Genomic DNA, 69504 nt, shown 5'->3' on the forward strand with positions numbered 1-69504 from the left:
AACTCAGTGGCCACTTTATTAGGTGCACCTGTACAATCTGTTGCAATTCAATGAAACAGCTCGACCATAAATGTTACCGAGAATTTTATAACTTTTTGTCGACTCGAAATGTAATTGAATTAACATTAAAGGCATCACAAAAAAAAAGCAGATTTCAAGGCAGAACAGCTGTATTGGATTCAGTAGATCGTAATGTAGTTTAGTAAAGTGGCCACTGGGTGTTTAAACTGTAGGAAGAGTGTGGAGTGTGCCACTGGAATAATTCACAAATAAATGTAAACGTCCCTTGTACGACATGCTCTTTAAGAGCGAGTCAGCTTGAAATAAAACCGTAGAACTCATGGAGCTAACGTTAGCTCAATTTACAGAGAAAAAATCTTTATGTGACATATATGACTCAAATTTGAAGTTCCATTTTGAAATTCAATTAATTCCTATTTTTAAGGACAGAAGAAGAAAAGTAATTTCTGTAATTTTAGTTTTTTTTAAAATGTACATTTTATTAATTCAGGATGGCACACCCCAGGCTTAATATATACATATATACATTTAGAGTAACATTTTTCAGATTTTCAGATTTTTTTTTGGCGAGTTGTCTTTAACCTCTCCACCATCTTTAGCCTCATTGTGGACGCATCAGAAATTATTAGAATTGATCTTCTGCTTTTATCAGTTGTAATCTTTTTTTTTTTTTTTTGGGTCATGTGACATTCAGCGTGAGGGGGCGGGGGGGATGAAAGAGGGCGTGTTAAACTGTGACTGAGACACGCTGCTTATTTGATTGATGTGATGGGTGGACAAGGTGCGGTCACATTACAGTCTCCTGTTCGTTTCCGTGGGAAGCCTGCGGGACAAATGTCAAGCGCGTCTCCTGTTGCAGTGCGACCTCCAGTTGTGCCACCACCGTCCAACAAAAACACTGAAACAATGCCATCACTCGAGTGCCACCACCGTGATTAGCACAACATCGCACCGGCGGGTTGCAAACTGTATTCTGAGCCGTGCCTTCTCGTCCCAGTTTCATTTGAACGGAAGGCCTAATGTGACTGCACCTTTTTTTTTTTTTTTTTTTAAACTACGGACTATCAGTCTGTACCGTTTTTTTACTGGTTGAGGTGTGAAGACTCGCTGAAAGCAAGAGAATCCCTCGCCGCCGCCGCCTCTCTACACTGTTGTCGGCAACCATCGAGTAAATACACACACCTGCCACGGACAATTTACAGGGCTTGCCTTGTCTCTGATGTGTCGACCAGGCACTGCGTGAGGCTTTACACTGAGAATAATAATACGTCGGAGTGCTTTGACGTCCGTCTTTCTTTGTCGGTGGCACGTCAAAGCAAAGCTGGCCTCGTTTTGTATCGCTACGTCCTTCTTTTTTCAGTGCCGCTGCTCTGAGGAAGAGCAGAGGTTCTTCATCTCTGAGAGCTGTCCTGCCGACTCTGCTGTCAAGGAGAAGCGCTCAGATTTGATGCAAGACGCGTCGTCTTTTGAAAGTGTCCTCGTAACGAGTCCTGTTGCGTTTCGCCTTTAGACTTTAGAGAGCAGACTGGAGTTCCTTCTGTCTGAACTCGACCTCTGATGAACAAACAGTGCTCTCATTATCCCACTGTGACTCTGTTCATGTAAACACACTAACGCTCAATACTACACGACTTTTATCGGTAAACTTTACTAACGCTGGACTCTTCACAGCAGTTTGAACCATTAAACATGAATTTAGACGATGTGGTCGGAGTCTGTGGGTGTTTGTCTCGCTGTCGAGGTTGCTTCTAACTGAAATCGGACCCGTGTGTGTTTAACTTCCTTACCGCTAAACTGCAGCCATGAAAACTGCATGCAGCCATCCATTAAGCGACCACTGATATAGTACTTCACTAAAAAATCTTCTCACTTGCTTTGGCTGGTTGGTCAGGCTTTTAAGATGTTTTCTTCAAATTATACATTTCTATATATTTCTAAAACAAGTTTGGTATTTTGGCCGTTGCCATCTTGGTTTTTTTGGAAGCAGAAGTGACCATATTTGGTGGAGAGGGTGGAGCTGTGGACCTGAGAACTGGAGGACACCATGCACGCCTACCTACACCTAAGCAACCTGACTGCACCTGGAGCCTGGCTCCGCCCCCGCGAAAGGAGCCGCTAACAGAGTTAGCTTGTAAATGTACTCCCCAGAAAACATGAACAGCCGAGTGTCTTTCAGCACCACCAAACAATTGTGAATCACAAGGTAGCCCCGCCCTGAAGCATATCAACTATTTCCCTCTAAATGGGACCATAATTTACTAAATGAACATCGTGCTGTATTGAAGAAGACTTGAAACTAGCGACTGAGACCATAAACTCATGAGGAACATGTTTACTGAGGTCATAAATCCAGGGAGAAGTACGGCCATTTCCTCATAGACTTCCATACAATCTGACTTCTTTTTGCAACCAATGGAGTCGCCCCCTGCTGACCATTAGAAAGAATGCAGCTGGAGGTTGGTGCTTGGTTTAACCTCCGCAGGCAGCCAGCATGTCTGTAGACTGGCGCTCCGTTAAAATGAGACTTTTTCATTTGGCTCGCTGCTCTAGAAGTCGATACAAACAAACTGTTGATAGAACCTGAGTCCGAATGTGAAAGACTGAGGATCCGACTAGAAGAGGACCTTCAGACCTTCAGTGTGTCTCACTGATCTGAGGCAAGTTTGTTTAACAGAACACAGCAGCAGCATGAAACACAGCCTGTGTGTGTGTGTGTGTGTGTGTGTGTGTGTGTGTGTGTGTTAGTATGTTCAGCGTGTGTTAGTATGTGTGTGTGTGTGTGTGTATGTGTGTGTTAGTATGTTCAGTGTGTGTTAGCATGTGTGTGTGTGTGTGTTAGTATGTTCAGTGTGTGTGTGTGTGTGTGTTAGTATGTTAGTATGTTCAGTGTGTGTGTGTGTGTGTGTGTGTGTTAGTATGTTCAGTGTGTGTGTGTTAGTGTGTTAGTATGTTCAGTGTGTGTGTGTGTTAGTGTGTTAGTATGTTCAGTGTGTGTGTGTAGGCGTGCTTCCAGTAGTTCCTGCCTACTAATTTCCAGCAGTGTTTTCTCAGCTGCAGTTTCCATGAGAGAGAAGAGAAAATGTTTTCATGGATTTACTGCTATTACACCTCCTCACTTTCTCCCCTCTCCCCTTCCCTCCTCTCTCCTCCTCCTTTCTCCTCCTCTCCTCTCTCTCCCCTCCTCTCCTCCTCCCTCCTCCCTCCTCTCCTCCTCTCCCCTCCTCTCCTCTTCCCTCCTCTCCTCCTCCCTCCTCTCCCTCCTCTCCTCTCTCCTCCTCTCTCCCCTCTCTCCTCCTCTCCCCTCTCTCCTCTCTCCCCTCCTCTCCTCTCCTCTCTCCTCCTCTCCCCTCTCTCCTCTCCTCCTCCCCTCCTCTCCTCCTCTCTCCCCTCCTCTCTCCCCTCTCCCCTCCCCTCTCTCCTCCTCTCCCCTCCTCTCCTCCTCCCTCTCTCCTCTCCTCCTCTCCTCCTCCCTCCTCTCTCCCCTCCTCTCCCCTCTCCCCTCTCCCCTCTCCCCTCCTCTCCTCCTCCCTCCTCTCTCCTCCTCTCCCCTCTCTCCTCCTCTCCCCTCTCCCCTCTCCCCTCTCTCCTCCTCCCTCCTCCTCTCCCCTCTCCCCTCTCCCCTCTCTCCTATCTCCTCCTCTCTCTCCTCTCTCCTCTCCCCTCTCTCCTCCTCTCCTCCTCCCTCCTCTCCCCTCTCTCCTCCTCTCCTCCTCTCCGCTGCTCTCCCCTCTCTCCTCTCCTCCTCCCTCCTCTCCCCTCTCCTCCTCCCTCCTCTCTCCCCTCCTCTCCCCTCTCCTCCTCCCTCCTCTCCCCTCTCCTCCTCTCCTCCTCTCTCCCCTCCTCTCCTCCTCCCTCCTCCCCTCTCTCCTCCTCTCCCCTCCTCTCCTGAAAGCACACCTGGTGTTGGTCTAAGGTGTAGTCTGTTCCTTCAGGCTGAGTGGCTCTATTCATGCTGACACAGTCAACACTGAATATTTTCATTCTGACTGGCCTCATTGAAAACTGTTAAAGCTGCATTAAGTGATTTTTCAACACTAGAGGGCAGAAAGACAAACAGCTGGAGGCCTCGACGCACCACAATAACAAAAGTTAAATAAAAAAGCAGAAGCAGAGAAGCATCGTCCGTCCTCTGAAGTCCACTTTGTGTCAATCCAATATTTGCTTTTTGCTCAAGTGTCCAAGTCCAACAATCACTTGTGTTTTAGCCTGTTTTGTCCAGTATTTTCTGGTGTTTTGCTTGGTTGGTCTACTATCCTCTGGTCTAATAGCCCATCTCATCCAAGCGCTGCTTGGTCCAGTACTCACTGGGGTTTCAGCTCTGCTTTGGTCCAATATCCTCTTAGTTTGGGGCCAATATTCTCTGTTGGTTTGGCCGTGATTTGGTCCAATATCTTCTGGTGTTTTAGCTTCTTTGTCCGATATTCTCTGATGTTGGGGCACTGGTTTGGTCAAATGGTCCAAGCCCCGGTTTGGCCCAGTACTCGGTGATGTTTCAGCTCTCATTTGGTTTTTATGTTCTCCGGTGTTTTAGCCCAGGTTTGGTCCTGTATTCTCTGGTATTGTGGCCCTGGTTTGGTCCTCTATCCTTTAGTTCTGTTTAGCTCTGGTTCAGTCCAGTATTATTGTGATTCAGCCCCAGTTTGGTCTAATATTCTCTGGTGTTTAGCTGATAATACTTCCATTTATTACTTCTTTGTGTATCCAGAGAAAAACACGCGTCAAACTTGAGAAACAAAAACTTGTTGTTTGTTTATTCGGTCGGCGCTGCAATGGTGGAAGCCGGTGGAGTTTCTTTTGTGCGTTAATCATCGTGATCAGATCTCACACTCGAACACACACAGCCAAGGCTTCAACAGTCCAACACGCAAAGTGATTTTAATCTGACGTCATCACACACACACACACACACACACACACACACACACACACACACACACACACACACACACACACAAACATTATCAGGTTGGTTCCCACAATACCTCAGCGAGTGTTTGTCCAACTCGCTGCTCCATTTCACATCATGAAACAATAGAACGCACACACAGTAAGTGGTTCCAGTGGTTTATGGAGCAGTGCTGCGTCAATGCTGACCTCCAATTGCCCACAAAACAGAGAGGGGGGGGGGATATACAGAAATGTCCTGTGTCTAACAATGCTCAGAGGTGGAAAGTCCCGGAGGTCATTTAGTTAATTACAGAACTCGAGAACATTTCTTTTACCTGTTGTGAGACTTTCCGCTTCTTTCTCCGCCGCGTTGGTCTGATGGCTGGATTTTATTCCTCAAAACACGAGAGGAACCCTTCAAATCTGAGCTAGAGACCAAATGATCGAAACTGTCCAACAGCATAATCCAGTTTACAAGGTTTTTTTTTTTTTTTTTTTTAGCCTGTAGTCATTTACATTTTGGCAAATTCTGCTTATGTTCTCCAGTTCAGCCTTTGATACTAACTACAGGTATTTCCATATCAAGTCCCAAATGTAAATGCGAGATATTCCCACAAAACCAATCGGGCAGTCAAATCCTTGTATTTTATGCCATTTATCGCCTCGGACTGAGGCCACCGTGGCAGCAAAAGCCACCACATAAAAGAAAGACTCATATACAACAGAGATTTCATGCGCCTGGGGGACAAATGGGACGTGAAGTCTTGACCCTTCCTCAAACTCAGCATCCCGTCGAGCCTCACTGAGCGTCTGGACCGTCACCTGACACAAATAAGGGGTTTAGTCTCTGACTTGGCGTTCACTGTTGCCCTGCAAGTCGCTGGATTGGAAATTCATTTTGAAACCAGAATGCAGTGGCTTGAAGTTCAGCCCGTTGCCGCTTTGAGCTCTTTCGGGCACATTCAGACCTTTTTGCGATGGAGCAGACCACGGCGGTTGTTATCTGAGCAGCCTGCTCCGCTGCAGGGTGAACTCACTCCCGTACCGGTCTGCATTCTGACTGCCGGGGCTGTTCTGGGACTTCCTGTTCCCTGCCGAACTCTTTCCCAGAGGAGCGACTGAGCAGAGGAGCAACAGCGTCACCTGCTGGTTCAACTGGAAACACACCATTGCAAACCATTAGGAAAGCTGTAGAAGAGTGCGGTCCATCAACCCCCCCCCCCCCCCCCCCCCCCTCAATTTATCACTTTTTGCATTTCATTTTGATTAATCTTTTACATTTTTTTGCTCATCTCAATCAAATGAATCAATCATTGTGAACACATCTTGTATAGTATGCACAGAGGTTCCCAGCATGCATCACGGACAGGCTGTCGGTCCTTCAAATCACAAGGCATTCTGATGTAAGACTTGTCACAAGCCCACACCTTACCTCATAAATCCATTCTGGTTGAGCGCCGGTCTTCTGCGGAACTGTCTCCCCGACAGCTGAGTGTAAAGAGTGACGCCTGCTGGTCAAAGTGGGAACAACAAGTTAAAGATCCCCTCCAGACATTGTCTTAAGATACAAAAATGACCCCTTCTCCCTCTCTGAAAAATCCAGAATCTATGAATATGCAACCCTTTTCGAAAAGTCGAACGACTAAACACAATAAATCTCCTACTTCACTTCTCAGTGTCTGAAAGTTTCCACATCACACTTGTGTAACTTCAAAGTAGTTGTGATGTCACAAAACCCTGCCGGTACGTTCAGGTGAGCTCAGAGAAACTTTCCGCCTCGCAGATGAAGGTGAAAACAGCCCTCTAGTGTCTCTCTCACACACACACACACACACACACACACACACACACACACACACACACCCCATTAGAGCTGCAACGATCAGTCGGCGAAAAAATACAAACTGCAGTAAAGTTTGTAGAACTGACACGTTTTATTCTGAAGGTCCAACAGTTTTTACATGAACAATAAAATACAACACTATGTCAACATGTAGCTCTGTGTGTGTGTGTGTGTGTGTGTGTGTGTGTGTGTGTGTGTGTGTGTGTCAGTCCAGTATACCGTGTCCCACAGTTTTACTTCATAGAGTAAATACAAACAATGGAGACAAAATTAAAAACAAATAAAAACAAGGCAGAAAATGTCGGTACATTCAACACAGCAGGTAACAGTCAGTGTCTGTGTCTCTTCGTTACAGCTGTGGTCGCATCAAGGAGTGTTGACTGATTGATCTTTGCGCTGGACCAATCAAAACCACGTCTGCCCGTCCCTGACCAATCAGATTGCTGCTCGCTCTCACGGCACCGCGTCGGGATCATCAGAGCTCGTCCTGCGGGGACAAAGACAGGCGTCAGTCTCTCCGCCTCGCGCTCGGGTTTGAATCTAAGGTTCGCGGCTGGTTACCTTCGGTTTGCTGTGTGACCGCGGCGACAGCTGTTGTAGTCGCTGTGTGATGGTGTCAGCAATCACGCTAGCGTCCCGGCTATTGACGTGTTCTCCGCTGTGTTCGTGCTGTTAAAACACACACACACACACACACATTATACATCTTTGAGACCATGAGCTCGTGTTCAGCCTCCCTCACAACCCTTTAAGCCACTCAATGTGTTTACAGTCAGTAATGAACTCTCTGTGTCGTAGTTTTCGTGCGCTCACTGAACATCCCTCCTGCTCCGTAACCTGCTGACAAGGACGGGAGCGTCCTTTTGGGGCTGCAACGGGTTGATTCTGTGTTTAGCCACGTACCAGTAAGCTAACTAAGCCTGGACCGGTGAAGCCCTTTATTTGTATGAAAGTCCTCACCCTCCTCGTTCCCAGGTACGGGTAGAATCTGACGGTTGGGTAGGCGGTGATTCCAGCCGACTGACAAATCTGATAATGAGCCTGACAGTCCACCTTCCCTGCTCGAGCCTTCCCTTTCAGAATCTGTCAATCACACAAAGAGCATCCTTAGCGAAGCCTCGCCGACACAGAAAGCCTCGCTCTGAAAGAACAAGAGTCTGGCTCTGGTTTGTCGGTTGCGTCTCCTGGTCTGGGACCGACAGGAACCGCAGAGCGAAAGCCGAAAAGAGATAAAAAAGATATATTTAGAAAAACATAAAAGGTGTCTCACCCGAGCCAGCACCTCAAACTCTGGGGCGAAGTGTTGACAGGGTCCACACCAAGGGGCGTAAAAATCCAGAACCCAGTGATCCTGACCGGACAGAACCAGAGACCTAAAGGACTCTGGAGTCAGGTCCACCGACGCCCTGGGTAAAGAGCTGTGCACACAAGACAGTGACACAACTGCACATCTAGAGGTCTCCACATTAACACAATCCTCCTTCTTTAGACACCAGACGGACGGTTTGAGTCTCACCTCAGGGCCCAAGCTCTCAGTGAATGGGCGTCTCTGTGCCAACCATTATAGCTCCTGTAGAGAGAGACAGACAGACAGACAGACAGACAGATCAGGACCAACAAGTTAACTGAAAAAAGGGAAAACTCTTAAATCTATATCTATATAATAAGAGCCTTTCAAAGTGCGGCACATACATGTAGCGGTCCGGCTGCCGGGCGTTCCCGAGGTACAGGCGGATCTCAGGGTAGGCCCTCACGTTCTGACTCTGACAGAACGACTGAAACCGCTGACAATCGACTGAACCAACCAGGATCTGACCTGAGAGCAGCTGGAGGGTGAGGACATAGACACACACACACACACACACACACACAGGTTAGATAAGACGCTGACTGTTCAGGGTGCGACAGGACTTTAGTGGCACAAATCGTTCCTCATCCTGTCACATCTCTACTTTCAAACTCTAATAAAAGACATAAAAGGCCCCCCCCAAAAAATGATGAGAAATAAAAAAATCGAATCCGTTAACGTGATCGGTGTCCTCGGAGCTGGGACTGGACTAAACTTCCTTGCATTTGGCGTGTGCAGTGTGTGTGTGTGTGTGTGTGTGTTGTTGTATACCCTGGCCATGCGTCTCCACTCTGGCATCAGAGCCTGACAGGGGCCGCACCACGGAGCGTAGAAGTCCACCGCCCAGATCTGCCCCTCGGCCCGACCTGCAACCAACACAACAGGGGAGACGAGAATCTATGAACTGAAGAGCAGCAGCAGCAGCAGCAGCAGCAGCAGCAGCAGCAGCCAGGACGGGAACTAAATGCAATCCTCGTGAATTCAAACATCTTTGTTTGTGCGGCCGGCCGCTGGTCCAGCAAGCAGGACTGTCCGATGCTGTCAGAACCGGTTTTACCTTTGACTCTCTCAGAGAAGCTGGAAGAATCCAGGACCACCACAGATGGATTGACCAGATCCTGCAGAGGCAGAAAGACGTTTTTCCTTGAGACACTTTGGGAGGGCGGCAGCGGCGCGCAGGCATTTTCTATCTCATAAACTGTGTCCGTGTGTGCTGCGTAGCAAGTCTGTCTCTGGGGCGCAGTACCTGTATGAACTCCAGGATGCCGTCGGCTGAATGTTGTCCTTCGTATTCATGAACAGAGGAGCCGTTGAAGATCACTGTGGTGGGATAAGCCTGAATATTATACTGAGAGACGGACAGACAGACAAAGTTACCGACCCGTCTGTGGTATGTGCCTGTCTCCAGCTCATGTAATGTCGTGGTACAGTCCAGATATATACACACACACACACACACACACGTGTACTCACCATAGAGCAGAGGCCGTGGTGGATGGTGCAGTCCAGAGTGCCAAACTTCATCTGTCCAGCCAACTGGATTGAAGCTTTCCTCAGTTCGGGCAGTAAAGCTCGGCATGGAGGGCACCACTGCACGCATGAACCGCACATTCATCACATTAATATCCGGGCGACATCACAAGAAGAAGTTATTAAAAAGTTTTATTATATTAAATGCGGAAGCTGTTAGAGTGCGACAATCATCAGCTTTTCCCCCCCGTTTGGTTTAAAGTAGAAAAACAAACTATGCGCGTAAAAACATTCACATAATGTTGAACCTTTTCCAATTTTTGAAGTTTGGGATCTTGATTTTTGAGGCTCAAATGGAGTCTGAGTGGGCAAAACAGGGATGTTATCTGGAGGTTGAATTCACAATGAAGGGCAGCCTGTCACAACTCTACAGCCTGGGGACAATAAGTGCATTTCCGTCCACCAGTTTCTGTGCACATTTTCAATCATCAGTTCAGTTCATTTCCGTCGAAACGTCGCGAAACAGCAAAAACAAAAACGCGACCGCGATGAAAACACGCGGCGAGGAGGCTGTGACCTGTGACGTCGTCTCGTCGCGCTCTCTTCTTCTTCTGTGGTGGTTTAATGGCAGCGACCGGACAATTACCTCCACCGGCTATTTTCTTTTGCCAATTTTGTTTTTGTCAGTTCAGTTAAAATTTTCGCTGAACTTCGACGGAAACTCGACTAATCCTCCTGTTCAGGCTCTCTCTCGCCTCGTGTGGTAATTAACATATTAACACACTCGGCTCCGATTGGACAGTTTTTTTTTTTGTTTTTTTTTCCCTGACGTGTAACGCGGTGGCTGATTCCTGTCTCTCTATCACTCTCTGTTTGTGTTGTAGGTGTGACACCATCACCAGCCCTGAGGGTAAACAGGGAAGTCAGACAGGCGTGAAGTCTAAAGGCACCCGAGGGCCAGTCAGGTATCAGTAGTGACGCGGCACTCCCACCTGTATATCTGTGATCTATGCCAGACGTTATTTTCTGTTCTGTGGCCTCCAGTCCACAGCAGCAGGCAACGCCCAGGTCTACGCAACACACCGCCCTCTTACATGGTCTGATGTGTGTTTCGGTAACTGGTCCTGGAAGTGGAGGGGCTTGAGATAGGTACGGTATGCGATTTCTAGACCATTTAAAAACCCCTGTGAGTTACAAACCGGAGCAAAGAAGTCGACCACCCACGGCTCCTTCCGGTCTGAGGGAAAGTTGTCGGGTCTCAGAGTCGTCACGTGAGCGCGAACGCTGTCCCTCGCAAAACCCACGATGTTGTACAGCACATCCTTACCTACAGACAGGACGGACACCTGGGTTAGACAGACAGACAGAGCTGACGCTATTCGCTGATGAATTGATTGTTTCCCTGCTTCCAGCTTCACAAACATCTTTATTTGCTTCGATGATAGTAAACTGAGTATCTTTGGGTTTTGAAGACGTCTCCTCTGGCTTTGAAAAGAGATGTTTTTTTTTTTTACTTTTGTCTGACGTTTTATATACCAAACAACTGGACGGGGGGGGGGGGGGGGGGGGGGCGGGAAAATAATCAGCAAATCAATCAACAACAGACGTACACATATTCATCTCAGCACCAGGAAGTTCTCATTAAACCGACGCAGCTCTGTGAGGCTGTTAAGAAGACAGTGCTGCTTTGAACTAGAGTGCTAATGTTCACCATGTTCACCATCTCAGTTTAGTGTGTTAGCATGCTAACATTAGCTAATTAGGACTAAAACTACAGCTGAGGCTGATGGGAATGTCGTTTGTTTTGTATTGGGTCATAAGCTCAGTGCCAAACCAAAAGTTTTGGACAAATTGTTCAACCTGATGAAGTACTAAAGGTAATGTCTGTCAAATTTCATTTCAATCCGTCAAATAGTTGTTGAGACATTTCACTCCAATTCCCAAATGTGAACCTCACAGTGGGATTCATTATATTATTAATCATAATTATATCTGTACATAATTTCATAGTAATCCATCAAATAGATTTTTGATACATTTCCAAAGTGAACCGACTCGACTTCCAGAGAGTCACTCTGTTAATAACTCAGAAAGCTAAAAAGGACAGTGAAGTCCAGTGTGCAGTACTGACCGTGGTGGATCTCAAAGTCCTGGATCCCCAGTCCTTTGAAGACGGCCACGCAGGATTTATGGATGTAGAGAGACTGACACAACTCCGAGTCTGCTGTACAGTCTACTCTGCCAACCTGGAGAGGCAGTCAGACAGTCAGCTGTACGTACAGAGGCAGGCAGAGAGACAGGCAGAGGGACAGACAAGGTACCTGTATGTGGTCATTTCGGAGGAAAGCTTGGAGCTTCTTGTACTCGTTGGCGGCGGGGCTTCGGTCTCCCAACGTAAAACTCACCAACCAGCGGTGATGGGCCAGCTTCCTCTGGGGACCAGAAGGTACAGCATGTGTAAATCAGCGCATGTTGTAGAGCATTGATCCGCACCCAACAGCTGTACCCATATCTGGGTGTTTGTACCTGGAAGCTGTCGCCGGTCAGCAGCTCCAGATCAGGAAGATGGCTGATGACCTGACTGTAAATCTCTTTACTGTCCAGAGTATTCAGCCACTGGAACATATACACACACACACACACACAGTCAGTGCTGCACACAGTATTACTACAGACAATACTACACACAGTATGACTACAGACAATACTACACGCAGTATTACTACAGACACTACTACACTGTATGTTATGTGTTCTGTCTTACCAGTATGCTGCCTTGTTGATCCAGAGAACTTCCAGGTGGGAACAAAGCAGTCGCTCCACTGGTCACCTAAAACATAGCAGAAGTCTTAGAGATACTTCATACTAGTACTGCAACACATGGTATACCCCTACTACTGCTACTGCTACTACTACTACTACTACTACTATCGTTTTTAGCAGAAAATAAACTTAAGAACAGTTCAGAGCAGCTGAGGACACGCTGTGTTCAGAAACAAAATATCTCAGCTGCTTTGCAGATGATACTCTGATTTATCTTCCAACTAGCAAAGAAGCACGGGAGTTTATTCACCGACACGCGACTATGAAGAGTAACACATGAGTATCTTAGAGTCGCAGTACGAGTAGTATTGCAGCAGTATCGGGTCTTACCTGGAAACTGTCACAGAGGTGTTCCTGTGAGGTGCAGTCCATCCACCCCACCTTAACCAGACCATCCTACACACACACACACACACACACACACACACACACACACACACACACAGATCAGACATTTGTACCATCCTTATTTAACCAATAGGATCAGTGGAATGTATTACAGTAAATAAACAGGATAAACACGACTTCTACTAACAGAACTGGGCAGTGAAGGTGAGACGTTTTAGATGTTTAACTTCCATAATGTACCTTCCTAATTAAAGAGATGTCTAATTAAACTGGCATGTTCCGTTTTAGATGAGCAGTCTATGTTCCCGCAAAGTAATATTTTTTGTGATTGCAGGTTTAAATCATTGGATTAAAAACAGAGAAACTGATGTTAAACTACAAGCTGGTCAATATCCAGCCCCAAGTTAATTCAAAGTCTTCTGCTGATTGAGCCTGTTTGAGTTGTTGGCCATAGACATTAATCAAACTAGATTGTTTTCTGTTTTTTCGATGGGCTGCTCTGAGTGTCGATAAAGGGAACCTGAAATGCGTAAACCCCGATCCATCGGTTTTTCACAGCAGAGCATGCTGGCCCGCTGTCAATGGTTTTACTGGGACACTTGCCGTGAGAAAAGGGGTCTATCGCTATCTCTGCTGAGCTGAGTCCGACAGATCCTCTTTACTGCTACATGGTTGGAACAGTGGTTCCAAACCCGAGTGTTGGAACCCCTAAAAAGGAGTCTGGAGAAACTGTGTTTATTTTTTTCGATACTCTTAACTTTTTTTTTTTCTTGAGTAATTTCTAGAGAAAAAAAAAACAACCTCTTCAGGCTTCTAGAAATGACTAAAATAAGGGAAATTAGTGAGGAACCACTGCTCTTCAAGACACTTGAGTGAAATAGCATCTCCGCTCTTTTTTCTTTATGAAACTTTTCATTCTTTAAAATGTATGAATTTCTCCTCACATTAGCAGCCTGCCTCTGCTGTGAGCAGCTGTGAGAAACCCTGCGATAACAAATACTACTGTGTTCTCACCAACATCCCAGCCACCTTCTGTCTCGTTCTGGGCTCCAGGCAATCTGAGAGAGAGAGAGACGCAGCATTACCACTACATGACAGGCAGGCTATGTGCTCAGTGGTGAACTATCTGTGTCAGACATGCAGGAAAAGCCTTCAGGGGCGCGAGTTACCTCCGGTGTGAGAGCAGAAGGTGATCAGCCAGCCGAGTCCCGACGAGTAGGCGCTCTCTATCTCGCTGAACATGTTACCTGGCGAAACCACAACCACACGCCCGCCGGTCAGACCACACAGAGCGACATGAACTAGCCCGAAAAACCCGGTCACAGTTTCATTCATCCCGCGGTTTACCTTGCCAGAGCTCCGTGACGGTGGTCGTGATGAACTGCATGGAGAAGCGCACCAGGTTGTCTCTTGAACGCTCCCCGTTAAACTTCTCTGGCTTCTTCAGAGAGAGAGAGAGAGAGAGAGAGAGAGACGAACAAAATGTTGATGACAGGCAAGCGGGACTGCTCTGATGCTGAGCTAACAGTTAGTTGGACAATCAATAAGGAATCAACCAATAATCAATCAACAGACCTGTCCTGCTCTGTATATAAACAGACTGGGGTAGCTGTTGATGCCTTTACTCCTGCAGAGGTGGTTGTTGTCTCCACAGTTCACTGCTCCAATCCTGATGACGCCGTCCATCTCTTTGGCAAACTCCCTCCACTGAGAGCCAGACAGGTCAGAGAGACAGAGAGAGACAAAAGCAGGACAGTAAGACGGATGTTGTCTTACGTGGTGAACACTAGTCCGTCTCAGCAGTTATCAGCAATGATAAAGACAAATGTCAAACTTCCTAAATATACACCGAAGGCTAAAAAATTAAGAGAATCGTAAAAACACGTGCGTACGGGTGTGTGTGTGTGTGTGTGTGTGTGTGTGTGTGTGTGTGTGTGTGTGTGTGTGCGTGTGTGTGTGTTCAGTGCGTTTAACGTGTGTGTGGTTTAGTGTTATACTACCGTCGGAGCCAGCTGGTGACAGTGTGAGCATCGTGGGAAGTAGAAGTTGATGAACCAGATTTCTCCAGAGTTCACCGCTGCCTCTGAAACACACGAACATGAGAGACACTGCTGAGGTGTTCAGATATATATATATATATATATATATATATATATATACACTGGGATATATGTCAGCCTTCCATTTGAAAGTTACTCTTACCAAAGTCTCCGCTGTCCAACGTGATGATCTCCAAATCATCATCGTAGATACCTGCACAGACGCACAGACTTAAATATTAAACACAAACTAAACAAAAGCGTCGTCTTGTAGCGTCACCTTGGTTACACACGACAGGTGCGCAGGTGTTACGCACACCGCGACTTACCAAAGTCATATCGGTAGTAGTTCCAGCTCTCGTAGCGCCCCCCCTGCTGCTGCTGCTCGTCCAATCCCTTTTCTCCATACTTATCATATTTCTTTCTGAGGTCTTCGTCCTTCAGGACCTCGTAGGCTCGATTCACCTGCAGGAACTTCTCATGAGCTGAGGCGTCGCCCTAAAACACAAAACCTTTATTAGGGTTTAGTAGTTCCCGGTTTAATTGGGGTGTTGGGGGTTTGTGGTTTTTCGCAGGGTTCATACGTAGGTGTTTTTGGTTTGTGGAGAAACTCACGGGGTTTTTGTCGGGGTGCATGGTGAGCGCCAGCTTCTTGAAGGCCCGTCGTATCTCTCTGGTGGTGGCCTCCCTGTTGACTCCCAGCAGTTTGTAGTAGTCTTGGCTCTCCGCCCAAACCGCCGCCAGCAGGGTGACGAGGAGCAGCAGCGGCAGCATGAACTGGACGGGACGGGGCCGCTGAACCCCGAGGACAACCCTGTGCCCCATCACCGGTCCTCCCAGTACAACTACAGCAGCTGGAACACACAGGCACAAACACGCTGGTGAATGCTACCAGGTTTACTGCTGCGTGATGAAGGAGGTCAATTAGACGAGTCCTCCCACCCCTGCAGCCATCGACAGTCGTGCTAGTTTATTAGCATGATGTGCAAACAACTCAAAGCTCTCAAAGCTAACATGGCACATTACAACCCCTGTTATAACTGTATTAGTTGCTCTGTGTTCTCTGAGAGTCTGAATGCCCCCCCCCTCCCGCCTCCCCCACCTGCACCTGTGGCTGTGGTGGATTGGCTTAGAGCACGGGAGCGGCTGCAGCCAATTGGGCCCCACCATCACCTAGCTTTGTACATTGAAAGTCATTGGTGGCTGCAACCAAAAGACAAGTATTCAGGTGTAACTCCAGCCTGAGGCTCGCAGTTAGACCCATCTTTCAAACGTTACAGCATTTTCAACTCAAAACTCCCTCTTTGTGTTCCTCCAGATAGTGTTTCCTTGGTGAGCAGCGATGGAGGGACAGTAACACAAAGAGGACATGCTGCACTCAACAGGACCAGTATCCCTGCTTGATTCGGCTCACTCAGACTGTAGATTTTGTCCCCAATCTTTTACAGCGTAGCTGCAGTACGAAGGGATCCCTTCAGGGCCAGTGTGAACAGGAGGAATGACCACAGACTTCCAGCAACTCCTTCAACGCGCATGCAGCCTGTAAATATGACGTTAAGATGGACCGGGGGAGAAAAAAAAAAAAAAAAGGTCCTGTCCGTGAAGGCATCTTTTTGTAATAAGGGAGCGAACTGCAGCTTCCTGGCCTGGATTTGGGGACCTGGAAGGAGCGACCCCCCTCCCCTCTCTCTTTTATGTTATAACTATTCTCCCCAACAAAGAGTAGCCCTCTTTGTTGGGGAGACACGTCAGCAAACAAAAACGTGTCCAACAATGTCAAACAATTTGATAAATAGAAACGTTGCATTTAATGTCAGCAGAGCATTCGGAGAAAAAGCCTGTGTGAACGGGTACATTTCGTATAGATATACTGCAGGAGACCAGCAGCAAAATACACATAATACTGTAAAATAACATGTCTATAACAACAAGTAACGAATATAACAAACAGTCTTACGCAAAAGTCAAAATATTCCCCGCTGGTTGTCCACACTGCCGGGTGTCCACAGGGTCAAATCCGAATTTTCTCAGGTTCTGTGTCTCTCCTTAACCCCGCAGAACAGATCAACGAAGCTAACCTGGGCTAAGCTAGCTAGCTGCGCGTCCCCAGTCGGCAGCAACTATTACAACTTAGCTAGCTAATTAGCTGGTTAGCTTCTCCGCGGCATTAAGGAGTCTGCAGTGTGCTGCCGAAGCGAAAGCTAACGCTTGTCTGACGTTGACCAAAGTTTCAGTCCGGTTAAAACAGCAGCTCCGTTACCTTAGAAACGCGTCTCAACTTCTGAAAGTCTGAAGCTGAAGATCCGCATCAGGGTCCGGCTCAGACCGGCATCAAGCGTCACAAAATAACACACTCTACTTCCGTTTTTCGCAATAAAAGTCGTACAGTTAACCAAGACAGCGGACTGTTAGACAAACAAAAATAAAATGTTTTGTACGTTAAAAAAAGGTAGTGTGTTAAACATAATTTAATCGGTTAAGCCAATTCAGCACTTGTCCTTTGTTCGGTTGGTTTTGCGCTTATATTTCGATAAGATAATTGTTAATTGTTAATTTACCAAAAAGTACGGAAACCACCGGCCGCATTGCGATGACGTAAGCGCAAAAAAATTTGGTGCGTTCAGGGCCGCACGTTTATGGAAGAAATGATCTACCCATTAACAGCCATATTTGTGTAAGTGATTTTATAAATTATTAAAACTCGTGGCATTTAAGTTCGATTAAAAGGCTGATTTGTCGAAAATGTCATCAGAGTGATTCAATGTGAATGATCTTAACAGACCCAGTCTCTAGTCACATTTCATAATAATGTGTTGAATGTAAATATGTTATTGGTTTATTTCACTACTTCACACAACACATTCTATAAGTTGTATCTGTTCATATGACTATTGATATCATAATATCTTGTTTGATATGACTATTTTCCTGGTCTTTTCAGCAAATGTTGAACTTAAACTTTAACTGTTCCAAACATTGTGAACAGAAAATAAGTTGATGTAACTATATGTCATCTAGTGTTTTTGTCTTTATATATATATATATATATATATATATATATATAATAATCTTATAACGATCATGTATGGTCAACTAGTGAAGCGGTAGATTAGTAACCTAGTGAAGGGCTGAACAAGTACATTAAAGTTAAAGGACAGGTTCACATTTTTAGTCATCAAGTCTATCTTAAAACAATAATCACATGTCAATATGTACATTGAAACCCTTTTTGGTCGCTGTTATTGTTCCGTAACCCCTGTCCATACTGGACTTGAAATGCGTTTTTATGTGGAATTAGGACTGTGGATTTTATCCACTACCCTCACAATGGAAGGAAAGACGGGACCTCTTCATTGGCAGAATGTAGAATAGGAATTATTACAGTGACCAAAAACTGCTCCAGTGTACATACGGGTATATGAGTATAGTTTTAAAACCTTAAACCTCAGTTCATCGCTGTCAAACAGTAGTTTAAATTTGCTGCTACAAGTTCATATACAACACAATTTCAGGGAACGCATCTTTACACCACGCCATCTAAATGCGCCGGAAGTGGTCCCGTTAGCTGCAGTGCTCTCAGTTTCCAGCCAGCTCGCCCGACCGCCGGCTCTGAGCCCCTGAAACAAACTGCAGCCGACTGAGATATCCGATTTTAAATCACTTAACTTTAATTAATCGGATGCTATAAGTTAGCATTTAGCTTCACTGAAGGAGACTTTTCAAAAGTAACAAGTTATAGTGACAAATCAGTTCGCTTTGCTAGCCGCGTTTGCTAGCTTGCTATCCCTGTGCCTGGCGTCACTTCCTACTTTTGAAAATCGCGGCCAGAAAGTAACGAAACAGAGATGGAGCTGCAAGGTAACTCGAGTTTTACAACGTCTTTATCTACTGTTGTCTTCTTGTTATAATGTTCTGCTGTTGTTTTATGTGTTTATCAATGAAAACCTGTTAGCTCAACGTTAGCTCTTCAGCTGCGAACAGTGGGGTTCATTTTCCTGTTTCTGGTTTTTGTAAAAGGTAAAACGTGTTATTAGAGGTCCATCAGCGGGTTATAACAGTATTTCTCATGTTCACACAGACTTTTGTTTACAGAGATTTACTGCATGTAACTGTCACTGTGCTGTGATGTACATTTACCGGACTGATCCTGATCCAAACAGACAGACCTCATCCAACAGGCTGGACTCAGTTCTGCAGTCTGGCTCAGACACAGCACTATAATATGAATTTATACTAACACGCTGTCACATGACATGCCTCTGGAAAACCAGTGCAGTAACTGATCTGGAAGACAAACCAGACCCGGTTTCTGTAAAATAAACCCCTGGAGATCTTTAACAACACTTACCATAATCCAGTAAAGACGGTGGCTGGAAGTGACATCTGTCTTTTGCAATCAAGTCAATGTGAACCAAAATGTAAAATGGGATTATTACTTGTGTGGTACAGAGTGAGCAAGCAGAGACTGACATATTGAAGTAAGTCTGTGCAGGATGCATTTGATTTGCTACAGTTTACATTGAATGAAATGCACATCAAACTGGTCGGCCCCCATGGGGACCACTTGTCTCTAACCGGTTTGAAATCAGTCTTCCTGTCCCCGTTTCTCAGTGGGATCTGAACCAATGACCCTGGGCTCTCCCACCTCCCCTAAGCCGGCCTCTGGAGCTCAGTTTTTGCCCGGCTTCCTGATGGGTGACCTGCCAGCTCCAACTACCCCCCAGCCGCGCCCCTTCAGCCTGGCCACGCCCATTGTGGAGAGCACAGGTATGCACCGAGGTCAGCAGGAGGACACCCACCTCACATCAGCTGATTGCCGTTTACGCCGTAGATTCATTAGTGTCGGCTGTCCTGTACTTTAGTAGGAGGAGGTGGAGGAGGGTCCGCCCCGCAGCCCGTTGTCCCCACCCCCAAGGATAAGAGTGGAGCCCCGCCTGTTCGCAGTATCCACGGCGACCTGGTTACTGTTGCGACACCCCTCAACACACACAGACAGGTTAGTACGACGCCGCGCCAGCTGAAACGTAGTTTGATCTGTAGTTTTGAGGGGAAGGTCAACACAAACAGTTATGTTGTTTTACGCTTAAGTGGCCGCTTTGTTCAGTTGCACCGTCTAAAAGTAAGAAAAGCGGTGTCATGAGGATGGAATGTGATTAAGGCAAGAAAAGCCTTAACGTTTTTTAAATGTTTACATAAATATTTTTGTGTCTCTCTTCAGTCTTTCCCAGTTATGCAGTCTCCTCTGTCTGCACGTGGGGCCTCAACTCCAGGAACAGGTACGCACTAGTATACTACCACCACTACTGGTACTACCTATTCTAATGGGGTTCAGTTTTTTTTTTTATTCTAGAAGTCATTGTTGTTGTTTAGTACATTATTTGGCCAAAATGATGTGGACACATCGTCATAACTCCTGCTGCCACTAGAGGGCTTTGTCACTTCAACCTAAACAGATGCTGTTTTGGGGCATTTGCTGAAATGATCACAGCTGCTTCACACGGCTCCTTCTATACTGCTGTTGACTGTCGCCCTGCCTGCATTCACCTGCCTGTCTCTCTCTCTCTCCCTCTCCCTCTCCGCCTGTCTGTCTACCTGTCTCTGTCTCCAGGTGTGCAGCAGGTGTGCCTGTCTCCAGCTCAGGTCGATCCCTTCTACAGTCAGGGAGAGTCTCTGTCTTCTGACGATCAGCTGGACCAGACCTGGGTCACGGTGTTTGGGTATTTATACTGCTAAATGTACTGCTAACACTGCTGTACTGCACAATAGACTGTGAATACATATACGTGACCTCTGTGTGTGTGTGTGTGTGTGTGTGTGTGTGTGTGTGTGTGTGTGTGTGTGTGTGTGTTAGTTTTCCTCCAGCCTCAGCCTCCTACATCCTGCTGCAGTTCGCTCAGTACGGAAACATCCTCAAACACACGGTTAGACACACACGCACACACACACACACACACACACACACACACAAACAAAAGGACCTGCATTACCTTTTGCAAACAACACATTTTTAGCAGCTACTGGAGGAGTAGTATGTAATGTTTAGCAGGTTATTTATTTATTTATTTTTGTCATGATGTCAGACCAGAACCAGTCAACTCGGTGGAGTGGGCGGATTCAATGGTCTGGACCCAGGCGAGGTCGTTTTCGGTCCCCCTTAAAGTCCCTTTATGGGTCCCGGGGGCCCATGTTTTAGAATCGCTGTGTGTAGCTGAAAGAGGAGAGTCAGCATCCTAATCAGTGAGCTTTGGTTTGTTGAAGTAGTAGAGCCAAAAGCTTTGAAACATACAGCTACATCGTCAGAGGTGCGTTGATGTGAACTGATTGACCCGTTGATGATTTATTGGCAGATGGCGTCTCCTGGTAACTGGATGCACCTTCAGTATCAGTCCAGACTTCAGGCCAGGAAAGCTCTGTCTAAAGATGGAAAAGTGTTTGGTGACGCCATCATGGTGGGAGTCAAACCCTGCATAGACAAGGTCCGTACCTGTTTATACACTCCCGCCTGTTTGTCCATCTGTCTGTCTGTCTGTCTGTCTGTCTCTCTCTCTGGCGTCTGATTGGTCCTCCTCATCAGGTGACATTGAGCCCAGTCTGTTGTGTTTCTCTCTCTCTCTCTCTCTCTCTCTCTCTCTCTCAGAGTGTGATGGACAGCTGTGTCCCGGTCTCTTCTCCACTCTCAACCTCCTTCTCCTCCTCCGTCCTCCCCTCCACTCCTCGCTCCGCCATCAGGCCGCTCAGCGCCGCTTACAGGAGCTCCGGCAGCGACTACCAGGTGACCTCTGACCTCAGGCTTCACTTGAAGGATCTGAAGTGTGCGTTTGGCTGATTTTGGAAATAACTGACAGTGTTTGTCTGCCTTCAGGTGGTAGCAGACAGACAGACACCCAGGAAGGACGACAGTTTTGTTTCCAAGGCGATGGAGTACATGTTTGGCTGGTGACATCACACAATGCATCATGGGATTACCTGCAGCATCAGAGGAGAATCAATGGACAGATGGATGAACTGATTCACTACAGAGTGTGTGTGTGTGTGTGCGTGCGTGTGCGCGTGTGTGTGTCTGCTTAGGATCTTTCCGTCTTTCTCTCTCTCTCTCTTTTATAATCAGTATTTTTTAATGTTTTTGTCTCAATAAAGTTTTTCTCTGGTTTCATTCAGAGGTGATGTTCTCTCAGCAGCCACACGGTGGCACTGTTCACTTTACAAAGTGCTTTGCTGAAGTTTGTTTCCAGTCCCGTGATGATTGTTGGACGTCTTACTTCTTTCTGACAGAATGAAGCCAAACTGTGTGCACCGATTTAACAAAATAATTCCCCAATAATTGATGATCATGATCAACAAACTCTTCTAATCAGCCAGTGACATTAAAGAAGTGCTCATGTCAGATATGTAATACTAATTTAATGCACTCTTACTGTACTTAATGACGACAAAAAGAATTGCAGCAAGTTTCAAAATGTTTTGTTTGTATTGACGTTACACATCTCGTCATACTTCACATGTAAACATATATATAACTGGTGTCATTAAGTTGCACGGGACCTCTGGATTGGAAGAATTAAGCAGGGCTAGGAATATCATCAGTGATTAATACAAATACAGCAATGATTTCTCATTTATTTTTCAGTAACAACTTGAGATGGAAAGTCCGAGCACCATTTGTGTCTTAGCACTCATGAACAAGCCACGTAGGGACAGTTAGGTGTCAAACCACAGCCGCCATGCCGTTGAAACAGTCTCGTATTGTGTCGAGGGCTGGCCGACAAATATGCAAGACTTGCTGCAGGTCAAGCAAAGCAATAAATGTGGATGGTGGACATTTTCGTATTTTACTCATGTTGAAATATAACTTTGTCCAGGAGATGGTGCCGCATGTCCTGCCACACAAACCTCAGGAAGTCCACTATATGGACGACGCATTAAAAAGTCCATTAATACATTTTGTGTTGTGGGATATTTGAAATGTGATTGCAAAAGTGAAAATCTAGAGAGCTCAAGTGTTGGAGGCGAAGCAAAGTTTCAGTTAAAACACAGTGTCTAATAAACATTTCAGGTTTATGTAATCAGTCCACACCCTCTACCTTTGGATCGAGTTAAACAACATTTCTGGAGTAGGCAGGTGCACCTTAGTGCTGCCTGTCGGGAAATACCCTCTACGTCATGGAGTGACTAATGGATAATGAGAAATCAAGCTGATCCATGGGGCAGATTTGTGCAAATACACACACACAGACACACACACACACACACACAGGGATGTTCCTGCCTAACCCACCAAAGAGGCTCGAACAAATGGTGTCTGTTTTAGTAAAAAAGCGTTTGAGTCAAGAAGGCACTTACAAGTGAGAAACGCGTGAGAACGTGACATCGACCCATCTTAGCTGTGGCCTTGGGGACATTAAATGCGCCCGAGGAGGGATGTCTTGGAGATGGAGGGATTTCCTCGGCATCAGCGTCACTTATCGTCAGAAATCTCTCCCCGGCTGACCTTTCTCCTAGTAGCCAATTACCTCTGGTGCACGTTATCTCAGCGACATATGGTCCCCTCAGCCCTCACTCCACTGGTGCAGCACGGTAGGGGATAAATGACTAGAACAGGCCTCACCGCCTGCACTGTATGCAGAACAGAAGGCACACTGCCAGAGAGAAAGGGGGTGGGGGGGGGTTGTGAATGGGAGAGATGGGGGAGGATGGAAGAGGGCTTTGGTTGAGCTTATGCTTGACCCTTCTGATCTTACATAGGACATATGAAACCATGTGATTAAGGGATGGTCAGACACTCAGGATGTGCCACTTCTAAAAACTCCAGAAACAGTTTATGTAAATGATAATATATAAACAGTATATAGGCTGCGTGGTATTGTTTAGTTTCTTGTGTGTGTGTGTGGTATGTCCTCTCTCCATTGTCTTTGTGGCAGAGAGGAGGTTGTGTGGCCTGCCTGGAAGTTTCTCAAAGCCTTCCTGGATCCATATTCTTTATATTTTTTTTGTCTGTTTCTGTACGTACAACATCTATTACTAATCTGTCTGTCCAGGAAGAGGGTCACTCATCGGTTCCTCTTGCAGGTTTCGAAAAAGGTTGATCAAGTTATATGGATAACTTATAAATAACTGACTAAATCCCAAACTTCTTGAAACAGGCCCCAGATATACTCATTCAAAACTCTCCCTTATTTAGGAATATAAGGTTGTGTGTTGTGGTACAAATGTTAAGGTTTTGGGTTTTTTTTTTTTTTTTAAAGACACATTGTGAAGCAATATACTAATGACGTATTAGCAGTTCTGTGGCAGGGCAGAGGAACACCACCGTAATGATTGGTTTCATGTGGCAAATAGCTGTTTTTTTCTGCTGTTGGTCGTACCAATCCGAGGCGAAAGGAAACATCGCGATATTTGCCCAACTGCCCGCCGGCCTGGGGTTACAGAAGCGATATCTCGCGCTACCTGAGCGCTCGGTGTCTCATTCCACCACGGTCAAGCCAACCGGGAAGGGGTTTCTGTTCAACAGCTCCACAGCAATCATTTCATTTGGAAACTTGAACGGAAATTATATTTATACAAGCATCGTCGTTTTATTTATTTAAAGCAAACGTAATCGTCTAGTTAACTTTATAGGTAACCGTTGGCTCAAGGTCGTAATTTGTACAGAAAAGGAAAGCTAATTTAACGTAACAGCATAGCCGGTCGTGCTAACAAAGAAAATCCTTTCTCTTCAGAAATAATCTCCTACTACTCTCTTTAGTTATGAGTCATGTGGTCGTTGATAATCCACACGGTCTAGAGCAGCAGGTGAGTACTTCCAACTGATTTCCTATTTGTTTGTTTCTCTTAGAAATGTGGTGATTGTTCCGTTACGCACATGTAGTTTAGACAGAGAAAGAGGTAGCTTCGTTAGCTAAGTCGCTAGCCGTCAGCTAAGCTAAAGCTGCGGCTGGTAAAATGGAGGTGATGATGTCGCTGTTGAGAAGATTGTGATGGCGGAGCTCGTCAGTACGCTGTGCCAGCGAACTAAACTAACAAGCTTTCTCGTGTCGCGTTTCTGTTTTTAAAATCGCTAACAGCAGTCTCGAACCCAGCTTAATATAATGTGTAAATCATCTGTCGTGGAATTTAATTTCAATTAATGGAGATTTACATGGTTAGCTAACATTTTACGACCCGGCCGGTATCCTACTAAGTTAGCCCGGCTAATGTTAGGCCTTCTCGACCTGAAACGTGGCGCAGGAGAAAATGTTGGCAGCAGATTTTAGCGTCCATTAATGTTTTAGAAAAGTAATGCTCTCAACTTAATGAATAGTGCAGGCATTATAACTTTAGTTAAGCTATTTCACGGCAACTATTAATTCACATTATTTCACTTTTTTTTGTCGTATCTTGTTAATTTGCGAGCATTTACCTGTTAGATGATGAGTGACTAGATGGTTGTGCATGTCGGTTGTTAAATAAGTCGAGCCGGTTTTTATGAAAGCCAAAACAAAAAAGGGGGCTGGTAGTGTTTTTGAGTTGAGGTTTGTTTAGACTAAAGTGCAAAACCACCCGGACCAATTTAATAAAAATATTTTATTGTCAAATATTTCAAGTTGGAGAATTTCTTAACGTATTTGATATTAGGTTTATTTCAACGATGGTCATTGTATTGTTTTACCCTCATTGTATATTGTTGGTAGTTTCAGACTCACAATGAACGCTCACCTGACTTTGTTTTATTCTTCTACCATTTTCCCTTTTTTTGTAGCTTGCTGTCCTAGACTTGAACTCTGCTGACGGACAAGGCGGAGGAACTGGCAGTAAGTAATGAAGCAGATTCTACTTAAAGATGCTAGATTAGTGGTTGATCACAATACCCTTAGTTTAAGCCTCATGTCGTTTGTTCTTATAATTTGGTATTTTGTAATGAAGGCATTCAAGTAAACTAATGTAAACCACTGTGTTTTTCCTCCAACAAATGCAAGATGTAGAGCTTTCGTAGTGTATTTATCTTTGAGGAAAACTGTGGTTTAATCTGGGCAGTTGTGTTGTAATGCAAGCTATTGTAACACAACAATTTTCTTTGAGGGAAAGTTGTTGCATGCACAGCTTGTTTACTGAACAATACCAATCTTGGTAAACAAGTCCGTTTTTAATTATGTGGCACGTGACATTTTTTTTCTCTCCACCTAGGGCGTTACATTCCACCTCACTTGAGAAACAAAGATGCTCCTAAAAATGGTGAGTTTAATCCAACACCCCCCCCCCACCAAGCCACATTCAGACTATCTACACAGGTTTGACGTGTGGTGTTAAATGTAAGAAGTCCCTCAGAGCATGGTAAAAGCAAGCACAATCGAGAAAATTGGTGAGACATAGCCAGACAGTGGTTGTTTCTTAACACATTGATCTTTACCAGTCAAGACAAAGATGAATGGTTCTTTAAGGAATGGGAACTTTAAGGACATTCGTCCAATTTTTACTTGTGCACAGAAATCCATGTCAAATGCGTTTTCAGTGTCTGTGCATGATAGCTTATTTTGGCATGGGTAAAGTAGGGCAAGCAGTACTGTAAAATGACTGTAGCCTGAAATTTCCACCCCAGACGGCTCATAAGTAAGAGAATGGGGCAAATTTCAAAACTGTCATTCAGTTTTTAGTAACTATTTTCATGGGTAATCTCTCACGTGAACAAGATGGGTGCTAGCTGTTGCTCTGATAAAGGGGAATGTGGTGGGTGGGTTGGTGCTTGTATAAGTATTGACATCGATAGATTTTTAACACTGTTTTTGTAGGCAGTATAAGGTGGTTGTCAGTTTTTTTCCTGTACTTGTTCAGCCTCTTAAAGGCTTTAAATCAAGACACATGTTGCCTCTGACATACTCAGTCAGTAATTTTCATTAAAAAAATCTTGGAATCATCTTACTGTGTCATTGCACACTTGACGTTTTTTCTCGTTTTACTGTTTTCTTATTCCACAGCAGGAAATGCTTATTCCGCTGGTAGACAGTGCGGTTATTCAGTGGCACCAGTAAACCTCTGTAAGTCCCTTCTGTCTGCTTTCGCTGAGGGCAACCTGCATTTCTAGATGCATGAAATAGCCATTTTACACACCAGCAAAGCCAGTGCGAAGGGGGAGAGGGTTAGATGAGAGCAATACACTTCACAGTAAAACTAAAAAATGGGCTCATGATTAATTAATGTGCTTCTCTCTGCTGGGATGCTTGCAATCACAATGAGAAACATGTAAAGGACAATTTTATGTAAGCATAAGCTTGTTGGGTTAATGCTTTCCTTTTACTATAGTGAGCTGTTCAAACATGGTAGATTCATGAATGTTTTCCCCAACTGTACATTCAAGCCCATATTTCACCTGCATTGTCCCATAAGTTTCTTCTAAGCAGTGCCTACAACCATGGCAGGCAGAGTGTCAGCAAAGTCACAGAAATGACTATACTTCAGGATGGGATGACTGTAAGATTGGTAACTATTAGTGTAAAGTCCCGCCCAACACTCATACTGCATGAGCCAGTAATTATGGGCGAGTCTTTTTATAGCCTGCTTCCCTACCTTTGCTCAGGTTACCCAAGACTGGCCTCTCAAGAGTTTGCCTTTTACCATGCCTACAGTGGGGGTTGGCGAAACAGATGTGGTATACCTTGACCTCTACCTGCATGCCATCTACTTGTTGGCAGAGTTTCATAGTGTATATAGCTGAGCACGGGCATAATCAATGTGCCCTTGCTTTGTCATGGTCACTTGACAAAAGCAGCAGAAATCTGGGCCTAACACAGCATTTGTCAAAGCTTGCAAATGAAGTTGCTTTTGATGCATGGTGATGGTGCTTTAAAGACTCTGCACTGCATCACTAGTGTGACTGTCTTACTAATAATGAGACACATTCACCTGTGAAATAATAAAGACACATGCCTCTTTTTTTTTTTTGTTGGATTGTCAACCATTCATACCCTTTAACCTCTTAGTGGCAGTCATGAAATCCAAGTAGGGATTGCAAAGAAACCGAGCTTTACATCGCTGCACTGGCATAATTCAGTCCCACTCATTCTTAAGCACAAGTCTCTCAGTTCTTCCTCTTTTGTTTCTTTATAGATCTTGTAGCTTTTTGTCTGCCTACGGCATACTGTTGAAAAGTAAGTGGGTTTATTGAACACTGTGCTGAGAACCTGAGTGCATGCAGGTTTTTGTTCCAGCAACTGCTCCAGGTGATTTCTTTGATTAGTTACTTCTCTCTGGTGTTAGAATAACTATTGATCTGTGGTTGAACAGAAAGCTGCATACACTCACCCTTCCTTGGCACACAATTGAATAGTCCTGACGTCGGTCTGAAAGGGATGTTTGTTTCTGCGAGGTTATTTTAAAGTGGAGTGGCCATCTGCCGTTCTCATGGCCTTTTTCTTTGGCTTTTGCAATTAAATGATTAGAACAGACTATTAGACATTGTTAGCTGGCTTGCATTCTACATTTAATGTTGCTGGATGTTAAAGCACCAGATCTGTTTTTTCTTTTTAGGTTAGTAGACTGTCCAAGCTCCTTTATACTCCAAGTATAGCTCTGGGTATAAAAGTCAAAGGCGTCTTGCCAACATGTAGTCTTTGAAGTTGAGCAGGCTCGGGTTGCTGCAAAAGCAGCTCTCGAATATGCCATTCATTTGCTGTCTGGAGCGTGGTACACCTGGCAGCATGATCAAGATGGGGCGAAAGGGCACGTTAAGACTCACCTGAAATATGTTAGATTGTAAGGAGACATTCTTTTTACAAACGGTGTTGGACCAAACCACTTGTAGCTCACACTTCTACGTTGGTCTACGTTCTGTGACAGGTAGAAGAAGGCAGCTGCAGACCCGGACCTAGCAGAAGAGAGTCCTTGCCTGATCAGGCTCCAATATGATGTTATATTCTATGTTTAAGTGGTGAATTTACAGCTCAACTTAATACGATATAGTCTCTGGTTTTTGTTTGATATCTAGCGTCGGCAAAAAATGTTGCACATTTCTGAGCCGTAGTTGGCACGCATTCGCTTGGAGGGCTAACTAACTGTTACATAAATGTTGCGGTCGCCCTGAACTTGCTGCTGAACCACGTTAAAAGACTCTGGCAGCTCAATAAAGTGTTGCTTGAGAGTCTATGAAAAAAGGAAAGTATTGTAGAATATTTGTATTGAACAGCTATTCTGATTCGACTGACAAAATTCTACAGCCCGGGGGAAAAATATTTAAGCCCCTTGTAAGTTACAAGCTGTGTGGTCAATCCAACATTGCACGGACAAGGAGAATTGTTACTCTACTCCAGCTCATGTTTGGTAGCTAGGACGAGTCACTGCAGGCCATTGCAACATTGTTACACAAAAGAGCGAGCTTTGCGATCGAGGTGTAACTCTCATTGATTTGTGTGTCTGCAGTTGGTCTTATTTTTGTTTATTTTGGTGGTTTGAGGTGAACCGTAACAACATCTGCATTGGTGTTTCAGAAAGTTGGGCTCTGACTACCTTGCATGGTGTGCTTTGCAATGTTTGCAGAGTGCACACGTGTACTTCTTATGATACCAGTCTGAGTAACTAAATTATACCACAAAGTTTTTGTGGTTAATTAACAAGTACAGTGTGGTAAATTAAGCAAATTTCAAAGTAAAGCTCAAATCTAGTTGGTAAACATTTGGACCTGACAGTAAAAATGTCTGAACTCCAGGTCTGAAATGGAAGTAATTACTTTCCTGCCCTTTTGTGATCGCAATGCAGCTCTGCCTGAGAGGTCCCAAATACTCCCAGAACTGACTAAAACCCATACCGTGTCACCATCGACGGGGTACCTTTTTGAGCTTGTTTAGAAAATGCTACACAATGTACATTTGCAGTGCCTGGTACCCAATTAAATTAGTCTGATCAGTGTGTGAGACAAACAACTTATGGCACCCTTTACTCTTACTTACTTATTGCTCTACAACACATGGATCGGTGTGAGTCTGTGTGAAGCATTAAGGCTTTTCCTTGTGCTTACCTGAAGGGGGCACCATGACGAAAGCATTTACCTGTTGGCCCACAGGTATAAGTGAAGATCATCACCACAGATCTAGAATCGGCCTGGCCGAAGGGGTAGTGGCTGGTCTACCCCTTGATGCTATTGTGGCATAGCCTCAGCTACTTAGCAAGCCTTGCCATGGTGGAGCTAACTCCCCCACCCCACCACCACCAGTCTCATCCTCAGCCTGCGCTGATAACACAGTGGCTACCAGTGGGACTGATGACACAGCCAGTGTCCAAAGCTGGGCAAACCGTTGTGGTAAATGTCCCATGCAAGCAGAGACGAGGCTCAAAGTCTCTGGGTACAAAAGAGTCATCCTACCTAAATAGTGACGCCAGTGTTTGGCCAATGGATTCTTTTTACTTGACCTAAAACCGTTTCTCTGCATCTATTCTCTTGTGAAGGTGTAGAACTTGCTTTGTATTTCTTGCCTACTTTTTAATATTAGAAAACATTGACCCATGACACAAATGTTATCGCAAATGTTTTTCTGATAAGTACGCAGGCTTTTAGTCGAGATTGTAGTCTACTATGGAGTCCTGTGCATCCCACCTGTCAGTAAATTGGGCTAAAAATAGGTCAGCACTTGAGACTGATGGCTAGTAAGGACAATGAGTACAGACAAATGTGTACTTGCTTACTGAGTAACTTGTGTAGCATTATGCTCTTCCTCACAAGCCTCTTAATTCTGTTCCTTTGTTCTTTCGCTGAAGATTCATCTGGATGGGACGGTGGACGCAGCAATGGATTTGTGAATGGTTACCATGACAACCGCACAAATGGTGGCTTTGGAGGGCGAGGACCCCCTCGCAATGATAGAGGTGGGCGTGGCGCCTACCGTGGTAACAGGGGTGGAGGCTCGTTTAATCAACCATTACAGAATGCAGGTGGGGAAACCCTGTCGTGCTTTAAAGTTTCAAACTAAAGCTCTAGCTGTAGAGCGATGGCAGTGTAGTCTAAGGTGAAAACTCAGCCCCCCCACCCTTGTCAATACAGTTACAATATCAGAATGCTGTTAGCCTGCATATGCATAATGGATTTGCAGTAAATTATAGCTTGATTAACATTAGCTGTGCACCTAATTTAAGATTAAGTAACTTGAGTGCTTTGCTTTAAGGGAAAGACTCCACTTTTGGTAAGAAAGTGGTGTCATCTGATGTGACGGCTGATTTGTTTAAAAAAAAAAAAACAAGAAAACAAACAAACCATGAAATGTATCAGTGACGGAGTGTTTATCTGTTCATTTCAGCCTTCGGCACTTACGACAACAAAGACGGCAACTGGGGAGGAGCTCCAAGGGATGCTGCCTACAACAGCTTTGGGGGACGTTCTGACAGGTCCAAGACTGGTTTCTTCAATGACCGTGGGGCAGGTTCAAGGGGAAGGTTTGTAAAAGTTTTGTTTTAATCCAATGTTTTATAATATCTAAAGTTTTACAAAGAAGCATTCAATGTAAAATCCGGAGCAGACTGAATAAGAGTCTTTATTTGATCATTTCTATTCTATGACGCTGAGCATTTTCATTGCTTTATTTGAATTTAAAATTGCTTGTTTAGCAGAGGTGCTAACCCTAACCAGTATGTTGGAGGTTTGCTACACTGCAAGTTTTGGACATAATGACAAGAATAGGATGCCCAGAATGCCTTGAATTAAAGGGTTTATTATAGCTCCATGCTAACACTCTGCGTGCATGTGTACAGATATGAACGAGGAGGCTTTGCTGGAGGAGGAAACAGCCGCTGGGTGGAGGACTCCAGAGGAGAAGAAGATTGGTCCAAGCCCACTGCTCCCAACGAGCGCCTGGAACAGTAAGGCATTCTTCTCAATGACAAAACTGTCAGCCATCTTGTTCCTGCGTTAGACCTCAACTTTTGCAAACCTTATTTTCTAGCGAGCTTTTCTCTGGAGGCAACACTGGGATCAATTTTGAGAAATATGATGATATTCCTGTGGAGGCCACTGGAAGCAACTGCCCACCCCACATTGAAAGTGTAAGTTTATACTGAGCGCTGATGCATGTATTTAATGCTGTCCTGTATCTATATGGATTCATTTAAAATTTAATTTTTTAATTGAACAGTTTGTCTCATACTGATGTTGAATGTGTGATTCTGTAGTTCCATGATGTGGACATGGGGGAGATCATCATGGGGAACATCGCCCTGAGTCGCTACACTCGTCCCACCCCGGTCCAGAAGTATGCTATCCCCATCATCAAGTCCAAGAGAGACCTGATGGCTTGCGCTCAGACTGGTTAGCATTTCTCTATAGTCTCAATGTTTCCTGGTTAACTTTTCGTAAATTATTTTCTCTTCTATCTGGAAAAACGGAAAGTAAAGGTTGATGGGCCTTTCAGGATTTGCCTTTTGGCTCTGTGGTTTTGTATTTTAGCTTTAGGTAGTCTAAAAAATGGAACCATAATCGTGATCCCTGCTCTGTTTCAGGCTCCGGTAAAACTGCGGCTTTCTTGCTGCCAGTGCTGAGTCAGATCTACACAGAAGGGCCTGGAGATGCTCTGCAGGCCGCCAAGAACAATGGACAGGTACTGGGGAAAGAAACATGCACAATAATTGAACATATCCTGCATTACCATTTGACTTCTAATAAAAATGATTCCCCAGGACAATGGAAGGTATGGCCGCCGCAAGCAGTACCCAATCTCCCTGGTCCTGGCTCCCACCAGAGAACTGGCTTTGCAGATCTATGACGAAGCAAGGAAGGTGAGCTCAAAGCCATACTGTGTCCGACACCATCATGGAACATAACATTGTCTGCCTGAATGTTTCCTGGAAGCTTACTTGTTTCTTCCTACATGCTAGGTTGCCTATCGCTCTCGTGTGCGTCCCTGCGTGGTGTACGGAGGTGCTGATATTGGCCAGCAGATCAGGGACTTGGAGAGAGGCTGTCACCTGCTGGTGGCCACACCTGGACGTCTGGTTGACATGATGGAGAGAGGAAAGATCGGTCTGGACTACTGCAAGTCAGTATAGCACAGGGATCCACACTGAGACAGTTGGTGTCATTGTGTTCTCGTAACTAAATATGAAATGTGTCTCTGCAGCTACTTGGTCCTGGATGAGGCTGACCGCATGTTGGACATGGGTTTCGAGCCACAGATCAGACGCATTGTGGAGCAAGATACAATGCCACCTAAAGGCGTCCGCCAGACCATGATGTTCAGCGCCACCTTCCCTAAGGAGATCCAGGTATGGACAGTCAAGTACACAGCATCTTGCTTAATTTGGGACATATCTGCATACATTTATTTATTGATTTGTTTGCGTAGATCCTGGCTCGAGACTTCCTAGAGGACTACATATTCCTGGCAGTGGGGCGTGTCGGTTCCACTTCAGAAAACATCACCCAGAAGGTTGTCTGGGTAGAGGAGAATGACAAGAGGTCCTTCCTCCTTGACCTGCTCAATGCCACAGGTGAGTTTTGCATACACCATAAGGAAAATGTTTGTTTTTTTTCCTCCCATGAAGGTCACATTGGGCTCTAACCCATCACCCTGTGTTTGTCAGTCTGCCCCATATCAAGCTAATATTGACTTTGCTACATCTCTGCTAACAAGTGTTGTTCATTATAGCAAGTGAAAGTGCAGTGAGATAAAATATCAAAACAAAATCTCATGCAGGGGTGAGCAGGTACTGAAACCGCTCGCTGTGTTGTAAGGGTTTTGCTTGTCATGATGACGTAAAGCTGTTATATTTGTGTACTGAGCAGCCTTACATTTACTGGCCGGTTTGGTTTTATCTTAGTTATTCCCAGTGAGGTTCAGGAAAATGTGACAGAGGCCCCAGAGAAACCTGGTAAGTATGAACATATACCATAACTTCACTCTGACCCACAAGCCAGAAACATCACATCCCACAGCTCATCCTGTCCCTCCCCAGCTGACATGCTGCCTCAGTTTTGTTTTTTTTGTTTTTTCTTTCATTTCCAATAAGAGCTTGTTGGACCTACAGTAACACCGCATAGACTCTGTATCAATAGTACAACCTCTCCACACTGAAAGCGTAGTGTTACAGTGTGTTATCAACATCGGCACTAAGGTCAGCTGGCTCCACACAGTCATGTTGGCTGGTTGTCATAGAAAGAGCTCTCAGTTTCCATGATTCTGTCGGTCTAGTTTAGACCACTTAACTGTTCAAAGGGACAATAATGAATAGTACCATTAATTATTTTAACGGTGTATTGAGCCATCTCTCTCAATTACTGGTATTATGTAGAAGTTTTGTAACTTGACTTTACCTCCAAAGAAGTGACGCACTGTTTTTTGTGCTGTTTCCATGGTAACCGGTGCAGCTGCCACTTTAAAAATAAAACCAATGTGCAATTTGTGTCACGGGCATCCTTGCTAAAGCAAACACTTGGCTGTTATCAACCAAAGTAAAGCAGCTTTGGGGCGTCATGGAAACGGCAAGCCAAGTGTGTCGTCATCACCTTGACTATTTTTCTAGTCCTCGCGGGCTTCAGTAATATGGAGGGTGGAGCTTTATGCAGAACAGTTACAGCATTAGCTGCGAATTATGCAACTTGTAATGGCCTGTCCTACCCCATCACCCCTCAGCCATTTTTACTATCTCAAGCTTTTGTTCTGATAGCCATTAATGCCAAATATCTGGATTGTAACGTAATATCTAACAATTCAATAGTTGTTTAAACATGTCCCGACCTGATCCAGGCATATTTCAATGGATCGCTATCGGCTAAAACAAAGCCGATCAAAAATCCGATCTCCGATTTCTTTAGCTGCTTAACTTAACTTAACTGTGTTTAGTCCAGCTCATCCTGCTGCTCTTCTTAACGACAGCCAGGGCTCTGCGCTGTGAGCATTTCGATCCATATGCGAGTGGAAAATTAGTGTGTGAATGTGAGAATTTATTTTATTGACTCTGCTCTGACACCCAGGTTGGCAAAGCACACACATTCAGTGAACTGACGCCAACAAATCTGTTATCTCTCCTCTCTTCCTTAGCAAAGAGTGTACAAAACATTCAGCTAGCAGCTGCTCATTTCTAGCCGGCGTTGACCGTCAATTTCACCAGTGCATTAACGTTGCCAGCGGCGGATCGCATAATTTGCAAGCCGGTGTCTGAACTGTGACGCGAAAGAAGCACCACTCTTTACCACCACCGTACAACCACGAGTGTTTCTGTAGTTGTAACAACTCCAACAGAGTGCTGCGTCTTCTCTCTAGTGGAGAGTCATATTCGCCCTGCTCCATTCAGTGTTAAACCAGAACCCTCGATTTTTTTGGATCAAGTAGCTCTAGTGTTGGATTTAGAAGGCTACAGCTGCTATTTCAATGTGCCATATTTTAAGTATCTGATCAGGCCCTGCAGATACCCTATATTAAAGGACTCTGGTCGGGACATCCTAGTTTAAACATAATTACGTTGTTCTGTTATCGTCTGTACTGTGTGCAGAAAACTAAAGGCAAGGCTGTCATTTAATGGTTGTCAGTAAATGTAAAGCTTTTTATGCAACCCCTGTCTCCATTTCTAAGTTGTCATTTTGGTTTTTGATTTTCTTCTTTTACATCATGATCTTGCAGTTGCTGACCTTTTTTTAGTATGACAGTTTTATGTTCCTGCTCCCATCGTGTCTTAGTTACAAATATCCATCCATAGCCTTGTTGCCAGTTATCAATGATTTTATTTTCTCCTTTCTCGCTCTTCATCCTGCTCTCCTCCCTTTTTGTCCCGTCCTTTTTTTTTTTTTTTTTTTTTTTTTTCGGTTTACAAAGGCAAAGACTCGTTGACTCTGGTGTTCGTGGAAACAAAGAAAGGGGCAGATGCTTTGGAAGACTTCCTGTACCACGAGGGTTACGCCTGCACCAGCATCCACGGAGACCGATCCCAGAGAGACCGAGAGGAAGCTCTGCATCAGTTCCGGTCTGGACGCTGCCCCATCTTGGTGGCTACAGCTGTAAGTAATCTTTGCTCTTACTCTGTCTTACTTCTCTTAATTTCCCCATTCAACTTTCATTTGTGTTTTAAACTCTTGCTTATTGGGGTTGGGTAACAAATGAAGGGGAACAGAAATATGTAAGCATACATCAAAAATTGTATGTAGCATTTATATATATATACCCATATGTATTTAAAATCAAAGGGTAACAAGTCTCTTGCAGAATCTTTTGCAATATCCACAGTTGGATTACAGACAGATTAGGGGGAAAAAACGGAGGAAACCAGGCCAACTCATGGAAGAAACTGGTTTTGGCTGAATGGATGTTGTTGGCACATTTTATCAGCTGTTAATGAACTTAAGTTCCATAATTATTTTGGCCAGTGGACAAAGTGAACCTCATGAGTTTGTTCTCACCAGAACTTGATATTTAAACAACTCTACTCTTCCAGGTGGCTGCTAGAGGTCTGGACATCAGCAATGTGAAGCACGTCATTAACTTTGATTTGCCCAGTGACATTGAGGAATACGTTCACCGTATTGGCCGTACGGGACGTGTGGGCAACCTTGGTATGAACAAGTTGTTGTTGTTTTTTTTTAAATTAAAAACAAAGTTTTAAATGCCTGTAATGTACTTTAATGACTGTAATCATACTCTGTTTCGTGCAGGTCTGGCCACGTCGTTCTTTAACGACAAAAACAGCAACATAACCAAAGATTTGCTGGACATTTTGGTGGAGGCCAAGCAGGAGGTTCCCTCCTGGCTTGAGAGCCTGGCCTACGAGCACCAGCACAAGAGCAGCACCCGCGGACGCTCCAAGAGGTAACTGTCGCACACAGCAACCAACACAACTTACAGAACATGCACAAATGTCAGGCGAGTCTGGGGCCGTGCAGACCTCCTCGTGGGCATCTTTTAAGGAAAATTCTACTTTTACAGCCTGCGTCTTTAATAGTTGTAGCCCTCATTCATATCTGCAACATTTCTCTAACTATGTTGTTGACATTTGGGAAATGCAGTGACACAATCTCAAACAAATGCTCAGTTGAACCACAACTTATCCATTGGAATGATTGATGAAAGGATTGGCATATTTTGAAATATAAATAAAGTTGACTAGACCCAATGTCTGTCAATTGCTGCCAACAGTGCTGCCTGACTGAGTCAGACTGCTCAGTTAGCCCCCAGCTGGTGACAGCAGAGACCCGGACACAAGTCTTGCTCTCGATGTTTAAAACTACGACGCAGTTTCAACCACTTCTGATCTTTGTCGTACTGTTGGAAAATCAGCACCATAACATCTAACTAACATTCCTGTCTAGGTTCTCTGGTGGCTTTGGAGCTAGAGACTACCGTCAGACGCCAGGTGGTGCTGGAAACTTCAGTAGCAGCCGTGGAGGGCGTAACACTGGAGGCCATGGAGGAAACCGTGGATTTGGTGGAGGTAAGGAAACCATATTTCCCCTGGCCTTTTTATCTGTGGATGTCATAATGCGGCACAGTTGTGGTTTGAACAGCAGCGACGTGGTTGTAGCCGCTCTGTCACTTTGATTTCACTAAACATTGTCGCTGCTCGGCTCTGACCTCTGGCCTTGTCCTTCACAGGTGGCTTTGGTGGCAACTTCTACAGCAATGACGGCTACGGAGGAAATTACAGCCACTCTGGTAGTGTGGATTGGTGGGGCAACTAGTCGCCATAGGAGTAGGTTGCCACGCCAACCAAACCCAATGGAAACCACATGTTAACTTAAGCCAGACCATAACAACCCTCCCTGTGTAGCTTCACTGACACACAGTACATTACCAACCCTGGTTCTCTGCCATTCGCTTCTCTCAAAAAGGAAGTGCAGCACGACGCAAAGGAAAGTCACCAGCACGTGCAATGCACCGGAGAGCGCAGAGATTCGCACACCTCAGAGTGAGCATGGATGCTGACATGCATTGTCCGATAGCAACTTCGGACTTTCATTGTTCAAAGTATTTTTGTTCTTTTTGTGGAAAAAACAAACCCCCAATTGAATAACCTGAGGATCATTTGTATGTTAATGTACTGTGCCTTTGGAATTTAAACAGGAAATCTTATGTTTTCATTTCACCAGATGAACATGGCCAAGAGCTCTAAATTTGATTTTACTATTATTATTTTGTTTGGTGAAAAAAAAAAAATATATATATATTAGAAAGGTAAACTAAGCTTGGACTTAATCAAACCTTGGCAAATACTGAGGTATTGTGGCTCTGAGTCATGATTCCATTTGAACTTCAAATTTATTGCAGGAACATCATGTAGCCTTTTCTATAGTCAAACAGCTAATGGAGCCATTAGTATGTCTAATACAAACTGGGCCACTCTGTGAAGCAACCGTATTTTAATCCTTAAGGACAAAGTTACATTTGTTTTTCTTTTTCTTTCTTTGCTCACTCTATCCTGGACAGGCTCCTTTTTATGGATACGATGGTCTTTGAAATAGCCATTCCTATTGTAATCTTAAGAACACAGAAGTCATTAAGCTCAGTGCCAACAATTGCTGAGGTTTAAACAAGAATAATCACTGCTGGAACTTGTTACTCCACATTTTTCAATTGACTTGACAGTGTTATGGCAGCTAGTATGTTACCAAGTGCTAGCTACATTAAGTGGGCGGTGTTTTTTGTTTATTTTTACTTGAGACATTTTTGGTGCAGGTGTGTGCAGAATTGAAAAACTGGGTCAGTTTTTTGATTTTTGAATTGTTTCTTCTACAAATATGTATCAAAACAAAAAATGCCTGCCATCTTGAAAGTGAAGTTCAAAATGGCTGCATAAAGGACCACAGCATCGGGAGGGCATAGCGTGGTGTTAGTGTTTACCGAATCGACCGGCAACCATGAGGCCCAGATGGTATTCTACGCTTGCAAGTGTTTTGTTTTTTGGTCAAGGAGGAAGGACACGTGAACTGAGTCGCAGGCTTAACTTAATTACAAACGTTTTCTCTTTTCAAGCTGCGTTGGAGGCATGGTTCATCTTTAAGAGACAGGCATTTGAATGATCACTGAGGTTTATCAATTGAACAGCGAGGAACACGGCAGAGTAGAGCAGCACTCCGACCACTGGGGTTAGGGGGACGGGGGGGGGGTAGGCGTGGGCGCGGCTTTCAGTGCACCACCGTCGTCCGTGGCTTTGGTTTCCATTGCTGCGTAGTGTAACTGTGGAGGTGGCCAAAGATGGGGGAGTGTCCACTTCCTTATGGAACATTAAAGTACTGTCAGGTCCTCTGGGAATTAATCTGCTCAGACATGTATACAAAATCTGTGGCTTCGTAAAGCCAGAGCAGGCTTTTCCTCTCAAAGAGGAGCAGCCATCGAGAGGAGGAGAGATGGGGCGTTTCACCTCAAAATGCTCCCAATTTTCTCATCGGGTGTGTTGTGCCTTGAAACCTTTTTTTTTTTTTTTTTGGTTTTTTTTTTAAAGAAATTGAACTAAAAAGCGGATGCACTGACAGTGTTGAGAACTTGAGATTGAATGGTGCTACTTGATTTAGGTGTGTAGGCCCTTGTACGTCGTGCCCATCAAGTTTTACAAAAGTTATTTTATTGCACATCTAGAGTTTTATATAGATGTCTTGGATATGTGTCCTTAAGCTTCCAAATATTGTGTGTGAGGAGATTGTGAAAAACGCAGCTTGTTTACAAAGGGGAAGGGTTCTCAACGTTTAAACCAGGATTTATTTGGGACCAGGGGATTTAGCAGTCGGGGGAATTTAGCCATTTGCACAGATTTCTAGATTCTACTTTTGCTGCTAGTTTTGTGTAATTTATTAAGCATTTTTGACAAATATTTATTTTTGTAAGCCTCAAAGTGATTCTTTGAAAGTTTCAGAAACTTGACCAAAAGACAGTACAAAAAACACTGGCACTTGAATGTTGAATGTCACCTGTATGCGTGAAATTTATATATTTCGGGGTAGTGTGAGCTTTTTAATGTTTAAGATACATTGGACTCAGTAAATAATATCCACAGCTGTTTCAGGGCCTCCTCAGGGCCACTCATCTCTATTAGATTATACTGATTGGTCAACAAAATTTGAAATGGAATTGAACAAACATGCCAAGGTTTGGAATATAGCTGTCAAAAGAGCAAATAAATTTCCTAAGCATATCAGTGCAGAAGTGTTCAGATTCTCCAATTGTGTGCATTATTGATTCTTTACTCTAATTTGACCTGATAATTCTTTTTCTCCAGTGAATGTCTGGCACATGGCAATCCTTAAAGAAACAAACATGTGGTTTATTCTCATTGTTGTATTTGCATATATGACGCCTCCCGAGTTCTCCTCGGATGTGGAGCAGGTCTGTTACCGATCCTCGCGGCAGCCGCCGGTGCTGTTCGGGATGAACCGGAGCTTCTGCGCACGCTGTTGCAGGCAGAACCCCCCGAGACTTGTTCCACATTCTCCGGAGAACCCTCGAGATCTTTAGATGTAGACTTTGCTTTCTGTATTAGCTAATAGGCTACTGCACTGCATGGGAAACACTCAGCTGTGCAATTGTATGATTTTACCAAAATAAAATGTTTGAATGCAAAAGTATCCGGGAAAATCAAGCATGTTTTCATGAAGACTTGTTTTACTGTAGTTGAGCAGAGAAGACCTGTAGCAAGCGGCCTGCTGCCTTGTGTAGATACAAGGCGGACGGGCGGCAAAACTCAATTTGGTGTAGATCGGATGGGCTTCATTTCTTTTGAGGAGAAAAAAAAAAAAAAGTATATAAAGATTTCATTTGTAAATTCAAGTGTGTCAATTGTGTTATTTTCCCAAAAACCTGCAAAAAGCTCAGCGACCTGCTGGACGTCAGCCTTTTACACTCCGCGACAAAGAAAACAATTACAATTTTTTTTCTTTTTTCTTTTTTTAGTGGGAACAATATTCTGCAACAACCAAACCAAGAAAGAGCATGTGGCCGAACTGAAATCTTAATTCTTATAAAAACATTGTGCGTCTAACTTTGTGGGAAGTCTCGTTCTTGTTTCTGCAATCATCCGGATGCTTTCTTTGCGGGCTTTCTTTTTTTTGAAAAGCTTGCTCAGTATTTCTTTCCCACGTTTTTTTTTTATTCTACGTGACGGTGTTTCAACCACATGTCCTTCCTCGTGTAAAGGTACGCACACCTGCATCTGCAGGTGAGGTGTGATGACGCACCTGCGAACTTGTGGCTGCGCGTCAGGACAGAATGTCCTGATTTATTCAGTTACCAATTCGTACCAGTTCAGCTGAAACGAGATCTGCTGCTTTTCCCTCTGAATGCTGTTGTTAATTGCATATATGTATAAATAACGTGGAGCTTTGGGCTCCGGGTCATTGGGACGGCAGAATGTTTACAAACCAAACAATCCGATCGATTAATGGAGAAAATAATCCGCTGATTCATCCGCAGTGAGCTAATCATCAGTTGATGGTTCAAGATGAGCTCTGACCCTCTACACGACGACTCTGCTGATCCCATGGGTTTGCTATGGGATTCAGGTCTGGAGAAAGTGCAGGCCACTCCGTTCGAGGTACCCCGGCCTCCAGCAGCCGTTCCCCCCCGATGATGCGACCTCGTTGACCTTGGGGCATCGTCGTCCATGAAGGTGAAATCAGGCACAATGACCGGATTACTGATGTCCTTCAGGTAGCATCGGCTTGTCGCGGTACCACTCGCAAGGTGTGGGGCAGTTCTGCACACCTGCCCAGACTTGTAACACCCCAGCCTCCAAAGGCTCGCCTGGTGACGACACATGCAAAAGACCGTGACGCCTGTGCCCGGTGGTGTGGTCAGGTACCCTTGCAGGTGGTCTAGCACGCCGGATGTGAATACTTCCTCCAGCGCTTGGCTGCACCTGGACCAGGTGAGCTGAATCTCCCAGACGACCTCAATCCAGACGGTTGTCACAGCGATGGTGTCGTCTCTCCCCATGGCAACCAGATGTGCAGAAATGATGGCGAGGCAAGAGACTCATTCTGGTGAAATGAGGGTAAAATGATAAAAAAAAAAGAAAAAGAAGAAATCTGACCTGTATTTTATGCCTCTACAGATGGTCTCCACTTTAGCCGTCTGTGGGAGCTTTTTAGGCAGCGAAAAGACAAAACGGAGGTCACGCGTCGTTCATCCTGCGTGAATTCACCCCATTTTTAAAAAAAAAAAAATTTTTGGGAGGTTTCTCATGTCACTCTCGAAAGGTCACATGGTCTCTAATGTGCTGAGCGGTGTTTCATAACCGCCGAGCCAGTGACACCCATTAAAGCCCTGTTGTATAATTTCTGTGTCATTTCGAAAGTAAGGTTTTAGGGACTCTCGCGGCTGCAGCGACCGCGTTCAGCCCTCCGGGGGGGGGGGGAGGTGGTGGTCCGCGCGGTAATCTGTGGTGTTTAACAACTCGTATTGATCGCCTCTCTCATCAGATCACACCACTGATGGCGTTCTGATCCCCTAATCCATTTCAACATCTGCATTTCTGATAAGTTGCGTCTCCAACTTCATGCTCAGTGTGTGTGTGTGTGTGTGTGTGTAATCTGTGTGTTTCTAAGTTACCGCTCCACCTCTGCGGTTTGATCTGAGAGCATCTGTAATCCTGCCAACCGCCCATCTCCATCCATCCCTCCATCCCTCCATCACTCCATCCAGAGGGATTTGACGGCCATTAAGAGATGGCTTTTTGGTCTGTGTGTGTGTGTGTGTGATGGACCACACACACACACACACACACACACACACACACACAGTGGAGGCGGGGGTGGGGTGGGGCAGATGAAGTGTAAAAACACGACCACACACACTTTATCTGGAGGGGCTGTGTCAGGCAGAAAGCATCATGCTCAGTTGTGCCGTCGGAGGTGCGCCGTGCAGACTGACGTGGGGACGGACAGGACGGACAGGATGGACAGGCGCGCCAACATCTGGACCGTGACTTGTAACACGCATGGACGCAGCCGTGCGGAAAGCTCCACAGGTACGTCGGCCTCAGGTTTTCTGCATGTTCTCCAGTGACGCGCCGTGCATTAGCTTCCGCACAGACGCGGGTTATGTAAGACTCATCGTTACCAGTTCAACCAAGAGTCAAGCTGAGCTAAAACCCGAGTCCTCGAGACCGCACCAGCTGCAGGCCTCCGTCAAAACTGGCTCTGCCGCTCATTTATGTAATTCATAATAGTTCATTAAGTGCTGCTGTGCTTCTTCTTTTTCCTTTTTTTCTTTTTGGTGTGTGTGTGTGTGTGTGTGTGTGTGTGTGTGTGTGTGCGTGCCGTTTCAGACCTCCGTTAATCCTGGCATGTCCCAGATGAGAGACTACAGTAATGACTGTCCTCACTTTCACCGGTCAGTTTCAGTCCTTTCACTCTTCTTCTGTTTCCTTTTCCCCTCCTGGGGCTGTAAACATGCTCTCACGGCCGACAACAACCTGGTTTGGTGAGCTACATGTTCGCTCACACTGTGTTTAATGATAATGATAATAATCGCTTGCTCCTTAACATAAAGCTCGCCCACCCCTCCCCCCGCCCTCCCCCCAACGAGCCATCCAGGAAAGCGTTGATTGACTGATTGATCAGACTAAAAGGCAGGGCCGGACTCCAGCTAAACGTGAACTGGATGGAGGGCGAAATCCCCGGGAACAGACAATACCTATTGTTGTGGGGCTAATCTCTGATGTAAGCTGCTCTTCCTTAATCACACCATCGTTCCACCAGCAGCCGGCAAAGAGGCGCTTCGGCCCCCTCAACCTGCCGCTCAACGCCACTCGAGCATCAAGTCGCCACTCCGGCAGCGCCTTGGGTTAGGGTTAAGGGTTAGGCTTAACTAAAGTTGAGGAAAACATCTGACCCAAGAAATGTTCGGGTTAGGGTTAGGGTCCACCACCGGCTGCTATGACTCGTCAAAATGTCTGCTGTGGGGGGGAATAAAAAGGAATGAATCTGATTCACGTGGGGGACAACGAACGAGACCGTCGTGGTCCCGCTTCTCAGGAGAGAAAAGAAAGATGTCTTCCAGTTCACTGTAGTCAGTAGTAGTCACTGATTTAAACGAACAATTTGCTAATCTTGAAATGAGCTTCAGAGGCGCTGAAGCTTTCAACAGAGCCAGGCTAGCTGTCTCCACCCGCTTCCGGGTCGTTATGCTAAGCTACGCTTGCCGGCTGCTGACTTCAGCTTCATATCTATCCACCGCACAAACGCGAGAGCGGCATCAACATCCGAACATCGAACTCTCTGCAAGAGAGAGAATAAGTTCCCAAAACGTGTCAACGCATGCAACACACCCGTTTATGTTCTTGATAATATTATTCCAATAAATTCAAGCTGGCTCCTTGAGGGGGGCGGGGGGTGGGGGGTGAACTGTTTTCAGCTGAAACATTCAAATGGAAACACGGTGCGTTTTGCGTTCCTCTTCAAGCTTTAAACCTGATACATGAACAATGAATTTGGAAGTATTTTTCCTACAAACTGTAGTAATCAAATGACACAGTAGATTATGGGTCACAGACTGTCTAATTAAGGAGTTAAGTCAGCTGGTTTTCACATGAATCATTCACTTCCACAATCCTGTTTGTTTGATTCTTGTTATAATGTTGAAAGCACTCACTGATGTTGGAGTAAAGACACTTTTCAGCGGTTCTTTGCGGCAAAGCATTTGGGACTGACTGCAAGTGTTGTTTTCACCCCGTCCCCTCCCTCCCTCCCTCCTGCTCCCAGTCTCTGTGCTGTGCCTGCTGCCTCAGGCGGTGCTGGCTCGGTGGGCTTGCGTCCGGGCCTGTCCGGCGTCCTGCTCCTGCACTCAGGAGAAGAGCTGCAGCGTGCTGTGCGACCGCTCCGGCATGGCTGAGCTGCCCAAAGAGTTCCCCTGCGAGGCCTCCGCCATCAACCTGGACAAGAACAGACTCAAGTTCCTGTCAGAGAGGGCCTTCGGCACCCTGCCCTCCCTCAAGTCTCTGTCCCTGGACCACAACAACATCTCCTTCATTACCCCTGGAGCCTTCAAGGTCTGCCGAGTCTTTGTGCTGAACTTTAATTGCGCTTTTGTTCTCTTGTTTTTTGGGGAATTTGTACCGCAAAAAGAAAAGCGAGGTCATAGGTCAAAATGTGGGATGCGTGGGGGATAGACTGCACCAAAGCAAGCAAACTAACTAATTTAGTACTTTCCCCCAGTGACACCCAGCATTGCGGATAGTTTTGCTTTTATATCTGCCGCGGAGAAATTTGATGCGACTCATTGGAAGTGAGTGGAATTTAAACGGTGACGCTCAAACAATCGCAAGAATACGTTTGGAAAAACCACAAACAGCTTTACGCAGAAACAATGTCCTGGTTAATCGGGATAATGCACAGCTTTTGGCTGTTTGTCACTGTGAGGTATTTTCCACCAAACCCCAGCAAATAAAACCAGAACTATCAGGCATGATTAGATGCCGCTGGGTTTAAGTGGGATTATCGCTTTGGGACTGTCTCTTTCAGGTCTGCATCACTATGTCTCTTGGCCCAGATTTCCACAGAAATTCATTTCTGTTTTATCCTGCAAACAAACAAATGGCAAACGCAAAAACCTCTTCCACAGGGGAAGGAATGTCTTATTGATCTGGTCTCCTGACAGTAGCTTTAGTTTGGTTTCTTGTGAGCTGTGAAACTACCTTTTTTATTCAACGCGCGCCTGAACCTCTGTCCTGCAGGGCCTCTCCAACTTAGTGGAGCTCAAGATGGCGCACAACGAGTACATCAGTTACCTCCACACGCGGACCTTCACGGGGCTGAAGAAGCTGGCGCGCCTGGACCTGTCAGACTGCAACCTCTTCAACATCCCCGACCGCATCTTCATCGAGCAAACGGCGCTGAAGGAGCTGCTCTCCTTCCAGAACAACTTCAGGAGGATCCCCGGGGCCTTCAGGGGCATGGAGAACCTGACTCACATCTACCTGGAGAGGAATAAGATCGAGGCGGTGGCCTACAACTCCCTGCTGGGCCTGGGTAGTCTCAGGTAGGGTCACAGGCCTGAAGTAGCTCACGTGATGCTAACTCAGCAGCTATCAGGTTAGCATCTCCTCACGTAGCCACAAGCAGGAATTGAGTTACCAATAGTGTAGCTGTGTGTAAAAGTCCTGGTCTGTTTCTGCACCGACAGTGTTCGGTGACCGGCAGCTGGAAGTCTTTCAAAAAAAACCCCCAAAACTCTCCCATTTGAATCATCAATAGGGACTGCTGATGTATATAAATGTAGCTATCTAGATATCTAAGATATCAAGATAACTCTGGGACAGTAAGATATATATATATATATATATGGGTAAGTATTTAGAGCATTTAGAGTATTTAGCAAAAACAAACAAACACCCTACAGTCCTTCGTTCAGTCTTATAAACATCGCTGTCCTCTCCTTATCTCAGGTACTTGAACCTCCAGGAGAACCGCATCAACGTGATCCATGACCAGGCCTTCCAGGACCTTGTGCGGCTGGAGAACTTCTACCTCAATGACAACTTGCTTTCTGATCTGCCCCGGCTCGCCTTCAAGGGCCTCAGCCGCCTCAAGATGCTCAACCTTGGGGGAAACCAGTTGATCAACGTGTCCAAGACCTGGTTCAGTGATCTGGTGGAGTTGGAGGTCCTGTACCTGGACAGGAACCAGGTTCTATTCATCGAGGAAGGCACTTTTGAGAACCTGACCAGCCTGATCACGCTTCACCTGAACAGCAACAACCTCACCACCCTTCCCTTCCCTGTTTTCCAGCCAATCTACTTCCTGGGCCGCCTGTACCTGTTCAGGAACCCCTGGGAGTGTGACTGCTCCCTCGAGTGGCTGAAGGAGTGGATGGAAAACTACAAGCTGGTGCGGGACATCCCCTGTGCCTCACCTTCCTCCGTGGCGGGGCTGGATCTCAGCAAGGTGGTCTTTGCTAAGGTGAACGGCACCTGCGTGGACCCCGGAGAGCTGAACCTGACCACGGCCTCCTCGGAAATCGCCTCCACCACGGAGAACCGCTTCAACAGCCTCATTTCCAAGCTGCTCCAGCAGGAGCTCAAAGAAGAGATGGGGAACGGAACAGAGAGCCTCCGCAACGGGACCCTGCTGGATCCGGAGGACGGGCTGCTCTCTGCCGGGGTGGGAGGGCAGCGGGTCCAGACAAGCCAACCGCTTCTCTGCTTCCTCGTAGTGTGGCTCACTTTTGGTTTGATCGGCCCGTCAAATATTGATTTCTGTCTTTCTTGCACATGAGACCTGTGGGAAAACGGGGTTCGCTTCCTGACCCGCAGAAACGGGAAGAGCAGCTTTTCGAATTGCCGACGAGATAAGAGATGTTTTTTATCGATCCACGAAAGCACAGGGGAACACTTCGGCGTGGTTACTGGTGTGAGTCTGTCCTGCCAAACGCGGGATTGCAAGTGTGGCGAACGTCAGAGGAAAGACTGACGTTGACACGGCGGCATTTATTTTCACATGAGCTGTTCACATACAGTACATCTATTGTAATGTTTTAGAGATGAGCCGCGCGGAGCTGCAGGATTCATTTCTACAATTACAGGCGGCGGGTGTTGATTTCAAACCGTGGATTACCGCGGCGACGTGATGAAAATGTATATGTGATCCCCTCCACCTTTTGTTGCATAATACTCCATTTTAATTAATATTATGTAATATTCATAGCACTGCATAGTCTGTTACGAGTGGGGTTTTTTTTTTTTTTTTTTTTTTTTGTATTTTCATTCACATCTATGTGTGTAAAGTTAAAGGAGATAAGAGCTCCTGTAGTTATCTCCTAAACAGATGTCCTCTCTGCTCGTTTCTATTCATTCACCTCTAAATGTAGGTTCTGCCGCTTTCCCATAAATGCGTTAATCTTCTTATTGCATGCGGCTCAGTGTCGTTGCCGCTTGTGTATGCTACAGCGTAATGGAGGGACTTTCTCGTTGCTTTTGCCTCTCATGCATGACTGTTTTCCCCCCCTTATGGACGTGATCTATACAGGGGGGGCGTGGTGGGTGTGATCGCCATATGTCAGGTTGTGGGTGGGGGAGGGAATAGTGTCAAAGCATGTCAGTTCCCTTTGGGATGGGAAAAGCTTTCAGGTACATTATACTGCAAACAAATGAACTGTTCTTGATTTGCAACATATTCTGGGTACTGCAAACTACACATATATATATATATATATATATATATACCCACTGCTTTCTTTTCCCCCCGGTGAATGTAAGTAGTTTGGTCTGACAGCCAGTGATCCAGCTCAGCGGTGTTATTAGACAAAACACTCACATGATATATTTTTCTAAATAAATAAAAAAAAGAAAATTGTCGTTGAAATTTTGACACGCCTGCTCAGTGACTCCTTTCAGCCCCCCGGGCCGAGGAGGCGACCCGCTTCAGCGGTGAACACCAGTTAATCTGCGCGCTGACCCCGTTAATGTGGGATTAGGCTGGGACTAAGACAACTGGGGAAGGCTGGATGCTGCATCTCATTCCCCTCATCGTTCTCGTGCAGCTTTTATCCTGGACCGCTGCGGGAAAGGAACGGAGGACGAGAACGTTGACAGTGTCGCATCTTTGCATTTTCATTTGAGCTGCTTTGCGCTGACTAAAAGACTTTCCAGGGTATGCTAGCAGTGACTTGGAATGAATTAACTCTCTTAATTTTCACTGTAATTATTACCATTGTACCATTGTAGGAATTTACGGTTACATAGCGGCCCCTTCCTGGGAGATGAATTGCAATGAATGTAACCTGTCTTAATTTAAGATTAGGAAGTTTCAACTGTGTGCAGTCTTATAATGTGTGATGTTACATGAATGTGTAACTGACTGACAGAGTATGTGAAAACCTATTTCCCCTTTTTGCTTTCATTTTGTAAACAAACCTAAGTTTACCAGGGGGAAAAAAAAAATGGTCAAAATCTTCCTTGAGTAAAAGTATGTAAGTATTTTCAGCAAAATCTACATCCAAGTATCAAAAGTAAAAGTCCTCATGTTGCAGTAAAATGTTCCCTTTCAGTGTTTCTCTTGTATCTGATGTTTCTGGATTCATATTTCTGCTGCATTAATGTGTCTGTTGCATTTTACTGCTGTAGATGTGTCAGGCTGAGCTCATTTGAAGTACTTTATATACTGTTGGGTAGTTTAATCTGCAGCGATGCATCATGTTCTATAAGATCAGCATTAAAAAGTCAACTCTTCATGAGAGAAACTGCCCCGTTTTCAGCTTTGTGACGATGCATTTTCCAGCTAAATTCGAGGTTGGTTTAAATAGTTTATTCACTGGACAGGAATGGTATGAAAATTGTAATCTGTAAAGTAACTAGTAACTAAAACTGTCAGGAGAATGTAGTGGAGTAGAAACTGCAATATTTGTATAATGAAATGGAAATATAAGTACAAGTACCTTGAATTTGTACTTGTAAATGTACTAGTAACATTACTGCTTTTCTCTCAACAACCAATGGAAGACATGACTTATTATCCAAATAAGTTCACTAGTCATTTTAATAAAAAAAAAAATGAAATAATTTCCTTTGTCACATAACACACATAACTGTATTAATATACTGTATATCATTGTCAAGACCATCTCTAAAAAAAACTGGTGAAACAGCGCCCCTCTGGATTGTAACGGCTCGCACACGTTAGGCAGTTGGTGTGGTTGAAAAGGGTATTAAACTGTCTCTCTGTCACCAAACTACGTGTTAAAATGTACCTAGTTTAGACCTCCAAGTTAGCAAGTTTTCTAACTATATCAGCGATCGTGTTTTTCGAAGGCTACTAACAACAATGGCGAGTTGAGGTAGTTCTGGTGAAAAACAGCACGACCTTTGACCTGGATATTGACCGCTTTGCCTCCATGAAGAAAAAAAAAAACAGGAGAACGAGCTTCGTCTGAAAAGAATGTCAATCTTTTTTACTGTTCCGTTTTGTCTTTAACGTTACTGAAACCAAAATGCCCGGATGTGGTGCTTTCTAACTAGCTAGCTTTTTTTTTTTTTTTTTTTTAGCGTACTAGCTTCGATGTTTCGCAGAGTCTTTACGTTACCCCGCGGCTCGGGCACATATTGTCCTCAACGGAAACATTAACGCCAGGTGAAAATTCCAACGCCATTTCTTTTCCCGCCCTGCTCCTCCTCTTTGCTGCGCGCAAAGCTAGCTAACGTTAGCATGCAACGACAGGTGTTACACTAAATTCCGTAACCACTAGTCAGTTTCTGAGACCAAATTTCCATTTTTATTCTACTTCCACTTCTGCTCCACTACATTTATTTGACAGCTTTAGCTACTAGTTACATATTTAGATTATGAATACAAAATATAAAGCAATTATATGTCATTATAGGTTAAGCTGTGGGAGGTAATATGGCGCCTCCTCCTGATACTGTACTGTGCTTTGGGAGTGTAAACTACCTATAGGCACCTTTTTTTATTTATTTTTAAATTTTTTTTAACCAAGTTAGATCTCATTCAGGTGATAGTAGGAACAGCTGTGCTCGGCGGGGCCTCTTTATTTATTTTTTTTCCAGACGTTAATGCTGCGAGATTACACAACAGTAAAACACAGTATTCAGGCTGCCGTTCAGCCTAATCACTCACTTTGGATTGATTGAAATCCCGAAATGCAGCACTTGACCGAGAGGTTGGAAACATGAAAGCCCCCGGGACTCTCACCACGGGCTGGACTTCATTTTCTAATCCACTCACGTTGTCAGTTTCAGGGCTGCAATGTAACATTCTTTCGCGGTAGATGTTTTAATCGATTGATCATTTGACCTGTACAAATGTCAGAAAAAAATTGTGAAAAGTGTTCATCACAAAGTCCAGAGTGACATCTTCAGGTGTCTTTTTTTTTTTTTTTTTTTTTTTTGTTCGACTACCAGTCCAAAAAAATCCCAAAGATATTCAACCAGCTTTAATAAAAGACTAAAAAAAAAAGCAGCAAATATTCACATATCTGTAGAGAGAGAGAGAGAGAGAGAGACCCCCTGATGTGTTGATGAGGAGGACCTGAAGTGCTCAGTACAATGGTCTGGTTTACTGCAGCTGACCTTTGGTGTTTGTTTACAGCTTGTTGTTGTTGTTTTGTTTTCGTGTCATTTTATTTCCGTGCGCGTTTGCTCTCAATTCGGTTAACGACGTCCTCAATAATCCACCCTCTGTTGGCTCCACCGTGTCCCTCGATGCCCTCACTGCTTCGCTCTGTGTGTGCAGCAGTGTTTTCTTTGTCAGAATTTGACATTATTGTTAGTATTGTCCTCTCTTCTAACCTCTGCTGCCCCCCCCCCATCATGAAGCAAGATCAGTTACCTTTGGTCTTAACTCAACAGAGTGTCTCATTTGAATATGTTAACTTGGGCTCAGGGGACGCGTGACAAGTTATTTCCACTCTTTTCTGACATTTCATGGCCCAAACAATGAAGTGATTAACCTAGAAAATAATTGGCAGGTTAATCAGTAAAGATGCTGCAGTCCCACTTTGCCCCCCCCCCCCCCCCCATCATAATCATGTCACTCTGGTATCAAGACAAACAGAGATCATTTAGACTAATGAGCTAATTACTAATAAGTTTTCTTCATTTCAGACAGGACTCCTGCCAGCGTTGAAACGTTCATCCTCGTCTGCGGCTCAGAAAAGGCGAGGGAACGCTGCGAGTACCTTTTTAGACTCAATGGGGTAATATTAATATATTAATAAAGTATGCAGAATCCACAAACTGTTAATTATCGGTTAGATACACTCCCGTCCTCGGACTGCCTGCACTCTTCTTCTCTGGCCTGTAAGTAGTATTTTAATGTTGCAGTTGGTTGAGAAGATGTAAGCCAATTCAAACTGCTTTACATACTTTTGGTATTTTAATAGAACAATGAATTATATTTTAGAAATTTTGTCTGTGAAAGCTTAATGTGAAAAAGTAGTGGCGTTAAAAAGTACAATATTTCCCTCTGGGATGTAGTATAGTACGAAATACGCATGTAAAGTATGAACACCTCAGTTGTACTTAAGTACTGTACTTGAGTTAGTGTAGAGCTGCAAGTTGATAAGACAGGAAATGAATCTGCAACTCCAACAATAATCATAATCCTATTAATCATTATAATAGTTGCAGCCCTAATTTAGCTACTTTCCACCGCTTATTCATCAAAGCTCGTTTATCATGGGACAAATGAATAAATAGTCCATTTATAGATAATGTAATAATATTTTATCTGAACAAATATCACTGTTTGCCTCCATAGTAACCTTCCTGCTCCACAGACAGGCCCGTCACAGCTTCGTCTGTGTGTTATTAAGCACTCTGCTCGTGATTCTGATGTTTTTGTAAGTTAGCAAGGTCGAAAGCTGGATATGAAACCCAGTGTTAACAGCTGATAACCGGTTTTTAGCGAAATTGATTATTCATCCAGAGTCACCAGTTCCAGCCAGTCGGACTTGCTTCGTGATACCGGGCCCTGTTCAGTCCGGACGCATCGCTCATGTCATGTTTCTGTTCAGTGGAAAAAGGGAAAAAAAAGAAGAGCCACTCCAAGGTTCACTTTTCCAACACATAAAAGGAAATATATTTAAAAAATTGTTCATACTGAAGAACCTTTATCACTGAGTCATTTACACACGGGGCAGTTGTATGTCAGTCTGTCATATTCATATACATGTTATTCAGATACACAGGCTGCCTCCTCCTCCCTCCTGAAGTAGTCCCCTCCGCGTACACCTCCTTTGCAGACAGTTACAGTTTCAGAATAAAAGCATTTCATCTCCCCTCGACTTTTAAACGTTGATTGAAACACTAATAACTCTTGGACATCACATTTCTGAAATGGCAAAAGAGGAATAAGGTAGAATTCTTCCCTTTTTCTTGTGTATGACAAATCAAAAAGAGAAAAATCGAGACTTTTATTAGATTTTTTTTTTTTACAAACACATCTTACTACATGGTCAATCTTTTTTTTTTAAATTTTATTATAAATCTGTGGTTTAGAAATGTCACCCGAAATGCAAGAGATGTGCATAGGTGTCAAGTCAACGTCCGGCTCCGTCGCTGTTGGTTTTTTCTTGCCCCCTTCTTGCGTCCCTTGGCTGAGTTCAGTCTTCCAAACAGCTGGAATGTTTTTTTGTTTTTTTTTATATTTTAGTCTTCTTTTCTTTCTTGGAGGTTTACAGAGGGACATGGGGAACACTGACTGACTGACAGCATGGAAGCTTGCAAATGTCCACATGCATGATAACCTCATTCAAATCTCTAAAACATTTATGGATTCATTTAGAAGAGACAGTACCTGGTAGAAAGGGGTGTGTGTGTGTGTCTGTGTGTCTGTGTGTCTATGTGTGTGTGTGTGTGTCTATGTGTGTGTGTGTGTGTGTCTGTGCGCATGGTGAGGCTGTAACTACTGAAGGCTAACAGGATGAAGTGATGAGAGGATGTAATCCAGCGTTACAGCTTAGAAAAGAAGGGGAATGAATAAATAATGAGGGCCGGTGACATGATTTATCGATGAGAAGACGTTGCAGTGTGTTTGTGTGCTTTTACTTCAGTCTGCTGACAGACAGAATACCCACTGGCCGTGTCTTTCTACACATGGTTTAGAACTACGACACCAAACAGGACTACAATGCGATGGGGAGGACGGGACACAGTACTGTCTCTTTAAAACAAACATCTACGAAAATGTTGCCTCCTAGCTAGTACAGACATGACAATATTCACTTTAGTTTACTCTGTTTTTATACAACACGATGACTAGGTCGTCTGTCGGGGCAAGAGTCCGATTATTGGCCGCCGCAGGTGGTTGGTGTGGCGTTCAGGAGGATTTCGGTTGAATGCTGTGGCTGCTTTCACAGTACGCTGAGGGGGGTTTCGATCAAGTGCAGTGTAGAGAGAGGTTTCCCATCGGCTTGTGTTAATCGTTTTTTTTTCATTTATTCTTATTTTGAAGAGGGAATGATGGGAGTTCGGCTGAGGTGTTGCTGCTGGGAGGGATGGAGGAGGAGGAGGAGGAGGAGGTGTAGGTCGGGCTGCAGGTCAGTAGACCCAGGACACGGGAACCCACTGACTGGTGGTGCACACCAGATCGATGGCCTCCTCCAGGTGCCTGATGGTCTCATCGATCTCGTTGTTGATGATGGTCTGGTCGAAGTAGTGGGCGTAGGTCTTCTGCAGGATCTCCGACTCCTTCTGCAGCCGCTGGAGAGACTCGTCCTGGAGGAGGAGGAGGAGGAGGAGGAGGAGGAGTAACAGAGGGTGTTACACACTGGTGAAGGCATGATGAGTGATGAGAAAGAGAGATTCTGAAGGCCCCTACAGACGGTGCGATTGAGCTCTCCAACACAAGAGTTTAAAATAGTGAGAGACTGTATAAACACAAACAAGACAGCCTTCATCAGCAGAGGAGGAAGAGAGCGGGGAAACACAAAAGGCGGCACTCACCACTAGAAGCATATGGCAGGAATACACACACACACACACATAATTAAAAATAACAGTACGCAGTCTCCATCCTGTCAGGTTTTACTTACTGGCAGCGTTCGACACCACCTGGGCGTCTGAGGGGGCAGCCAGAGAAACAAACGCATGCAGCATGCAGAAATAAAGGAGTGCAGAGAGGAATGAGAGGAAAACACACGAGTGGAGGCTGCAGGCCGCACACACTTCACTCTGCAGGTGTGGAGGTGTAAGTTTGTTTTGATTGGGCGATGAAGAGCTCACAGACACAAAGTCAGCTGATGATGTAATGACTCGCCAGGATGGAAAACGGGGTCAGTTTAAATGGGTTAAACATAGACATAAGAAAACCAAACATCCATTTCAGTCATCCACGAATCATTTCAGTCATTCTTCCAGACAAAAGGACCCAATATTCTCTGGTTTCAACTCATTAAACGTGAGGAGTCACTGCTGTTCTTTGACGAGCAATTTGCATATTTCACTATTTTATAGACGAAACGACTTACAGATAAAAAGAGAACATAATTGCTTCTCGTACTACTAATACATCACAAATATATTACATCTCTGTAAGTCGTTGTCATCTTTTGAGTGTGTGTGTGTGTGTGTTCTACCTCGTTGATGCCTGGCGTGATAGTTGGTGCAGCGATAAAGACGACGTACGGGGCAAACTCTGCTGTCCGCAGGACCTTCAGGGCCTGATGGAGAACAGGTGTTAGAGGTCAAAATGTCCTTATATACGCATACATGCACACTCACACCTCCACACACACACACACACACACACACACACCTGAGGTTCAACATCCAGTATAGCTATGAGTCCCTGCTGGTGGATCTTCCGGATGGTCTCCAGCCGCGTCCCGTACATGGCGTCCTCGTGGCTGCCGTACTCCAGGTACTCGTTGTTGCTGATGTCCTGCATCATCTGGTCGTGGGAGACAAAGTAGTAGTTCTTCCCGTTCTCCTCGTCCTTCTTTGGAGGTCTGGTTGTGTCTGTGGGACACCAGGAGACACAGAGAGAGGGACATTTGAAAACATGTAGGACGTATAAAGTGGTGCTGTTCAGTGCGTTCCTGTGGAGGACCTGGGTCATGTGTCTTACGTGGGATGGGGTAGGCGAATCTGTCGGGGTGTTTGGTTATGAGTGTGTTCTTGATGTGTCGTCTGCCCACTCCATGGGCACCTGACAAAGACACGCAGTCAGTCAGCGAGGTCACTTATGAAGGCAGACGTCCACATTAGCTGCTGCTGCTGTACAGAACTTACCTAACAAAACTAGTGTTTTCCTCTTGAAAGCCGGAAGCTTCACCACCTCCTCATACGTGACCAGATCTAGTTGGTCGAACACTGAAGAGAGAGAGAGAGAGAGAGACAGAGGGTGAGGGGACGTGGAGAGGAGTGCGCCGGGACAAACAGCAGTCAGAGGGCCCTAGAGGGGAACAAGGTGGACTAAAGGGTCTTAAAACACATCTGGTAACTATGGTGACGAGAAGAGGACGTTGGGTCTCTGGTCAAAAACAAAGCCGACTGAAAACCTCACTGGCAACAAGCCAGAAGTCAGAACGGTGAGTGGAAATAAAACTGGAGCGCCGAGATGATCTGTGAAGTGACTCCAGCGGGGAACGAGATATATTTAACCAGGACAAAGAAAGTACACTGAATACCGTTATGTTAAACAACAGCTGTGCCTGGCTGCATAAACAAAGAAGTAACTCCACTTGACGGCTGAAGAGGGGAATATCTCTCGTGTGAAGTCTAGCAGGACTACAGAAGAAGTTGCCCTGGCAACCGCCTAAACCTCACTGATGTTTACGTCTTTTATAGTTCAACAAGAACTAAACTGGAGGAAAACAGACGTGTTGCCAGATGAATAAGTCAAAAGAAAAGAAGCTGAAGTAAAAATCTGTCAATTCACTGATTAGTCCGTTGACTGAATTCACTGGGACCAGCTTCTCAAACGGCAATATTTGCTGCTTTTCTTTGCCTGCTTTGATAGTAAATTAAATATCTTCATGATCAAATAATTGATTCTTTTTTTTTGATATTATTCTTATTTTTTTTATCAAAAGTCAGCAAATAGTGAAACTGCCCATAATCATTTCCCAGAGAGTTCGAGGTCACTTGTTTTATCCAACAATTAGCGTAAAATAAATGCACTTTCACATCACATATGACAAAGAAAAGCATCAAATCGTCACACGAGAAAAGCTGGAACCATTTTTACTAAAAAAAAACGACAGAAATTATCTTGATTATCAAGATAGTTGCAGATATATTTTCTGTCTATCGACTAATTATTTAAATTCTACCTCATTCGTTTGGATATTTCCTGAAGACATGATTTAAGTTGATTATCTCTTCTAAATTATTATTATTATATTATTAACATAACACAAGACACTGGTTAACTTTGGTGCGTTTCCCTTCTATAAAAGCAGTAATGTAAGTTAATGTTGGGGAGGAGAGCCGAGCAGAGTAACGAGGGAGGCTGCAGGTCGTCTGTTGTGCAGCGTATATATCACATGTTGGAGCAGTTCAACTGTGTTCAACTGTACAATGTGTTCTCAGCCGCTGCAACATGAGCCTCCGTGCAGCCTCCACCTCAGGGCGCTGACGAGCGAAATACAATACCCACAAGTCACTGGGTTCTCTTGTGCAACAGGCGGCTGCAGACCAGCTGCTGCTCAGGCCGACGCTGAATAATTGTTTAGAGTGAATATTAACGCCAGAGACTTGCTGACTGTCTGGCCTGCTATAACGGGCACCTGACCAATCACGGACCAGGAAACGTGTTAACATGAACATCACAGCACACAATGTCTGAAACACACAAACTAAACTACATGGTTTCAATTTTGTCTCAGCCTTCTGTTGTGTTTGAGTTTATCAACAGAAACAAAAGTGAAACGCTGGCAGTGACAGCTGAACTTAATCTGCAGGGTTGACAAAGTAAACAGAGAAGAGAGAGAGAGAGAGAGAGTGAGGAAGAGGAGGAGAGTCAGAGAGAGAGAGAGAGAAAGAGAGAGTGAGGAAGAGGAGGAGAGTCAGAGAGAGAGAGAGAGAGGAGGAGTTGGTTGCTGTCACTGGTTGTTACTTACATGCAGAGAGGCCGTTCGGTAGGAGAAAGCGAGAGAGATGAACAGGAGGGGTCATAACATGGTTCGGTTACAACAGCAGAAATACAAAACACAAACAGCAAGATACAACAGCTGGGCAGCTGTGCGGCTCTGCACAGAGCCAACAATGGAGACGGACATACACAGTGTACTGTTGTTGTTGTTGTTGCTGTTGAAGGGAATATTCACACCAGCTGGTGACACTGATCATAACATGTGCGTCAGACGGACTGGGATCAGTTAAGAGCTCAAGGTTTAGTGATTATTCATATACATTATCTCTCGTTTCCTGTGAAAACCGTAAAATGTTCTGATTTGATGTTATTCTTTCAAATTAGTCTGATTTGCCAGAGTGCAAGAATGTGTGCAGGTTTACACGTGGACAACACCATGTGTGAGTAAATGTAATATTTTATCCTTTTGTCCTGAGGTTATAACTCGGGCTGTTCATCACCTCACACAACGATGGCAACATGAAACCTGAACGTCCGTGCTGATACCAAAACAATACTTAAAGTACTTTAGTCTGTCAATACATCGGTGTTTAATGAAGAAAAAGATCAAATATAATATAAACAAGCCTAATATACAGTAGATGCATATCAGTCAGTGCATCATTTCTGTTTACAGATTTTGCACTCTGCTCCGCCACATTTATTCCAAATGATTTTGCCTCACGGCCGCAGTAAGTAACTGTCCCCAGTTTGGACGTATTTTGTCTCTGACAGTTGGTGGTGGCGTTTATGAGGTTTGGAGGACGTTTTCAGTTTTCTGTGAACACACAGACGCACACAAGCGAAAACATGCAAACAATCCCGGGTGTCCGCAGCTGTGAGGGAACAGATTCAAATGAGAGGAAATGCAGGAATCTCACTGTCCTGCATTCAGCAATCTGTCGTCAATAAAAATGGGGATGAGTGGAGTCATAGTGTTGATTCAGTTGAAATACTAATGAATAAGTTCAGGTGACTCTGGGTCTCATGCGTTCATGCTGCTCCGACTACATGAATACAATGTTCTGCGTTTGCATGCTGAAGACGGCGAAGGCAAATCCTTTTAAAAGGACGCGTCAGCCAACGCGTCGATGCACAGAGTTTGACAGACATGCTTATCAACTGGATATTCATATGCGCGCGCACACACACACACACACACACACACACACACACACACACACACACACACACACGCATACATAAATGCACATGGACAGAGACAGTGTCCTTCAACCTCTTCTGTCACATAATGTCTCATCCTTCTCATCTTTTAAGAAAAACTACAAGATTTAAGTAACAGTGCGCTCCACCCATCACATCGCCCATCACTCGTCTCCTCCCTCTGCTGCGATCTGTTTCTGAACAACATGGTTTTGCTCGGTCAGCTGTAGGATTTCACCTTGCGTGAAGACCAGTTTATAAACTGTGCGTCTTTAAATTCAATTCAATTCAATTCAATTTTATTTATATAGCGCCAAATCACAACAAAAGTCATCTCATGACACTTTACAAAATAGAGCAGGTCTAGACCGACTCTTTATAATGTTATTACAGAGACCCAACAGTTCCCACCATGAGCAAGACCTTTGGCGACAGTTCTGCTGCTGCTCAGTGTGTAACGTATATATATATATTTTGTGGTTTCCTGATAGAGACACGATGTGTGCTGCACACGTCGGGTCAAACACGCGGTCACACACCTGCTTTTGCACACTGTACAAAAGGTGCAACGCTCTTGACTACATGAGCTGCAGACACCGGACCCCCCCCCCCCCCACAGCCTGAGACAGACGATGGCCACCGTGGTTCATCTCCAGCCTGCGCTGCTCCTCGCTCACAACTCATGAACACTTACAAGTAGGTATGAAGTGATCGTAAGCCACTGTCCATATTCCACTTACTCACTCCATTTATGGCGTTCTTGAAATACAAAGTTTGGTCTGAAGTAATTACACACAAAAATTACATTAGACAAAAAAACTAAATTATTATTATTCCCGCATAATCAGCAGTAGTGACAGCTGAAGCTTATTGCTATTTGGTGTCAAAACTAACAGCAAACCTAAACCATCCCCACCAACTTCCTGTCTCAGCACTGAACCCCGCCCCCCTTCCTCCTGTGTTAACTCAACAGTCACGTCTCTGGTCGCAAACACACGTGACGAGCTTTCACCCCACAACCCCTCAGCCTGTCACATGCCGCTGATATTGGAGAAGTGAATCTCTGAGCTTCACAGTTTGTCTGCTGCTGCTGCTGCTGCTGCTATCGGCTGCTAATGCTACTCTGGGCCTCTGTGTCTGACACCACAAGTTTACTGAGGAGACACACACACACACACACACACACACACACACACACACACACACACACAGAGAAGCACACATGCACGTCCTCGTGGAGGCATGTTATTTAAAACGAGGCAGAGATTTGGGTGTCTGTGTCACTGAGCTGCACACTTTTCTCTAAATCGCCTCTGTGCTCGGATAAGATTTCTGCTTCGCTCGCAGCTTTTCCTGTCATTCCTGGCCGTGGCTCTGCCACTGGAGATGAATGCTACGAGATCCTGTTACGTACAAGGTCCACCTGCACAGGCAGACAGACGGACAGACACACATGCTCTCCAGCCCACACACTCGTGTAAACATTACGTAAAACGCATGCGTGTGTGAAGGGAGTGATGGGGCCGACACAGCATGTTGCTTTGTGTGCACATGCACGCGGTTATGAATGTGTGTGTGGGAGTGCGTGATGTACCTGCGTTGTGCTTTGCCAAGTACTTGTCTTTGTACTGCTTCTTCTTCTTGCCAAACCAGGTGCAGCTGGCCTGCTGCTCCTGCTTGGTCTTCTCCATGGCTATGCACGCCACCCGCCTGCCCCAACACACAAACAGCGGTTCAAAATGTAGCCGAGGGGATTGTGGACGTGGAAGACTAGTTTGTCAGTAACCTCATCTTTTTGTTTTTCCCTCTCACCACTCCTGCAGCTCTGGCGAGGGGATGAGGCCCGCCGTGCCGTTTTTTGTGTTCTCCAGTTTGCCCTGCCACCAGTTGTGGTCGTCCTTGGAGATGATCTGGATGATGTCGCCCACCCGGAAGCGAATGCCGGCCTCCTTGCAGGGGATGAGTTCGTCTTTGGAGGGGTCGTATTCAAACTGAGCCCTCACGTAGATCTGTGGCGAAAAAAAAAGTTAGACAAAGTGAGCTAACTGAGGGAGGGGTTGGGACTCGGGGTGGTGGTGGTGGTGGTGGTGTTGGGGTTTCCGAAACAGGCAGCGGTGTGTCAACTGAAAGATGTGAGTGATGTGAGTGTTGGAAGCATACAGAGAAAGAAAGAGGCCTCTGACAGACAGGAGGATAAGGGCTGTAGTTGGTGTACTTTGTTTTGCATATGGTGACAGCAGGACTGAAGTACTGAGCGGTGGGCTCTCAGGGGATGTGAGAGCATGGGGGTTTTTTTTTGGTTGCCAGGCTGGAAAACTGGTTTCCAAGGAAGGGTTTTCTCCAGTGAGATAAACCCAGACACTGCTGGGCTATTAACGAGCCTCTCAACATGCTGGTAATTACGGCACAGGCATTGTTTATGTGTCCATTAGTTCAAAACAACAGTCATTATTCTGCTTTAAACACACAGCTGCTGTTTTACAGAGTGTGAGAGTGAGCTGGTGGACGTGTTGGGGACAAAAGTGTACAAGTAGTTACTGTGTTTGTTGTCTTTTTTTGGGTGGGGGGGTGGGGGAGAGGCTGTCTCTTACCTTAACAGACATTTTGTCCTTGATTGGAGGTCTGGATACAATCTAGGATTTGAAAGCATCACACACATCATGCAGCAAAACGGCTGAGCAACGTCTAAACAGCAGTATGGTGGCCAAGGTTGTGGGAGGGGGGGGGGGGGAGGTTGGGTGGGTGGGGGTGAGACAGGACAAGGAGGTACAACTCCTCTTTTGCAGCGACAGAAAGGAGGCTTACCTTCGAAACTCTTTTAAATATTTACTTTGCGTCAACATAAACTATGAGACAACTCGATGGTGCTGAGATCATACTGGTCTGTGGGTGGACTCTACTGCCCTCTGCTGGTAGGATCTGCTGTACAATCACAAGACCCTTTGATGCCACTTTGCTGGTGCTCGATCTCACGACATTAAAAGAGTGAGGTAGTGTGAGTTTGGGTGAGTAATGTGCACATAAAGACACCGATGGGATGAGATGACAGGTATGGACACAACATGTTAGTTGGCTTGAGGTTTCCCATAACTCTGTCGTCTCTGACCAAACCTCCAAATGTTACTGCAACGGGCATCAATTCATATCTGACTGGGGATCAGTGGTTGGGGGGGGGGGGGGGGGGGGGGTCTCTAGACTCTGCAGGGTCCAACAATGCCTGTGCCGTTATTACCATACATACAGTTTAAGTGCAGGTAGTGAGGCGCTACACTGTCAGCTGCTCACTCATATTGATTCAGTGTGTTAGCTTAACGTAGAAAGTACAGGTCTTCATAGGTACTCTCAGATCCTAGTAAGCGAGACCTGATCCGGGAAAAGAGTCTGGCTGGACCCAACATCATATTCAGTCAGGGTCCCAATTAAGCGCTAAGTATTTTGATAATTAATTTATAAAGCAAAAAGGCCAAATATCAGCAGCTCTTCTCTGTTTTATATCATGCAAATGAAATATCTTCGGGTTTCCAAACAATTTCAATCAACCAAACACATAACTGACTATTACTCAACTAGAAAATGATTATGAAAACACTGGACTTGTGAAGACCTCTACAACCAAATAATGAACTGCAGACGTGGTGCCGGACATCTTAGATCCAGTCTGTAGGTGTCCCAACACCAAGTGACCACTGCAGCGTGACTGTGTGTGTGTGTGTGTGTGTGTGTGTGTCGTGGGTCTGAATCTCTGTTGGATCTACACAGACTGGCTGTTAACACCATCCTCTTGAAGGGAAAGCATTATGCTCTCTAAATCAATCAAATCTAATCTCCCAAAACACCCTCGAAACAAAGCTTCATTTGGATCCAGATGCATTCTGTCTGCTCAAAGCTGAACAGCTGCAGCCTACTTTCGCTGTGTATGATAGAATTTGAATTGAATGCATTTTGGAGCAGGCCCAAGATCCAACATTTCTTCTGTAGTAGTTCAAAAGACGGTTTATAAAAGAAACCTTCAGTCAGCGGCGAATTCTACTGCTAAGTTATGTGCAGCAGAAAAGGGGGTTAGGAAGAAGTGGAGACACACACTTCTGCATAAAGGGGAGGGATGCAAGCGTTGTATAAGGAGCTAGTGAGTACAGGTGAGAGAGTAAGTGGCTTTTATTCACCTGTCGACCTTTGGGCTGAATGGTGGACGGCAGGTCCTGTGGAGGGAAACCATTGATGACAGAAAGACACGGTTACGCAACATACAAATACCACAGTAAAACATTCAGATGTCCTTCTGAGAAGTTTAAAACCACGCATGCACATTCATCTGCCATCTGACTACTGCATTTTCAAAAAAAAGACGGAGGAGAGTGGAGAAGAGAGAGAAAAACAAAACAAAAACACAGAGTCATATGTCTCATCCAATAAAGCAGATCTGGCTGTGGAGCAAACAAGCAAGCACAGAGCGAGGCAAAGCAGCTGCAGCATCGGCGCGACCACAGAGTCTGTCCGGAGAAACAGAGGAGCCGCAGAGCCCGATCGGGGTTAGTGGAACGGCCCCCCACCGCCGTGACCACGGGAGGCCGAGTGTGTCGTGTCAGCAGCGAGGCTCAGCGCGCAGCGGGCTTCACGAGGCACACCAATTTACTAACTGAGATATCGGACACGGGGGGGCCTTTGGCTCAAACAGATGAACAGGGAGGAAAACACGGGATGGACTCAGGAGACCTACTGAAGGAGCCGCCTACCGCTGATTGTACTGCTGCTAACAATCACATCACACAGATACACGGACATGTAGAAATACCATGACACAGCAACGTGGCACATGAGACGCACCGGGGGTGGGGTGGTGGGGGGAGGGCAGGAGAGAGAAATGTGGGTCTGACTGTGGGGTTGTTCTGTGGGGGGGGGGGGGTCCTTACCAAGATAGAACTGTTAATGCTGGAGTGGCCATTGGCAGGGGACTGCCTGGAGGTGGTGGGGGACTCTTTCTGAAATAAGACACACAGGTCAGCAGCGCGCACACACACACACACTCAAACATTCATGAACTTGAATGGCCACACATACACACACACACATACATACACACACATAAATACACTCTTCTGGGCAGCAACCAGGCGATGGAAGGTAAATCTGTAGAGCGCGATAGAGACCCACCACAGCGTTGACGTAATGAAATGCGTCATGGGAGACGACATCATCAGCAGCCCTCAAGCCTGCACGTCCTTACATCACCACAGGGGGGCGGCAGACTAACATTAGACACTTGTCTGAGACCGTGAGGTCATCCCTAACACAGACAGCTCAGAGCCACGACTGAATGCCTCTGTGCTCACAGAGCAGCCAGTGAGTGCTGGAGGACCGAAAGAGCTGAGGTCAGGACTGAATGAAGACTAAAGGTTCATTTTATGGAATGACTCATTATATCTCAAATATAATGACTTGAACTATTTAGTTTTAACTGTGGAAATCAAGTGAAAATGGAGAAGACGAGATACCAACTGAAACAGAAATAATGAGCTTCTAAACAAACGAGTGTTCAGAAGTGAAACATTCATAATTAAAACTTCTTTTGATGATGAAAAATTGAAGATTTATGGAGTTATATTTAGTCGTCCGAAAAATTGCAAAAATCAAAGCAGGGCTGTGGTTTGCGTGGACGGCTTTTCAAAATAAAAGCTCTGTTGGGTAGCAGCGGCAGCTGAGCAGTCACTGAGTTTTAGCCTAAATAAAGACGACCACATTAACCACGTCGGCCCAGTTTTAGAATCTTTGCGATGTCTTTTTCAGTCCATTTAAAAAGAATCAAACTAATTACATACAAGGTTTCACGTGGCCAGGTGCCAGGTTACTTTAGTAATTTCCCTTCTGTCCCCAAAGGCCTCTTAGATCGGCTGGTTTTGCTCTTTTAGCTGCTCCAGTGTCCAAGATGAGGAGCAATAAAGCTTCTGATTTACCGGTGCTTCGACTTCAGAACTCCTTCCGTTTGGTTTTGGATGCTGATTTTGTTTTAGTGTCTGAATTGTTGGTTTCTACTTATTTTATGCTGCTGTACTTACAGTAGTCTACATCTGGTATGTTGGTGGTATGGTACTTTCCCAAAACTGGAAATCTCTTTGTTGGAAAAATGCTGTGTAGACTTAAACAATTATATATTATATACTAATGCACGCTAGTGACTTTATGGTGTTTTGTTAATCATTGATTGAATATAATATGTAATTGACCATGATCTGTACTAGAACCTATTTAAAATAGTGAGATTATAATGGCCAAAGACATTATAATTTAAAGTATTAAATACACTGTAAATGGCTACCCACCACTCCATACTTAATATTTAGGATTAAATATTTAATTGTCATTTTTTAGGCTTATTCCTGCTAAAGACATTGAGAGAGAGAGAGACACAGCTGAGCTTTTACTCTGAAAAAGAAAAGTACTCGCTGCATACATTCCCTCTCCTCCACAATCTTTAATTAATCACATAATTATATTTTCTCTTCTTCTTCATCTACTGAATTTTGTGCAATCACTTCACACAGACTCATCTTTGTTGACAGTGCTGCAGTGCGTGAACGAGGACAGCCGTCTCCTGTCAGTCAACACTCAGGGCGGACGAGCCTTTTTTTTCAGCTCTTTCGGTCGTCCATATTTTTCTGTGTGTCAGTTTGTGTAAACCATGTGCATCTGTGTTTCAGCAGGGGGTGGACAAAATAACAGAAATACTTTACAAAACAAAAGCCCTGCAGTAAATATTCATTTTGCCAAACTCACCGTGTTTGTTTTATTGTGAAGAATGCATTAGGTGTTGGTTTAAAGCCTTTATTGTGGCGAGATGACAGGAAATGATTGCGTTCGATTGCGTTTTGATTTTAGTGGGAATGGTAATTTTTGCATTTCAAAAAAACATTATGATGACCTCTTGACTTTCTAGATATTGGATTGTGGGGTGTTTTGGTTATTTTGTCCACCCCTGTAGTGTAGTGTGGTTGGTCTGTGGGCCAGAGCAGGACGGGATCACACAGAGAGGTGTGGCTCATTCCTGGACCGGGAGGGGTGGAGAAGGGAGGGGAGGGGAGGGTTCCGGTATCTTGGTTGTGAAATTGGTGTGCTGAATAACTGACCCAGCCCCAGCAAAACACAGCAAAACACATACACAGAACACACACACACACACAGCACACCCCACACACACACACACACACACACAACATACTTGGGTTACACACACACGCTCAGTAACCAGGCGAGCAGTTAGTGGAGCTCACAATCAGCAGTAAAGGGAGAAGGAAGAGGAGGAGGAGGGGTTACCTCGCACGAGGAGCCCTGCGTCCGGTAACTTGGCACTATTTTGAAGGTGATGCTGCCTCGCATCTCTCTCTGTGGACACACACACACACACACACACGTATTGTGAGCTTTGTTCCTTATCTTCAGTTCAGCATGTGACACTGAGACACACACACACACACACACACACACTCTCACCAGCATCTTCTGCAGCTGCTCCACAGTCTGGTTGGCCACACTGATGCTGTTGATCTCCCTGATCTCATCTCCTACGTGCAGCGTTCCTGAAAGAAAAAAACGCCCCATACTTCATCAGCCCCCCGTGTCTTTTTGCCATCGCACAGGACAAAAGCGTCCTTTGTGATCGAGGTGACTTCCCTGTCACTACATGATAAATCAGCTGGGGAGTAATTAATTAACAGTCCGCTACAGGCTCGGGTGGCCCCCTGAGAGTCTGCTAAACCGCTAGCGGATGAGAAGTCTTAGTGGACCAGGTTTTCACGCGGACCTTTTCTCTGCGAACGTGGGACAGTCTTCAAATCAATGGATGTATTATATGAAGGATGTGACCCCATGAACCAGTGTTCTGATTTTAAGGTGATGTTTATTAGTTGGAGATTGTAAACGTGTATCATCTGTTCGACCTACCTGGAGGCGAAATATCGGTGACGGTTTCATTCATCATGCTACCTGATCTTTGGTGGTAAAGCTGATGGAGGCGGGGGGGTGGGGGGAATCATTACTGCTTTAGCCGTTAGCATCGTCGTTAACGGGCGGCTCGCTACGCGCGCGTGTGTGTGTGCTTGTTAAATCTGTTTCAAAGGCTCATTATTACGGTTTTACACGTTTCTTTCTCAGCTTCAAACCATCTTCTGATGCCCCCAAAACATATATGTAAATAATTAAATTAAAATCAGACACGTGTGACGACTAGTCGACTAGGAAGATCTTTGGTCGGGGGGGCGGTCCTGCTACAGTCACAGTACAACAGTAGACCAAGTGCAGCAGAGACAAAAGCAGCTGCTGGTAACAAGAAACTTATTATTCCAGGTGTCACAACAGACAAAGCTGTGTTTATAATGAATACTACTCGAGCAAATTTGACTATTTTACAGGTTTTACAAGCCCCGGCTCTCTGTCCACATTCAGTGATCAGTCTATGAACAGTGAACCCGAGTCAGACAGTCTGCAGGGAGTCATTTGTCAAATGGCCTTTGCGGAGGCGAAGGCATTAACGTCAGCTGTGAGAGGGAAAGCGTACCTTGTCTGTGGATCATTCCTCCGTGCATTATCCTCGCCACGATGCAGTGGTTCGAGTCGTTCATCTTCAGCGTGATGCCCTGCATGAGTCAACACAAACACATGGATGATACAGACGGTCTGGACGTAAAGCTCTCAGTCCTGGTGTGTGCGCGGGAGCAGGAAATACAGTATGGTCCACTGCGTACCATCGGCTCGTCCGTGTTCTTCTGGAACTGCACCAGGCGGACTCTGGTGACGTTCTCCAGGTCCATGTCTCCGTTGGTGCTCTCTGGAGAGTCTCCGTTCAGGTAGGGCGAGGTGGGTGGAGGGGTCACCCTCAGAGCCTCGTCGCTGTAAACCTCGTGGGCCACCACGTCGTGGGCCTGCAGCAAGGCCTGTGGACACGCGTGCAAACAGAGTCCGAGTGAGACCTGGTTCAGACTTTACATGGAAACAAGTAGAGGGAGCCTCAAAGAGTGAGGTGAGAAATTGGGTGGGGGGGGGGGCTCAACAAGAAAAACTGACAGCATTTCATTTTCTGAAACTTTTCCCAAGTTGGAAAGAAGGCTGTGATGCACACGATGAACGAGCGTCCTGCGCCAACGGGGCAGAATACAGAGTCACGAGAGACCCGTCGGTGTGTGTAGAGGTGTGTGTGGTTACTTTGCTGCTGCTTGCTGTCGCTTGCATGTGATTTCACGAAGGCAAACACCGTGGACGCTGTGTGTAATGACACTACGCTCTGACGCTGCACTTCTCCGAGCAGATGTCTCCACATGTGTGTCCTGCTGCCTTCAATGAACTGCAGGAGGTTTTCAGAGCCGTTCCGGCTTCAATCACATTACACGTTACCTTTAAACGCATCTACTGGCTGAAGAGAGTTTGATTCAATGAGTTTATTTGCGTTTTTAGGCATTATTCCCTACTTCCAGTACTTTGGTTTCTCTCGTTGACAAAATCATCAGATTGTCCTGAGACGTCCATTCTGAGCTGGAAGTCTGAGGCCCCTCCTGTCTGTGCACCGTGCACCAAAATACCACACAGACGGGGCAATTTCAAGGTCAGGAAAATACCAAGTGGACTGAGTGTGGACAGTGTTTTACCACACAGAGAGCAGGAAACGCTCCAGAATCACCCCTCTGTCTTGACTCTGTACTCTGCCCTAGTTTCAGGTATTCCCCCTCTTCCACGGGCGCCTTTGGTCTGCAGCCCCTCCGTCTGTTTGAGTTAAAGCAGCATGTTTAGTGTAGCTGCAGAGCCGCCCGGTGCCTCACACCCTCAGAGCTCCACTCGACTCCTCTGACGGCCACAGAAGTCCTGAGTGGCACTTTAACAAACCAGTCTGAACTTCAGAAGACAGCAATCAAACCTCAACAAAGAGGAAACCTGTCACTGTCTTCCCTCAGCGTCACACACACACACACACACACACACACACACACACACACACACACACAGGAAAGAGAGCAGATCAGAGAGGCAGAGACGTGAAGGCGATGGCAGCGTCTCTAACTTCCATGTCAAACTACATCACACACAAAAAAAACTTCATGTTCGAAGACGGAGGAAGTTATGGTGTGTGTGTGTGTGTGTGTGTGTGTGTGTGTGCGTGCGTGCCCTAATGAGGACAGGGTGAAGGGGTTAACTAACCCTTCGTTGCCGTGTGGGTGTGCTCGAGTGAGAGCGAGAGAGCAAAATAATGCAAAGCAGCTGAAGAGCAGATAAGGAGAGATAACAAAAGCAGAGCGTGCGGCGGACAGGGCAGAGATTTGAAGATTAACCGATGCCTCGGTCGAATTCTCTGAAAAGGGAAAACTTTTCAAAACAACCTTCGGCTTTCAGAGCTGCTGTGAACTTCATAAACAAAAAGAAGACGTCGACATCAGAGGGGTTCATATGACTTACTATGGCTGGAGAAAAGGCACACTGCACAGAAATATTGAAGCCACGGGGTCACATACTGCAGCAGGAGGTTAGCTTAGCTTAGCATAAAGACCGGAAGAAGTGAGGAAACGGCTAGCCTGTCTCCGGCCCACCAACACCCCTAAATCTTATTGAGTGGTTCTTGTTGTGGTCTTTCCATATCAAGAATGAAGTTTCAGTCCCATATAAATGGGAATTCACAATAACTCAGCAACTCCATCTGCTGAAGACGATCATGTGATATGATTGAAAGCACGGGAACAACAGTCTTCATGCTAAGCTGGGCTAAAGCTTTACCTCTGCACATAATGCACATCATGGCATCTTCTCATCTCCCTCTCAGAAAGAATAATTGTATTTCCCTGAATGATTGAACTTTTCCTTGAAAGAGGTGAGGACTTAAACTTTTCAAACACACTCCTAAATGAAACACAAAACGTCTGGAGTCGTCTGCACTTGGCTCCGACCTGAACTCGTTGGAATGTAGAACTTGACGGCGCCTCCTTTCCCTCCCCCCCCCCTCCCTCCGTCACGTTACGCTCCTGTAGCTCGATGAGGGAGCCGGGCCTCTGACCCGACACAGCACATCGCATCAGACACGCCTTAGTGACCTCCATCCACACCTCCCCTCCCCTCCCTGCTCACTCCACAGCCCGGACCCTCT

At 45.3% G+C, this 69504-nt stretch overlaps 5 protein-coding genes across 19 annotated transcripts in view; 3 read left to right on the forward strand and 2 right to left on the reverse strand.

Annotated features, from left to right (window-relative positions):
- Positions 1–6828: 6828 nt before the first annotated feature.
- On the reverse strand, positions 6829–15604 carry dnajc10 (DnaJ (Hsp40) homolog, subfamily C, member 10). The gene is made up of 24 exons (XM_070914751.1): positions 15395–15604; positions 15109–15277; positions 14943–14993; positions 14741–14823; positions 14316–14447; positions 14088–14181; positions 13910–13987; positions 13755–13798; positions 12723–12788; positions 12334–12399; positions 12096–12185; positions 11891–12001; positions 11701–11815; positions 10769–10896; positions 9573–9689; positions 9346–9447; positions 9157–9217; positions 8871–8965; positions 8444–8577; positions 8268–8321; positions 8022–8169; positions 7712–7834; positions 7313–7420; positions 6829–7238 (listed from the first exon to the last, which is right to left on the reverse strand). The coding sequence occupies exons 1-24, from the start codon at positions 15602–15604 to the stop codon at positions 7227–7229; spliced, it is 2391 nt and encodes a 796-aa protein (XP_070770852.1). The 3' UTR covers positions 6829–7226.
- Positions 15605–18380: 2776 nt separating this feature from the next.
- nup35 (nucleoporin 35) lies at positions 18381–21901 on the forward strand. Its single transcript, XM_070915120.1, has 9 exons — positions 18381–18637; positions 19391–19546; positions 19642–19775; positions 19998–20055; positions 20388–20496; positions 20631–20700; positions 21127–21255; positions 21417–21551; positions 21642–21901. Exons 1-9 carry the CDS (start codon positions 18625–18627, stop codon positions 21717–21719), a joined length of 882 nt encoding a protein of 293 aa, XP_070771221.1. The 5' UTR covers positions 18381–18624; the 3' UTR covers positions 21720–21901.
- A 2362-nt stretch (positions 21902–24263) lies between these two features.
- ddx3xa (DEAD-box helicase 3 X-linked a) lies at positions 24264–40268 on the forward strand. 10 transcript variants are annotated; one of them, XM_070914496.1, is made up of 21 exons: positions 24264–24568; positions 25515–25566; positions 25940–25987; positions 26728–26787; positions 27137–27229; positions 27327–27398; positions 30497–30670; positions 31033–31168; positions 31484–31591; positions 31675–31774; positions 31901–32036; positions 32228–32325; positions 32405–32503; positions 32603–32763; positions 32845–32989; positions 33070–33214; positions 35536–35717; positions 36152–36269; positions 36369–36522; positions 37023–37144; positions 37306–40268. In XM_070914496.1, the coding sequence occupies exons 1-21, from the start codon at positions 24524–24526 to the stop codon at positions 37389–37391; spliced, it is 2334 nt and encodes a 777-aa protein (XP_070770597.1). In that variant the 5' UTR covers positions 24264–24523; the 3' UTR covers positions 37392–40268. The 10 variants fall into 10 exon arrangements, with proteins under 10 accessions (XP_070770597.1, XP_070770598.1, XP_070770601.1 ...); XM_070914497.1 differs by lacking the exons at positions 27137–27229; positions 27327–27398 and adding an exon at positions 33545–33595; XM_070914500.1 differs by lacking the exons at positions 27137–27229; positions 27327–27398 and adding an exon at positions 33545–33595 and having other exon boundaries at positions 30497–30604.
- Positions 40269–43010: 2742 nt separating this feature from the next.
- On the forward strand, positions 43011–46913 carry nyx (nyctalopin). The gene is made up of 4 exons (XM_070915352.1): positions 43011–43032; positions 44403–44689; positions 45374–45678; positions 46085–46913. Exons 1-4 carry the CDS (start codon positions 43011–43013, stop codon positions 46911–46913), a joined length of 1443 nt encoding a protein of 480 aa, XP_070771453.1.
- Positions 46914–52215: 5302 nt separating this feature from the next.
- Positions 52216–69504, reverse strand: part of caska (calcium/calmodulin-dependent serine protein kinase a) — a 97351-nt gene continuing 80062 nt past the window's right edge. For 2 of the 6 annotated variants that reach the window (XM_070915326.1, XM_070915327.1), the window contains 13 exons: positions 67124–67312; positions 66937–67015; positions 65874–65959; positions 65697–65765; positions 63299–63367; positions 62552–62587; positions 60201–60397; positions 59983–60098; positions 55382–55462; positions 55218–55298; positions 54906–55108; positions 54727–54810; positions 52216–53866 (listed from right to left, as the gene is read on the reverse strand). In XM_070915326.1, the coding sequence (XP_070771427.1) occupies positions 53690–53866; positions 54727–54810; positions 54906–55108; positions 55218–55298; positions 55382–55462; positions 59983–60098; positions 60201–60397; positions 62552–62587; positions 63299–63367; positions 65697–65765; positions 65874–65959; positions 66937–67015; positions 67124–67312 (1467 nt within the window). In that variant the 3' untranslated portion in view covers positions 52216–53689. The remainder of the gene's footprint in view (positions 53867–54726; positions 54811–54905; positions 55109–55217; positions 55299–55381; positions 55463–59982; positions 60099–60200; positions 60398–62551; positions 62588–63298; positions 63368–65696; positions 65766–65873; positions 65960–66936; positions 67016–67123; positions 67313–69504) is intronic. The other 4 variants (XM_070915328.1, XM_070915325.1, XM_070915329.1 and 1 more) reach the window with 3 other exon arrangements.

The sequence above is a fragment of the Enoplosus armatus genome, chromosome 11, assembly GCF_043641665.1.
Source record: "Enoplosus armatus isolate fEnoArm2 chromosome 11, fEnoArm2.hap1, whole genome shotgun sequence".
NCBI lineage: Eukaryota > Metazoa > Chordata > Actinopteri > Centrarchiformes > Enoplosidae > Enoplosus > Enoplosus armatus.

Coding starts and splice junctions, on each gene's coding strand:
- dnajc10 (XM_070914751.1), bottom strand. CDS start 15,604: ATGGGGCACAGGGTTGTCCTCGGGGTTCAGCGGCCCCGTCCCGTCCAG. Junction 10,897..11,700: donor GGACTTTGAGATCCACCACG/GTCAGTACTGCA, acceptor TCCTGTCTGTAG/GTAAGGATGTGCTGTACAAC. Junction 8,966..9,156: donor CTTCTCTGAGAGAGTCAAAG/GTAAAACCGGTT, acceptor TGTTGGTTGCAG/GTCGGGCCGAGGGGCAGATC.
- nup35 (XM_070915120.1), top strand. Junction 20,056..20,387: donor GGCCTCAACTCCAGGAACAG/GTACGCACTAGT, acceptor CTCTGTCTCCAG/GTGTGCAGCAGGTGTGCCTG. Junction 20,701..21,126: donor GAAACATCCTCAAACACACG/GTTAGACACACA, acceptor ATTTATTGGCAG/ATGGCGTCTCCTGGTAACTG.
- ddx3xa (XM_070914496.1), top strand. CDS start 24,524: ATGAGTCATGTGGTCGTTGATAATCCACACGGTCTAGAGCAGCAG. Junction 27,399..30,496: donor GGGTTGGCGAAACAGATGTG/GTATACCTTGAC, acceptor CTTTCGCTGAAG/ATTCATCTGGATGGGACGGT. Junction 32,990..33,069: donor CCTTCCCTAAGGAGATCCAG/GTATGGACAGTC, acceptor TTGTTTGCGTAG/ATCCTGGCTCGAGACTTCCT.
- nyx (XM_070915352.1), top strand. CDS start 43,011: ATGACTGTCCTCACTTTCACCG. Junction 43,033..44,402: donor GACTGTCCTCACTTTCACCG/GTCAGTTTCAGT, acceptor TCCTGCTCCCAG/TCTCTGTGCTGTGCCTGCTG. Junction 45,679..46,084: donor CTGGGCCTGGGTAGTCTCAG/GTAGGGTCACAG, acceptor TCCTTATCTCAG/GTACTTGAACCTCCAGGAGA.